Source organism: Typha angustifolia, chromosome 8, assembly GCF_048772165.1.
Source record: "Typha angustifolia cultivar Huaian chromosome 8, ASM4877216v1, whole genome shotgun sequence".
NCBI classification, from domain to species: domain Eukaryota; kingdom Viridiplantae; phylum Streptophyta; class Magnoliopsida; order Poales; family Typhaceae; genus Typha; species Typha angustifolia.
The window spans coordinates 6,876,943-6,949,031 of record NC_133246.1 but is presented as its reverse complement, the minus strand read 5'-3'; the positions used below and the strand labels follow the sequence as shown (position 1 = coordinate 6,949,031).

General features: G+C 38.9%; 1 protein-coding gene and 1 long non-coding RNA gene across 2 annotated transcripts; both read left to right on the top strand.

Annotated features, from left to right (window-relative positions):
* The first annotated feature begins 17,735 nt into the window (after positions 1 to 17,735).
* Positions 17,736 to 26,227, top strand: LOC140766234 (uncharacterized). Its single transcript, XR_012105306.1, has 3 exons — positions 17,736 to 17,814; positions 24,770 to 24,873; positions 26,089 to 26,227. It is a non-coding gene; the product is annotated as an uncharacterized lncRNA (long non-coding RNA).
* A 29,884-nt stretch (positions 26,228 to 56,111) lies between these two features.
* On the top strand, positions 56,112 to 58,005 carry LOC140766067 (uncharacterized). The gene is made up of 4 exons (XM_073105473.1): positions 56,112 to 56,269; positions 56,563 to 56,757; positions 56,843 to 56,906; positions 57,213 to 58,005. Exons 2-4 carry the CDS (start codon positions 56,594 to 56,596, stop codon positions 57,498 to 57,500), a joined length of 516 nt encoding a protein of 171 aa, XP_072961574.1. The 5' UTR covers positions 56,112 to 56,269; positions 56,563 to 56,593; the 3' UTR covers positions 57,501 to 58,005.
* Positions 58,006 to 72,089: the final 14,084 nt, after the last annotated feature.

The window sequence follows — 72,089 nt, the reverse complement described above, 5'->3', positions numbered from 1 at the left end:
CGATTTCTCTGAAATTAGATTTGTTGGAAATCTCTTTTCAAGGGATACAACATATCAAAATTTCACGGTGATCCGACGGCGAAAACTTTCGGTATCTTTTTCCAAAATTTCTTACCAAATCCTGTCCAGATCTAAAAATTGGATAGATCTAACCTTAGCCCAAGGGGAGATCATATCAAGAGTGGTATTAGAGTCACCGTTTCTCAAACATGCGCTTTTGATGACAACCACTAGAGCTTTGGTTGCATGGCAAAATGAGGAGGAAGAGATCTTTCCAATAGAGGAGAGGGAGATAGCTGCGGGGACTTCCACCCACGGAATCGCCCGACTAAATCTAAACACTGAAGAGCCTAGCGTTCAAGCCATGATTGGGTCTCTTTCCAAGCAAATGGCCATCAATAACCAGATGATGATGGAGATGATGCGGGAAATACGGCAACAAGAGAAGCCATTGCGAACGGAAATGCACTCCACCCCCATGAACCTGCCACCACCGGTTCAAAATTTGCACTAGCAAGAACTTCTGCTGCCACCACCCTCTAGGCAGAGACAAGCAAGGATGGTTCCACTAGAGCGGGTGAGCCCATCCAACGAGCGAACCAAAATAGAGATCATCTTGGGGATCTAGACCCTTGGGCGGGGCAATACGAACCGGAATAGCGTTGAGTTAACTAAAACTTGGATATGATCTGGATCGAGACAACGTATCCGTCAGCAAATTGTGCGTCTCAAATTTCCCAAGTTCAAAGGTGGTGACCTGATTGGTTGGTTGTATAGGGTGGAACAGTTCTTCGCATACTAGGTTACGGGGAAAGAATATAAGGTGACGCTTGTGAGCTTCCACCTTGAAGATACAGCACATCATTGGTTTCGAGTAGCCAATGCCCATGAGACGATTGAAAGTTGGGCCGATTTCTGCATCGGTGTCACGAGATGATTTGGAGCGTCGAGGTATGAAGGCTTCGACGCTCTCTTCTCAAAGACAATGCAAAGGACCACAGTCGGGGCATACCAAGAAGAATTTGAGGATAAGTAGCTGATTCCAACCTCCATGGACGGATCAACAACTTCGCAGCACCTTCATCTCCTAGCTAAGGGGAGACATACAAGCCGACGTGAGGGCTTTAAAGCCTAGAACCTTAAAGGAGGCCTTCAAAGATGCAGTACTCATGGAAGACAAACATCAAGACATGAAGTTACACATCAAACAGAACTGGGTGAGCTAAGAAAGCCGTAATCCGGTTCGTTCTACCATAGTAGCCGAAAATGTTAGCGGCATCCCAAAAGCCGCTGCTGTAATGGTGCCTCTTCGAGCACCCCTAAAACTCTCCTAAGATGTGAAGTATTCACCCAAAGGTCCGAGTCGAGCACTCAAACCAGCTCAAGTGGAGGAGCAAAGAACCAAAAGCCTATGCTTTCGCTGTGATGAGAAGTTTGTACACAGATATCGATGCACTGAACCGATGGGATTGATGATGCTAATAGATAGATTGGAGGAGGCAGAAGATGAGATTGCAGTTGAAGATAAGGGTGTGGCTGGATAGTAAGGAGGAGTAGTTGAGGAGCAACCCGTGGACGACATGATGGCCGAAATCTCCCTCAACGCCTATTCTAGGATAGGCACGCCAAAGACTTTGCAAGTGAACAGTGTAGTCAAGAAAACCACAGTGAGAACTTTGTTGATCGGTGTGTGGATGCGCTGCTTAAGGAAGGCAAACTTCATTAATCGGTGTGTACCGTGAAGAGACTCCTGATAAGATAAAGCATTCACTTAACGATTGCATGGATTATGGCAAGCATCTCCCATTCATAGGTGGATAGTAGCTGGGGATGCTTCGAAATGGCCTTGCTTATATAGGTCACGGGCCTGCTCTCTTACATCAAAACAGCACCATTATCGACTCTTGATATGTCGCATTCGATAATGAACGTTGTAGTGAAATCAACTAAAGCTAGGACTGGGGCTGAGGTCACAACTTTCATCATAGCTTTCATCATAGCCTCAAATGCAGCCCTTGCATTGTCCATCCATGTGAATGCATCCTTCTGCAGCAAGGCCGTGAGGGGAGCCACAATCTTGCCATAGTCACCACAAATCGACAGTAGTAACTAGTTAAGCTGAGGAAGCCGCATAGCTCCTTCGTCATCTTGGGTAGTGGCCACTCCACCATGCTTTAGATCTTCTGTTATGAATCGTGCATCCGTTCCCAATGAAACTCGGATGCACGAAGATACTCCGCGCAGTTGGAGGAGAATATTCTTATACTATTCTCTCGTAGTGAGAAAATTACGAAACTAGAGATAATCATCTGTATCTTTCTGATTGATCTATGTTTTTGATGGGTTCTTATACCAAAAGATAGGCTATGAAATAATTCTTTAATATCTGAATTTATTGCAGGAAGTAGTCCGCGCAACCGTGAGAAAATATTCATCAAATATTCTTCAATAGTCAGAAAATTATGAAACCAAGTGGGTTAGATCCATAATTTCCTAATCTACAACTTTTATATTACTCCCTTCATATATTCGAACTGAAATGGGGACGAAAATATGAAATAACGTGGGTGATGGTGGTGATGATAGGTCGAGTGGATGTTAGGATTATGGATGGGTATAGAGATGAAAGTAGATTTTGGATGTGGTTAAGAGAAGTAGACGAAGGGAACGAAGTGATCGAGATCTCAAAAAAGAGGGGTGGCTCAATAGTCAAGGAAAACTAGAAGTTAGGAGAAACCTTGCCAACAGTAGAGGTAGAAGGTGATACAATTTGGACTTCAGTGATGTCTTCTCGAGCATGGATTCACTTTAGGAGTGTCTTTGTTTCTTGTTTTAATGTTTAATTCTTAAAAAATAAGTTTTCTGTATGTCGCGTTCGAATGCAAGTGGACTGCGTTCGAACGCTGTTGTGAATGCCTACATCACGTTTGCACATCCAAAGAGTGCGAATTATGCGTTCGAACACCCCGTTCAAACATGATGTGAATGCCTACATCGTGTTCGCAAATCTAGAGAAGTGGGAAATAAATGCGTTCGAACACACTACGAACACTTGCATTGCGTTCGCAAATCCAAAGAAGAGGGAAATAGGTGCGTTCGAATGTGATCGGGCGCGTTCGAACGCGGTCGACAAAAATGTACTGTTTAGGGTTATTTTTGAATTGTTTAGTTAGCCTCTAAAAGATGTGGATGACAACTATGGAGTCATTATTAATGAATTGAGTTTTTGCCTCGTCTCATTCGTCTTCTTCGCTCACGTTCTTTCGATCCCCAGCGATGCCGCTTCTAACCTCCCTAGACCGGCCAATCACCCTAGTCTCTTAGGGGCGGCCCACTCCTCCCTCTTCTTCAAATCTATCTAAGACTTGCCCTAATCCTTCCATCACCCATAACCCTTCCATCACCACTTATTCACCGGTGCCATCCAATTAATGCCGGTCCACCACCATCCACCATCATCTAGGATCTCATGCCTCCATCCACGGATCCTAAGATAGACCTCCTACTATTTGTCCACTAATCGGATGATATCTCGAGATCCCTACATCTGATTTGCCTAAAACTTGATTTGTTGGAAAAAAAAAATTTTGGAGTTACAATATATCAAAATCTTACATCAATCCAACGAAGGCATCTTTCAAGATCTATTTCTAAATTTCCATGTCAGGTTCTGTCCAGATCTGAAAATCGGAAGAAATCGAGCCTTAGCCTGAAGGGGAGATCATATCAGAAGGATGGTGAAGAGAGAGGAGGGAGAGAATCTATAGAGAAGATAGGAGGCAAAAAATCAAGAATCCAATAGCATAATGAAGTTGGCTGTAATCCACATATTTATAAAGGCTAGTCAACAAGTCCTAAAATAATATGAAACCCCAATTCTAGAGGATTCCCGTTGATCGCGTTCGAACGTGCCTGATCGTGTTCGAACGCACTCAAAAAGCTCCATCTTTGTATATGCAAACACGATGCAAGCATTCGAACGCAGGCGTTTGAACTCACCTGACCACGTTCGAATGCACCCGACTACGTTCGAATGCACAATATACGTTCTCTGTACTTGCGAACCTAAGGTAGGCATTCACAAGGGCGTTCGAACGCGACCCCTCTTCCGTTCTAACGTGACCTATAGAAATTTTATTTTAATAAAAATAAATAACTAATGTAATAAGAAAAAAATCCTAACTAAGTGTATCAAACGGGTCCTAAGCTTTGTAACCATTGTGTGCCTAAGATAATGTCCGCTCCTTGCAATGCCAATGGATACAAGTCCATAATGATGTCATGTCCTTGCACCCATATACCGACTCTGTGACACAAGCTCTTCGCCTTAAGCTTCACTCATATACCAACCCAGCGGCACAAGCTTTTGACCTTAAGCTTCACTCGTATATCGACCCAACGACACAAGCTCTCTGCCTTAAGCTTCAGGCCGGGTCGGTATATAAGTGAAACGACACGACATCATTATTGACTTGTATCCATTGGCACTACGAGGAACAGACATTGTCCTTGGCACTCAGTGGTTCCAAAGCTTGGGACCCGTCACTTTTGATTTCCAAAGCATGTGGATGAAATTTAAGTAAGGAAACAAATATGTGTGGTTTGATGGCATTCGGTCTCCGCCTATTCTAGCGATGCAGCCGATTGTGGGGCTGCTTTGTATGAGTGATTTGGCATGTCTATTAGGTTTTTTATTTATTGGCAATTTTCTACAAAATATTCTAAGTGTATTTTTTTCATGTGTATGAGCTTTACACAAGTCTAGAATATCACCGGTGTGAAGAATTGCAAGATCATTGGAGAAAAGCCATCGCGTTCTCACCGCGTTCACAAACGTGTTCGAACGCGAAATCTGCGTTCACACAGACAGAGAGCCACGTTCACAAGCGCGTTCGAACGCGGGCACTGCGTTCACACAGATAGAGAGCCGCGTTCACAAACGTGTTCGAACGCGGGTACTGCGTTCACACTGAATGAAGATGTTTATGTGGAACAACCTAAGGGTTTCAAAGATCAAAAATTTCCTTCTCATGTTTTTAAATTGAAAAAAGCTCTTTACGGGCTAAAACGAGCTCCAAGAGCTTGGTATGAGAAGTTGACCACCTTTTTAGTGGATGCGGGATTCACTCGAGGGGGAGTGGACAAGACATTATTCATTAGACGTGAAAACAAGAGTTTAGTTGTGGCACAAATATATGTGGATGACATTGTCTTCGGGGCGACGAGTCAATTATTAGCTAAGGAGTTTGCTGATCTCATGCACAGTCATTTTGAGATGAGTATGATGGGTGAGTTGAAGTTCTTTTTAGGGCTTCAAATTACTCAATTGGAGAGAGGGATTTTTATCGCTCAAACCAAGTATGCTAAGGATCTTGTGACTAAATTTGGTTTAGAAAATGCAAAACATGCTAGAACTCCTATGAGTACAACTACCAAACTAAGTAAGGACATGTCAGGAAAAAGTGTTGATCAGACAGTGTATAGGAGCATGATCGGTAGCTTTTTGTACTTAACGGCTAGTAGACCTGACATTACATTTAGTGTCGGTGTGTGTGCTAGGTTTCAGTCTGAACCTAAGGAGTCACATTTGTTTGCTGTGAAACGTATCATAAAATATGTCAGTAGCACAGTTGATTTAGGTATCTGGTTTACTTATGACTCGGGTGCTATCATATCGGCATACACGGATTCTGATTGGGCAGGTTCATGTGATGATAGAAAAAGTATTTCAGATAGATGTTTTTATGTTGGAAACAATCTGGTTGCTTGGCACAGTAAGAAACAAAACTCGATATCTTTATCTACTGCGGAGGCCGAGTACATTGCAGTAGGAAGTTGTTGTTCTCAGTTACTATGGATGAAACAGATGGTCAAGGATTATGACATTAAACAAGATACTATGGTGCTTTATTGTGACAACATGAGTGCTATTAAAATATCAAAAAATCCTGTTCAACACTCGTGTACAAAACATATTGATATCCGACATCATTTTATACGCGAGTTAGCTGAAGACAAAACAATAGCACTAGAACATGTTGAGACCGAGAAACAGTTGGGTGACTTGTTTACAAAACTTTTGGATTTACAGAGATTTTGAGTATCTTCGTACTTCTTTAGGGATTTGTGCTTTGAACTGATTTTATTGGGATTTGTGTTCCTTTTAGTTTGCGAGTTTCTTTCATTTTTTTAGGTTCTCTTTTACTCTAAATTTTCTTTGGTTTTAGTTTCAGTTTTGTCGAGAGTTTTTGTCATATAAAAAAAATAAAAATAAAAAAATTGATGCACTCCTAGATTCAATAATATACTCTTGACATAAAAATATGATTTTTCTTTTGATTATGAGTTATTATAGTCAATTTTGTCATCTTGTAGTATATTGTTTCAATTTTTGTTTTTGTCACTCCCTCGACTTCTATAATAATAAATTTTTAATGCCTCATAACGTATGTGTATTCTTGTGTGAGCATGATATCATGAATATTTTTTTTAAATAGCTCTCTATTAACTTTGATTTACACAGTTTGACCTCATGCTTAGTTATCAAATATATTTTTATAAAAGATCAATGAAAAGGGCTACAATGAGTTAGTGTGAAAGCCGTCTTGTTTCGAGTCCAGTTTGACTCAGTACATTATTTGCAAATTTTAAAAAAAAATGATATATGTGAATTTCTTCTTGCACATCGTTTGATTTGTACTACGAGAAAAGGGCTACCTACTCATGTGTGAAAGCCATCATTGCACATATATGTTTTAGTAAAAAAAAAATATACAGGAAAAATTCATGTTGTGTTATGGAGAATAAATCGAAAAGTGCAAAATTTCTATACTAAGTCGGTTTGACTACTGTGTTGCATCATTGTTTATATAGTAAAGTTTGTTTAAGAAGATTGGTTCATGTTTTCTATGCTCATCTTGCATATGCATATCGTTATGATCAATCAAGATTAATGTAATTTTGAGTGTTGCATTCGAATTGATTATAATATGCTTTTGATGATTTGATTGATCTTGTATGACTTATTTCATTTGATTGTCATATTCTATATCTTGAATATATTTTGGAATTCTAGCGGTGCATCTCCAAAAAGATTTTTAACTTGTTTTTAGTTAAAAAATAAAAAAAAAGGCGTTCGAACGAGGATTCTTGAGTTCGAACGCGGCGCGTTCGAACGCGCGGACTGGTGCGTTCGAACGCACTCGTGGTTTTTTTAAATATTTCGTCCGAACCCAAGGGTTTCATCTTCCATTTTCCAAACCCTAAAAACCCTTCATTTTCCCCTTCTCAAATCTTCCAAATCTTGGTGTTTTTCATCGAATTTTTCACTTCAAATCCTTTTTGGGGGTAGATCTTCTCCGGATCTAGTGTCTTTCAACCAAATTTTTGAGTTTCTCCTTACATTTGCAAGGTATGATCATCCATTATTTTTCCTAGTTTTTTATTCAATAAACATGCTTGATCTTGAGTGATTTTGTGCGTTCTCAACTTTTGATCACGTTAATGTTAAACTCTTGATGGTTCTTGTGAGATTGAACGTGATATCTTAGCGTTTTTCAAGTGAAAGATGTTTTTCCTTTTGGGGCTTCATGGTTTCTACCATTTTTTTTTGGAATTCTTGCTATTTTTTGGTTGCTTTGGACATGTATTGAATATTGCAACGTGTTTTCTTTTCAAGAATGCCTAAAAAAACGATAGTGACCAAGAAACCAAGGCCGCCTTCGTCGCCATCCTCGGCTCCCAAGTTTTCTTCAACAACGGCTGCGGGTCGCTACAAACATAATTTTGGCACCCGTCCTGTTATCTGTGAAAGACCTGTGGTTATATCTGATTTTTCTGAATTGGGGATTGAACAGATCTTTACTGAACGAAGGTGGTTATCAGTGTGTCGGATGAGCGGGACTGCTTATGTGGAAGTTGTTCGAGAATTCTTTAGTAATGCCACGATTTTCGATCACTGTATACGTTCTACTGTTCGTGGTGTATCTATATACCTGGATTCCGATGTTATTCGTGCTGAACTGACTCTGCCTGATGGTGAGTTTCAGTATCCGACGTCTGCTCCACTCCCTGATGTAAATGAATATGCCGGTACAGTCCTGATCAAAGGGGAACGTTGGAAAGGTAACATGATGCCGCATGCAAGGCTGACATCTGTGGCTCGCATGCTTCACCTCTTTTGTCTGTACAATGTCACCCCCAAGACTCGACATTCCAGCATTAGTCTGGATCGTGCATTCCTTCTTCATGCCATGTTATCGGGAGTCTCTATTGACTTAGCTGCAGTGATCTATGATTCAATTCTCTCAGCTGCACAGAAAGAAGCACCTCGTGAGGGATTACTTTTGGCATTTTTCTTACAAATTTGTGCACTCAGAGTGGGGTGCGAGTAGATGCTTCGGAACCTTCTCTTACTTTGCAGAAACCATTGGATCGGATTACTCTGAAGCAGAGTCAAGCTCACGACCAGACGTCTCCTCTCAAACCATCCTCTTCCGCCGCTGGTCGGTCATCGCATCTCGACAGTTCTGATGATAGCTCTGCCGATGACTCATCTCCCACTGAGGGGAAGTTACCATAGTACTCGGACCGGTTCGATCAACTTAGTACTCAAGTGCAGGATCTCCATTCAACGGTGAATGATTTACGTACTGAGCAAGTCCGTTAGGGAACTGTACTTGATTCCGTGTTGACGATTCTTCATCGTCAATTTCCTCCGAGTTCCTAGTCTTTGGCATTTGTGCCAAAAAGGGGGAGAGTGTCTTAGTGTTTAGGTGTCTAGGTGTGTAGGGGGAGTATGGGCATAGGGGGAGTTTAGTGGAGTTTACTTGATGGTTGAACTTTGCTTTGTCTGTTTAAATTTTTGCTCGTTGGCATTTGAACTTAACTTGAAGTGATTGTGATAACGTGTGTTTAATCTTTGTCAGTTTAAATTTTTGCTCTTGTGATAACTTGTGTTTTGATTTTTTTTATTTCAAGTTATTTTCACTTGATCTTGGATTGGTATATGTTTCCTTGCAGGGATTAATGTGCAAAATATTCTAGACTCACTGATTGCTCAGTTTGAAGTCATTGTAATATCTTATAACCTAGGTGTTTTATCACAAATTGCCAAAGGGGGAGATTGTTAGGTTTTTTATTTATTGGCAATTTTGTACAAAATATTCTAAGTGTATTTTTTTCATCTGTATGAGCTTTACACAAGTCTAGAATATCACCGGTGTGAAGAATTGCAAGATCATTGGAGAAAAGCCATCGCGTTCTCACCGCATTCACAAACGCGTTCGAACGCTAAATCTGCGTTCACACAGACAGAGAGCCGCGTTCACGAGCGCGTTCGAACGCGGGCACTGCGTTCACACAGACAGAGAGCTGCGTTCGCAAGCGCGTTCGAACGCGGGCACTGCGTTCACACGAAGATTCAGACAAAACCGAGCTTGGATAGAACTGAAGAAGATTTTGCGAACGCAGAAAAAGGTCAAAGGGTTTAAGGCCAGACAGGGATGTAGAACCTGGCCGCGTTCACAAACGCGTTCGAACGCGGGTACTACGTTTACACAGACCGAGAGCAGCGTTCACAAACGCGTTCGAACGTAACCTGAAGAATTCAAGCTGTCGCGTTCGAACGCACTTAGGCTCGTTCGAACGCACCTGAGATTAAGTTAGGCCGTTAGAACGCACTCGGGCCGCGTTCGAACGCACCTATGAAGTTTGCAATTTATTGGATTTTCGTGAGTACGAATATAACTTGGATTTGGCTCTATCTTGGAGATCATATATAAGGATAGTGTTGCCCTAAGCTAGGGAGTGGAAGAAGATTATTCAAGGAGACTTTTTGGAGGCTACATCGGTTCTTCAACAAACAAGGCCCTTCGCATCTACAAGAATTTAATCTTTCGTCTTAAGGGCGATTTAGACGAAAGATCAATCTCGAGGGCTACTGAGATTAGACTTCAATCACAAGAAGTAGTGAATCGTGGGTTCTAACGATCAAGACTGAGAGGAATAAAGTCGTTTGTATCGACGGGTTGTGTTGTGAGTCAGTCTTGTAACTGCTACTATCATAGTGATTGGTTTTGATCCGAGTTTGGATCCGTGGTTTTTTCCCGTTTGGGTTTTCCATGTTAAAATCTTAGCGTTCATCTCTACTTTCGTTTTTAATTATTTCTTCCGACTTTTACTTAAGCGAACGAGAAATATCATTGCCTAGAGGTTAGATACATACGTGTGTCTAGGGGTTTTTCAATGTCTTTTTCAGTTAGGATGAACAGGAGACAAGCCTCAAATGCATCCAGATACTACCATCAAATTCTCTAATTTATTAAATAAATTTGCCGAACTGTTTGAGGAACTCAAGAAATTGCCACTAAGGGAAATGGTGGGCCATCGCATAGAGATTGTGCTCGGGGTTGCACCGGCGAACATGTGGCCATATTGGTATCCATATGTGTAAAAGGAAGTTAACTCTAAGATTGTAGCCGAGATATAGGAGCAAGGCCTCATACAACCAAGTCATAGCTCTTACTCATCGCCCATGCTATTTGTGCGAAAGAATGATAGGACATGGCATTTTTGTGTCGACTACCGAGCACTAAATGCTATTACCATCAAAGACTAGAATCCCATTCCGGTCATAGAGGAGTTGCTGGATGAGCTTGTAAGGGCGACCATATTCAGTAGCTTGACTTGAGGGTCGGGTATCATCAAATTAGAGTTCACCCGGGGAATATGCATATAACTGCATTTCGGACTCCAAACTGGCACTACGAGTTCCGGGTGATACCCTTTACTCTCACCAATGCTCCAGCTACTTTTCAAAGCCTCATGAATGATAATTTTTGGCCACTACTGCGAAGGTATAACATTTCAGTGTATAGCAGGACTGAAATGGAGCATTGGTGGCAATTAGAGGATATGCTGAATTTGTTGAAGTAAAAGCAGCTAAAGATTAAGAAGTCCAAGTGGCTATGGGTAGTATTTAGGCCAAATCTTAGTGGGAGGTGTAGCGGTGGATCCTCAAAAGGTAGCATGCATGATCGCTTGGCTAATCCCTACTACCACCATAGGATTGCGAGAATTCTTGGGGCTGACCAGATATTATCGCCACTTCATCACCGGGTATGGCAAGATCGCTGCTCCTTTCACTTCTTTGTTGAGAAAGGACTCTTTTAAATGGACGAATAAAGCCACTATAGCTTATGAAAAGCTTAAAACAGTAATGACAACAGCGCTCGTTCTAGCTCTACTAAATTTCACCAAAGAGTTCATTGTAAAATGTGATGCGTTGGGAGTTGACATAGGAGCTATACTAATGCAAGGAGGACGTCACATAGCCTTTCTTAGCAATGCCTTATCATAAAAATCCCAGCAATTATCGACCTACGAGAGAGATGTTGGCAATTCTACATGCGGTGATAAGGTGGAGGTCTTATTTGATCGGTAGGCAATTTATTATCCGAACCAATTAAAGAAGCCTTGCATACTTTGTGGGACAGCGTATTCACAATCCAGCATAGCATAGATAGGTCACAAAATTGCTGGGATATGATTATGAAATTCAATAGAAGAAAGGAACGAAAAATAGAGTGGCGTATGTACTATCACGCCAACTCGATACTGCCGAGCTTGCAGCATATTCTTCTACTTTTTTTTCTTGATGAGCTGAGGTATGCATGTACATCTGAGCCAAATGTTTTGAGATTGTTACATGAAGTGTTGGATGATTAGTTTGAGAATCGAGGCGGTTTGCTGCTAGACCGCGGATGCATTTAGTTGCCTGCAAATGATGGATTGCGACAAAAATTATTGGCATACTTCTACCAAACTCTAGAGGCTAGTCATGAGGGTGTCTAAAGGACTTATAGGAGGATATCACAGAGTTACACATGGCCAGGATTGAGGCAAGATGTGAGGAGTTTTGTCCGTGCTTGTGAAGTCTTTCAAAGGGCTAAGACAACTACATTGAAACTGGCCGGAATAGCCTGTATCGATACCAGACCATGTTTGAGAAGACATTTCTTTGGATTTCATAGAGAGTCTTCTCTCGGTATGTGGTTATTCCATTAGTTTTGTGGTGGTTGACAGATTGAGCAAGTATGCGCACTTTTCTGCATTGTCACATCCATTTTCAGCCAAGTTAGTAGCTAAAATTTTTGTTAGAGATGTTGCTCGGTTACATGGCATGCTACGCACGATTATCTCGGATTGTGATTGTGTATTTATGAGCAACTTTTGGATGGAGTTTTTTGGATCGTGATCGTTTATTCAGTTCAGCCTACCATCCATAGACGAACAACCAAACCGAGGTAATCAATCGAGACATTGAGTAATATTTGAGGTGCTTTGTTAGAGAGATGCCGAGACAATGGTTGGAGTTCTTACCGTAGGCGGAGTGGTCTTACAACACCGCCTACCACAGTAGTATTGGCATGACTCCGTTCGAGGTGGTGTATGGGCGCACAGCTCCGACATTATGCGCTTATGACCTAGTGGTACCTGCAGATCGAACAGAGGTAGACTTAGCTTTGATGGATAGAGATATCACATTGAGGAGGTTGTGTGCACATCTTAAGCTTACTCGAAATTGCATGAAGCAAGTTTATGATCACAGCCATAGAGAGCAGGAGTTCGACGTCAGTAGTTAGGTGTTTATGAAGGTGCAACCATATCAACAGGTACCTTGCGTCCGATGTGAAATCAGAAGTTAGCACATTGCTACTTCGGCCGTTTTGGGTGTTGGAGAGTATCGGTCCAGTTACCTATCGTTTGGAGCCACAAGAGGAGTCAAGAGTGCATCCTATCTTCCATGTTTCATTGCTTAGGGAGCGGATTGGAGATCATGAGGTCGTTGGATTAGTTCTACCAGAGCCATTGGAGAAGATAGAGATTGTAGAGTCAATTCGTGTACTTGCTAGGCGTCGGCGACGTCATGGTACTAGATTAGAGATGGAGATTCTAGTCGAGTGGCTTGGCAAGTCATCCGATAAGGTGACATGGGATTGGAGACAAATATCTTGGAGCTTTCCCTAACTTTACACCTTGAGAACAAGGTGGGGTAAGTGGGATGGGCTGATACACTTAGTTTGAGTCTTTTCTTATTGCATTAGTTATTTATTTTTATTAAAATAAATTTTCTATAGGTCACATTCAAAAGCAGTTGGGGGTACGTTTGGACGCCTTTGTGAACGCCTGTATTAGGTTCGCAAAAATAGAGAACACGAAATGTGCATTCGAATATGGTGGAGCGCATTCGAACGCCGCGTTTGAACGTCTGCATCAAGTTCGCATCGATAGAGAACACCTTTTGTGTGTTCTTAGTGTTAATAATTATTATTTTGGCTTCTTAGCTAGCCTCTATAAAAGTATGGTTGGCAGCGAAAATCATAATGCTAATGGAATATTGGTTTCTTGCCTCTCTATCCTCTATCTAGTCTCTCTACCCTAATCTCCCTCCTCTCTCTTCACCAACGTACCACCTCTACCATTAGCAAGGTCTCTCCTAACTTCTAATCTCCCTCGTCTGTTGAGTCTTCCCTCTTCCTTGGGATCTCGACCACTTCTTCGCCTTCGTCTCTATCCCTTAAACAACATTAACCATCCACCGTCATCTCCATTATCATCCATAACCCTAACATCCACTCTACCAATCAGTACCACCATCATCCGCACTATATCATCTTTCCATCCCAGTTTCAGTTTGAATATGCGAAGGGTGTGAATACCAAAAAAAATATAGACCAAGGAGTTACGGATCGATTCCTCTTGGTTTCGTAATTTTCTGATTACTGGAGAATATTTTATGAATATTTTCCTTTACTTGCACGGACTGCTTCCTATAATAGATCAAGATCTTGAAGGAATCATTCTGTAATCTATCACATATCCAAGGCCATTTCTTCTGGATTGATCTCTTTCCATTGGCCCTATGAGGAGTCAACTTGGTGCTTAGGGTTTAATGGCTTCATGGCCTTAGACCTTCAACTTCACCACCATAGTAATGGAGTTCAGCCATGAAGGCCAACCAATCTACCTTTTGCCGCACCAAGCAACGTAATTAAGGGATCCTTGTGATCATATGAGGGTTACGAAGATCGGGGTGTCGCGGGTACCTCATGCAACTCATTGTAGAGGTTGCTAATTTTAAAGCTATTTTGTAGGAATTTGAACAATATTCCAGCAGCCACATGGTTTGCCTCCTAGGACACCAAACCATCACATCAAGATCATACCAAGAGTGGATATGATGAATGTTCAATCATACCATTATCCTTTCATCCAAAAGGAGGCTATAACGAAAATAGTCCAAGAGATATCGCCAGTAGAGTCAAAAGACTAAGTCGAAGCTCCTATTCTTCACCGATCTTACTCATGCCTAAGAAGGATTGTGTGTGATGACTTTGTGTGGCACTAAACACCATCACCGTCAAAGAAAGAAAGTCTAATTATTTTATTTGGTTATTTGGTTTAGTTAGAGTCTTAGTAGGTTAGGATTTTATTTAATTAACTAAATCTAAATCTGTGCAATTTCGAGAAAATATTCGTAAAATATTCTACAAATATTCAAATAATATCAAACTAGTTGCATAAGGTCTCCAACCTCTAGACCTACAATTTTGATATTTATGACTTCTCCAGATATGGAATCTATCTGTAACAAAATAAAAGCTTAATCTGAGAGTTAATCAAAGAAGATAAGGAAGACTAGTTTCATTGGTTTGTTAGAGTTTTAACTCAGTTGTTGATTTGCTAGGATGTGTTAGAGTTGTTTAATTTAGTTGATGAGTCCATAGGGTGAGCCTCTATATATATGTGGAGGAAATCCTAATTGGAGTATGATGATAATGCTATTGGATTTCTTGCCTCTTATCTTCTCTTTAGACTCTCTCCCTCCTCCCTCTTCAACATCCTTCCACCTCTACCGTTGGCAAGGTTTCTCCTAACTTCTAATATCCCTCGACTGTCGAGCCATCCCTCTTCTTTGGGATCTCAACCACTTCGTTTCCTTCTCTTCTTCCTTAATCATATCCACAATCCACCTTCATCTCCATACCCATCTATAGCCCTAACATCCACTCCACCCGTCACCACCACCATTACTCACGTTATTTCATATTTTTGTCCCCATTGCAGTTCAAATCTGTAAAGAGTGTAACTACAAAAGTCGTTGATCGGGAAGTTACGGATCTAACCAACTTAGTTTCGTAATTTTTTGACCACCAAAGAATATCTAACTAATATGTTTCTATAGTTGCACAGATTGCTTCCTACAATAAATTCAAATCTTAAGGAATTGTTCTGTAGCCGATCTTTTGGTACAAAAACCCATCAAATTGGTACCAAAGCCTATCATTTGGTATCAAAGTAGAAGAACCTCAAACCTCCATTAATGGTTGAAACAAGGAAGATGATATCAATAAGGAGACCTAGGGAGAGCGCACCGACAAGGGAAGACTCAATCCACGATAACCCTAACCGTAAGGCTGATTCCTTTGGACTGACCACGGCAGAACCGAGTCAACCAACATCCATGGGTTCGAATATGGATGAACTTAGGGGCATGTTCCAAACATTGTTCCATAGAGTTGATAATATGCAAAAGGATCACAATAAATTCAAGGAATATGTCGTGAACCGATTGGATTCGTCATCTCCTCGACGACGATCGGAGTTTCAAAAAGGACCAACGGTGGGACCTCATCGAACCGATATCCCACAAGTCTAGGTGCATCATATGAGTGTCAATGATCCCCTCTTACCTATGCCTATACATCATCCTCCACCTCCATTACAAAACCTAAGACTGGCGGTGGTGGAACCCAAGAGGCTCGATGAGGAGGATTGGCACTATGAGGATGAGGTTGATCTCTATGGTGATGGTGATGGATGTGCTCAAGGATTTAGAGATGGTAATCAACCTGCACAAAGGTTTAGACCTGAAACAAGGATTTTTCGCAAACCCGATAATGTTATTCAGGGGAGAAGCGCATGCTTGGACTTTCCAAAATTCCAAGGCGGTGATCCAGTGGATTGGGTGTTTCAAGTTAAACAATATTTTGATTGTCAAGGTACCACGGAAGATGCAAAAGTCCAGATGGCAAGCTTTCACCTCCAAGGAACGGCATTGCATTGGTATAGATCGGTTATTCGTGGTGGTGGATTTACCGAATTGGTTGATTTTTGTAGGAGGATTACACGCAGATTTGGAATAGTAGCATATGAAGATTTTGCTGCCACATTAAGCAAGATGGTCAAGAGGACAACCGTATTGGAGTACCAAGCTGAGTTTGAAAGAGTTAGTAGTCATTGTGAGCCATCGTGGCCCGAACGACATTGATGAGTACATTTATTTCGGGGCTGCGAGAGGAGATACAAGCGAATGTTTGTGCCTTATGTCCTACTAGTATTAAGGAGGCTTTTGAGAAGGCTGTGACAATGGAACAAAACCATAGGGCTTTAAAGATGGCAACAAAAACCAATTGGGGCAATCGAGACGGGCGGTTTGCACCTAGAACACCGACTAAAAATTCTGCGGTTTCAAAAATAGCGGCAGCAAGCACTAGACCACGACCACCTTTGAGACCTTCTTCCGATGTTAGAAGAGGCACTAGACTCCCTGTTCGAAGTCTCACACCTGCCCAGGTAGAGGAGGGAAGAGCGAAGGGCCTTTGCTTTCGATGTAATGAACGTTTCACCCCCGGTCATCGGTGTTCTAAACTGATCAGGAGTGTGATGCTTATCGATGATCTTGAGGATGATGATAAGGTTGTTGATGATGAAGAGTGTCTAGAGGAGGTCCATGAGGAAGTCCATGAGGAGCCCATTGTGGAGGGCGTTGAGGAAGATATCCAAGCTGAAATATCGATGCATGCATATTCGGGTACTTCCGCGCCGAGAACGTTACGGGTAGATGGACTCGTTAGAAAGCATTGTGTGCACATCCTCATCGATTCAGGGAGTACACACAACTTTCTAGACGAGAGGTTAGTGAGGAGATTGGGTTTGGATGCCGAACCAACTACAGGATTTGACATTGTTATTGGAGATGGCACGAAGCTTAGGGCAGAGAGCTTGTGCCGCCGTGTCGGTATATAGGTGCAAGGACACGACATCGTTGTGGACTTGTATCCGTTACTGCTGCGAGGAGCGGACATTTGATACGATTCGGACTTCACCGACGTCGTCTCGAGCATGGATTCACTTTAGGAGTGTTTTTGTTTCATGTTTTAGTGTTTAATTTTCATTAAAATAAGTTTTCTGTAAGTCGCGTTCGAACACGGGTGGAGTGAGTTCGAACGTGGTTTGTGAACAGGGTTGTGAACGTGGGTGAAGAGAGTGCACTGTGCGTTCGAACGCACTGTGAACGCCTACATCGCGTTCGTAAATACCGAGAGGCGCGTTCGATCATGCGTTCGAACGCGGTGCGTTCGAATGCAGTCGGGCAAGTTCGAACGCGATCGGCGAAATGTTTTAGGGTTAATTTGAGTTGTTGGTTAGCCTATAAAAGGATGTGTAGTGTAACAACCCAATCCAAAAAAAAAAACATTTCATGGGCACGACGCGACCGGCCACACTGTGGCCGGCCTCATGCCCATGCCAGCTACTCATGCAGCTTAGTGGGGCGCCACGCGCCTACGGCCGCTGCCGCAGCCAACGCCAACCTCCCACCACCTTCCCTCTCTCTCTTTAAATCTCTCTCTCTCTCGTTTGGTCTCTCTCTTTAAACCTCTCTCTCTCTCTCTCTCTCTCGCTCTCTCTCTCTCTCTCATTGAGGCCGGCCTATCGCCGCCGTCACCGTCGCCACCTCCGCGAGCTCCGGTGAGCTCCTTTCTCTCCCCTCTCTCTCTCTCTCTCACGGGCGCTCACACCCGAGCTCGGGCACGTCGGAACAGAGCCGCCGGCGAGAGGTCGGTGCCCTCCCCGCCGACCCGGTTCCGCAGTTCCCTCCCCTCCTCTCTTTCTTCTCTTCTTCTCTTCTCTTTTCTTCTTCTTCTTCCTTCTTTCTTCTTCCTTTCTTCTTCTTCTTCCTCAGCTGCTTCTCCTCTTCTTATTTTCTGCAACAGTGCTGGGCTCGGCTCAGCACTGTAGTAGGCTAGTGCTGGGCCCGAGCCCAGCACTGTAGCAGAGAGCCCAGCACTGTAGCAGAGAAGGAAAGCATGAAATGTGATTGATAGGATAGTTGATAGAAAGCGAGAGAATACCCGAGTGGGCACGAGGGTTAGGGCGTGCCTGGAGATGACTGATCGCTCGACATAGTCGCGATCCTGTTGGCCTTACGTCTGAGGTCGTTAGTCTGTGTGCGCAGCAGACATTCGGAAACATGCCGTTCGCTAGGGCATATGTGGCGAGTTATCCTCACGAGGTTTCTATCAACTATGTGGGTGCCCGGTCTGGATGGATGTTGATATCCTAGCGGGTGGCGGGGTATGGTTATATTAGAGATACTCTTGCGGGTGGCGGAGTATGCTCTGAGCCTTTGGATATGATGTTGAGACCGGGTACCGGGTATTGACTGTGCACAGTGGTTTAGTATAATGATATTATACCGAGATGTCGGTGATGATCGTAATGTTGAGAAATGCATATGATTTCATTATTATCTGACATACCTGATTATCGAGTGGTCAATATGCATCATATATGGTTGCATTTGATATCATAGCATGGTCATGGTCGGCATGCATCATGTGTCATATTTGAGAGAGAGTTATGATGATAGTATAACATGGAGATTTGTTTACTCATGGTCGAGGATTATATACTTTTATCAGTTATGACATGTTATCTACTTTTCATTTATATATTATTGAGGATACATTCATATACTCATTCATGACATGATACTCTTTTTGATTCATATTATCCAGTACATGATTTACTCTCTGTTTGGCATCACTGATTTGGGGTAAGGTCTATTCACTGAGCCTTTTGCTCATGACTCTCTTTATTTCTTTTCTAACCTCTCAGATTTGTGGTACGTGATAGCGACCTGAGATATCTTAGAAAGATATTTTAGAGTGATGATGAGGTGAGCTATTGATGCGAGACGGTATAGAAGATAGTTTAACCAGACATTGAGTTGTATCGTTGTTTGTTATATTTGTACCTTATTGTATCAGACGATGATTTGTATAATATAGGTCGAATCATAGTGTACTCTTGTATTAGTTATTTTAGTTGTATCTTGATGGTTTGTTGTGGTCTGTGTGAGTCCTGCCAGATTATGTAGCGGTCTAGTGTATATTATTGTGGACTTTGATATTCATATGATAACAGGTTTATTTAGTTAAGAGTATGATTTATTTGATGATGGATTATATGATCATGGATAGGTTAGCAGGTTTTATTTGATGATGTCATGATTATATGTGCACAGGAGAGTATCCATGCGTGACGGGCCCCGCCCGACTTGTCGCGTGCGTCGCATGTGCTGTGTGGCCGCGTGGGCGTGCACGTGCCGTGCCGGGCGGGGGCGTTACATGTAGGGCAACCAAAGTTATTATTGATTATTGATTATTGAGAATTGAGTTTGCCTTGCCTCCTTCGTCTTCTTCGCTCCCGTTCCCTCAATCCCCGGCGACGCCGCTTCTAATCTCCCTCGACTGGCCAATCACCCTAGTCCCTTAGGATTGGCCCTCTCCTCCCCCTTCTTCCAATCTATCCAACACTTGCTCTAACCCTTCTATAAACCATAACCCTTCCACCACCACTTTTTACTGGTGCCACCCCATTAACGCCGGTCCTCCACCATCCACCATTACCTAGGATCTCGTGCCTCCATCCATGGATCCAAAACAGACCATCCTAATGTTTGTCCACTAAACGAATGATATCTCGAGATCCCCAACTCCGATTCACCTGAAACTTGATTTGTTAGAAAGCTCTTTTCCGGGGCTACAACATATCCAAATTTCACATCGATCCAACATCTGAATCTTTCAGGATCTTATTTCAAAATTCCGTACAAGATCTAGTCCAGATCAGGGGAATCGGAAGAGATCGATCTTTAGCCCCAAAGGAGAGATCGTATCAAGCTGGTATCAGAGCTCCATAGCCCGAGGCGTGATCGTATCAACATTATCCTTGGTGCTCAGTGGTTACAGAGTTTGGGACCCATCACATTTGATTTCCGAAGCATGTGGATGAAATATAAACAAGGAAACAAAGATGTGCGACTTGATGGTGTTCAGTCTTCGCCAATTCTCGCGATACAGCCAATGGTGGGACTGCCTTGTGCGTATGAGTTGGCCTATCTTCTTTAGTTAGGACCAGTAGGAGATGAGTCTCAAACGAGTTTAGGTACTACCATTGAATTGTCTAATTTATTAGATAACTTTTTTAGACTGTTTGACGAGCCACAGGAGTTGCCACCGAGGAGAGCGGTGGACACTCGCATAGAGATTGTACCTGGGGCTGCACTGCAAATGTAAGGCCATATCAGTATCCACATGTGCAAAAATAAGTTATTTCAAATATGGTAGCAGAGATGTTGGAGCAAAGCCTCATTCAACCAAATCATAGCTTATACTCATCTCTCATGCTATTGGTGCGAAAAAATGATGGGACATGGCATTTTTGTGTTGACTATCGGGCACTAAACGCTATTATCGTCAAGGACCGGTATCCCATTCTGGTTATCGAGGAGTTGCTGGATAAGCTTGTAGGGGTGACTATATTCAGTAAGCTTGACTTCAAGGCTGGGTATCATCAATTTAGAGTTCACCCGGCCGATGTGCACAGAACTTCATTTCGGACTCCGGACGGGCATTACGAGTTTCGGGTGATGCCTTTTGGTCTCACCAATGCTCCTGCTACCTTTCAAGGCCTCATGAATGATATATTTTAGTTCTATTGTGAAGGTATGTCTTGGTATTTTTTTACGATATTTTGGCGTATAGGAGGACTGAATTGGAGCATTGGCGACATTTGGAGGACGTTCTGAATTTGTTGAAGCAAAACTAATTGAAAATCAAGAAGTCCAAGTGCCTATGGGGGGTACCAAAAGTGGAGTATTTAGGCCACATCATTTCAGTAGATGTTATAGCAGCAAATCTACAAAAGGTTGCATGCATGACCACTTGGCCTATTCCTACTACTACCACCAAATTGAGAGGATTTTTAGGGCAGACCGAATATTATCACCGGATATGGTAAGATCGCTGCTCCTCTCACTTCTTTATTAAAAAAGGACTCTTTTAGATGGACGGACTGAAGCCACTATAGCATTTGAAAACTTGAAAACAGGAATGAGGACGGCACCCATTTTAGCGCTACCGGACTTCACCAAAGAATTCATTGTGGAATGTGATGCGACAAGTATTGGCATAGGAGCTGTATTAATGCAAGAAGGATATCCCATTGCCTATCTTAGCAATGCTTTATCTCAAAAATATCAGCAATTATCGACTTATGAGATAGAGATGTTAGCAATTCTGCATGCGGTGAAAAAGTGGAGGCCTTATTTGATCGAAAGGTGATTCATTATCCGAATCGATCAGAGGAGCCTTCCATACTTTATGAGACAACGTATACACACTCTAGCAAAGCAAATGCAACAACCCAAACCCAAAAAAAAACTATTTACATGGCACGACGTGGCCGGCCATAGTGTAGCCAGTCTCGTGCCATGTAGTGGTAGGAGGGGAGCGTGCCACACACCCCCTCGCGTCCCCTCAGCCAACCGGCTGCGGCCAGCTGGCCGCGGTGGACCCCAACGCCACCGCAGCCACCGCCAAGACCCTCCACCGCCTTCCCTCTCTCTCTTTAAATCTCTCTCTCTCTCTATCTCTCTTTCGGTCACTCTCTCACTCTACTCTCTCTCTACTCTCTCTTGCACTCCTTCCTCTCCTCATTGCTGACGTCAGCCCGCCGCCACCTTCCCGAAGCCACCGCCGCCGATGAGAAGCTCTTCCTCTCTCTATCTCTCTCTCTCTCTCTCTCTCCCTCTCTTGGCCGAGCTCAGGCTCGTCAAGCCTAGCCAACAGCGGCCGGTGCCCTCCTCGCCGGCCCGGGTCTGCAACCTCCTCCCTCACCTCCTCTTTTTCTTCTCTTCCTCTTCTCCTCTTCTTCTTCTTCTTCTTCTTTCTTTCTTTCTTTCTTTCTTTCTTTTTCTCCTTCTTCCTCAGCTCCTCCTCTTTCTTTCTGCACAGCACTGATGGCAGATTTATTTCATTTATTAATTAATTATTTTATTTATGTTATTTATTTAGGTATTTTTCTTCTTAATTAATGCAAATAGATTATTTAGACATTAACTATTTTAATAATATTATATATTCTTCAATATAATTATTATTAATTATAATTTGTATAACTAATGATTAATTAGGTATAAATATAGGTAATACTTATATTTATTTATTTATTTATATCTCTATTAGATTAATATATAGATTTGTGAATTATAATTATCAAATTTATATACTAATATTTTTATGAGATACATTTTAAATAATTCTAATAATTTATTATACATTATTATTTTGTAACAAATAAAATAATCGGCTTATGTACTTATTTATTATTTTATAAAAGTAATGACTATATAGTCCCTAATTAATCAAGATATAATTTAATTATAATTAGGTTTTTATCTATATTTTTATTTTTATTTATAATTAAAAATCTAGCCAGTTATAAAGATAAATAGAAATTCTAAAACCTTCTAAATCATCATATATCACATAAACGGATTTTAATTAGATAAACAACTAACTTCATGCCCATAAATATAATCAGACCTCAAACCCCTTATTTGAGACCCTGTGGACCTTGCTAGCGATGAGTATCACTCGGTTAACTGGCGGACGTGAGAGATGCGTGGTTTGTGTCTTCTGATCAGACGGTGAGTAGTCTTACCCCCTAGACACCTTTCTCAAATTAGGATATATTATATATTATGTACTTGCATGTTTTGATCTCCAGCATGACTGTATAATTTTATATAGAGATGATTTTAGTCAAACATATTTTATCATGCATTTGATTAGGCTGATTTGAGATATGAGTACATTGGTGATATATAGAGATGATTGGAGATGATTATACTGTCATGATTTTATACCGAGATAATCTCTAGCATGAGTATGCATGTGATAGACTAGTAGGAGTATGCATGTGTTGAATACATGGTTGGAGTCTGCATTACATCATTTTTCTCTTGGTTTCTTTACCACCTAAATTCCTGAGTTGCATGATCTGTTGCAGTACTGCATATATCCATATGATTTATCATGTATAGAAAATCATGGCAACAGTTGTGCACGCCCGATCGCGTTCGAACGGTATTTCTCTCTTCTCTGGATTTGCAAACGCGATGCAGGCATTTGAACGGGCGTGCGAACATGATGCAGGCATTCACAACTACGTTCGAACGCACTGTGAATGCTTCTATCGCGTTCGCAAATCCAGAGAAGTGGGAAACAGGTGCGTTCGCATGCGCATTCGAACGCGACATACAGAAAACTTTTTTTTAAGAATTAAATATTAAAACAAGAAACAAAGACACCCCTAAAGTTGTAACAACCCAATCCAAAAAAATAAAAAAAATAAAATAAAAAATAAAAAAATAAAAAAACATTTCATGGGCACTACGTGACCGGCCACACTATGGCCGGCCTCGTGCCCATGCCAGCTGCTCATGCAGCTTGGTGGGGCGCCACGCGCCTACGGCTGCGGCCAGCTGGCCGCGGTGGGCTCAGGCGGGCCCCGGTGCCGCCACTACTTCTCCTCTACCGCCTTCCCTCTCTCTTTTTAAATCTCTCTCTCTCTCTCTCTCTCTCTCTCTCTCTCTCTCTCTCTCTCAATGCTCTCTCTCTATCTCTCTCTCTCTCTCTCGCCGAGGCCGGTCGTCGTCGTCGCCACCTCCACAAGCGCCGGTGAGCTCCTCTCTCTCTCTCTCTCTCTCTCTCTCTCTCTCTCTCTCTCTCTTGCCCGAGGGTGGGCTCGTCGGAGTTGAAACACCGGCGAGAGGCTGACCGCTGGCTGGCCAGCAGCGGTCAGTGCCCTCCCCGCCGGCCCGGGTCCGCAACCGCCTTTCTCACCTCCTCTCTTTCTTCTCTTTCTCTTCTGTTCTTCTTCTGCTTCTTCCTCTTCTTCTTCTTCTTCTTTCTTTCCTTCTTTCTTTCTTTCTTTTTCTCCTTCTTCCTCAGCTCCTTCTCTTTCTTTCTGCACAGTGTTGGGCTCGGCCCAGCACTGTAGCAGATAGTGCTGGGCCGAGCCCAGCACTGATGGCAGATGTGATTAATTTATTAATTAATTAGTTTATTTATGTTATTTATTTAGGTATTTTTCTTCTTAATTAATGCAAATAGATTATTTAGACATGAACTATTTTAATAATATTATATATCCTTCAATATAATTTTATTAATGATAATTTTTATAATTAATGATTAATTAGGTATAAATATATGTAATACTTATATTTATTTATTTATTTACATATCTATTAGATTAATAGATAGATTTGTAAATTATAATTATTAGATTTATATTCTAATATTCTTATGATCTACATTTTAAGTAATTCTATTAATTTATTATACATTATTATTTTGTAACAAATAAGATAATGACTACATAGTCCCTAATTAATCAAGATATAATTTAATTATAAGTAGGTTTTTATCTATATTTATATTTTATTTATAATTAAAATCTAGCCAATCATAAAAATATGTAGAAATTCTAAAATCTAATAAATCATCATATTTTACTTGAACGGATTATAATGGGATAAACAACTAACTTTATGTTACTTAAACATTTTCAGATCCCGAACCCCTTATTTGAGACCCCGTTGTCCTTGCTAGCGAGAAGTGTCACACGGTTGATGGGCGGATGTAAGGGATACGTGGTTTGTATCTTCTGATCAGTGTGAGTAGTCTTATCCCCTAGATCCCTTTCTCAAATTAGGTTATATTATATATTATGTACATATATGTTTTGGCCTCCAGCATGATTATATGATTTTATCTAGAGATGATTACAGTCGAGCATATTTTATCATGCATATAATTAGGCTGATCTTGGATATGAGTATGATGATGATAAATAGAGATGATGAGATATGATTATACTGTGGTGAGGTTATGTCTAGTTGATCTGTAGCATGGGTATGCATATAATAGATTAGCATGAGTATGCATGTGTTGACTATATAGTTGGAGACTACATTGCATCATTTTTCTCTTGATTCCTATTCCACCTAAATTCCTGTTATGCATTAACTTGTTATCGTACTGGATATATGCATATGATCTGTCATTTAGAAGGAAAGCATGAAATGTGATTGATAGGATAGTTGATAGAAAGCATGAGGATACCCGAGTGGGCGCGAGGGTTAGGGCGTGCCTGGAGATGACTGATCGCTCGACATAGTCGCGATCCTGTTGGCCTTACGTCTGAGGTCGTTAGTTTGTGTGCGCAGTAGACATTCAGACACATGCCGTTCGACAGGGCATATGTGGCGAGTTATCCTCACGAGGTTTCTATCAACTATGTGGGTGCCCGGTCTGGATGGATGTTGATACCCTAGCGGGTGGCGGGGTATGGTTATATTAGAGATACTCTTGCGGGTGGCGGAGTATGCTCTGAGCCTTTAGACATGATGTTGAGACCGGGTACCGGGTATTGACTGTGCACAGTGGTCTAGTATGATGATATTATACCGAGATGTCGGTGATGATCGTGATGTTGAGAAATGCATATGATTTCATTATTATTTGACGTACCTGATTATCGAGTGGTCAATATGCATCATATATGGTTGCATTTGATATCATAGCATGGTCATGATCGGCATGCATCATGTGTCATATTTGAGAGAGAGTTATGATGATAGTATGACATAGAGATTTGTTTACTCATGGTCGAGGATTATATACTTTTATCAGTTATGATATGTTATCTACTTTTCATTTATATATTATTGAGGATACATTCATATACTCATTCATGACATGATACTCTTTCTGATTCATATTATCCAGTACATGATTTACTCTCTGTTTGGCATCACTGATTCGGGGTAAGGTCTATTCACTGAGCCTTTTGCTCATGACTCTCTTTATTTCTTTTCTAACCCCTCAGATTTGTGGTACGTGATAGCGACCTGAGATATCTTGGGAAGATATTTTAGAGTGATGATGAGGTGAGCTATTGATGCGAAACGGTATAGAAGATAGTTTAACCAGACATTGAGTTGTATCGTTGTTTGTTATATTTGTACCTTATTGTATCAGACGATGATTTGTATAATATAGGTCGAATCATAGTGTACTCTTGTATTAGTTATTTTAGTTGTATCTTGATGGTTTGTTGTGGTCTGTGTGAGTCCTGCCAGATTATGTAGCGGTCTAGTGTATATTATTGTGGACTTTGATATTCATATGATAACAGGTTTATTTAGTTAAGAGTATGATTTATTTGGTGATGGATTATATGATCATGGATAGGTTAGCAGGTTTTATTTGATGATGTCATGATTATATGTGCACAGGAGAGTATCCATGCGTGACGGGCCCCGCCCGACTTGTCACGTGCGTCGCGCGTGCCGTGTCGCCGCGTGGGCGTGCACGTGCCGTGCCGAGCGGGGGCATTACAAAAGTGAATCCATGCTCGAGATAACATCGGTGAAGTCTGAATCGTATCACACATCCACCATCCACCTTCATCTCCATAACCATCCATAACCTTAACCTACACCCGTCACCACCACCATCACACATATTTTTTTGTGTTTTCGTCCCAATTGTAGTTCAAATCTACGAAGTGCGTAAATACACAAATTGTAAATCAGGGAGTTATGGATCTAATCCAATTAGTTTAGTAATTTTATGACTATAGTCAAATATTTGGTGAATAGTTTCCCACTATTGCACGGACTGATTCCTATAATAAATTCAAATCTTGAAGGAATCGTTTCGTGGCCAATCTTTTGGTACCATAACCCAGAAAGATGATGTCGACAAGGAGACCAATAGAGATTACACCGATAAGGAAAGACTCAACCCATGATAACCCTAACCGTGAGACCGATTCCTTTGGAGCAACCACGGTAGGACCGAGTCAGCCAATGTCCATGGATGTGAATATGGGCTTGGCGGATGAACTTAGGGATATGTTCCAAACACTGCTGCATAGAGTTGATGCAATGCAAAAAGATCACAATGATTTAAAAGAATATGTCATGAACCGATCGGCTTCGTCATCTCCTCAACGATGATCGGTGCCTCAAGAAAGACTAACGGTGGGACCTCATTAAACCGATCCCCCACAGGTCCAGGTGTGATATATGAGTGTCAATGATCCCCTCTTACCCATGCCTACACATCATCCCCTACCTCCGTTATAAAACTCAAAACCAACGGTGGTGGAACCCGAGAGGCATGCAGTACTGGTGCGCTTTGTTGATGAGGAGGATTAGCACTTTGAAGATGAGGTTGATCCCTTCAGAGATGGTGATCGACGTGCTCGAAGATTTAGAGAAGGAGATCAACATGCACAAAGGTTCAGGCCTAAACTAAGAATCTCTCGCAAACCCGACAATGCTATTTAGGGGAGAACCGCACGCTTGGATTTTCCAAAATTCCAAAGCGGTGATCCAACGGATTGGGTGTTTCAAGTTGAATAATGTTTTGATTGTCAAGGGACAGTAGAGGATGCAAGGGTCCAGATGGCAAGCTTTCACCTCCAACGAACGGCATTGCATTAGTATAGATCGGTTATTCGTGATGGAGGATTTACCAGTTAGGCTGACTTTTGTAGAAAGATTACATGCAAATTTAGGATAGCGGCATATGAAGATTTTGCTGCCACATTAAGCAAGATGGTTCAGAGGACGCCTGTATTGGAGTTCCAAGCTGAATTTGAAAGAGTTAGTAGTCGTTGTGAGCCACCTTGGCCCAAACCGATATTGATGAGCACATTTATTTCAAGGCTGCGAGAGAAGATACAAGCGGATGTTCATGCTCTTTGTCCTACCACTCTTGAGAAAACCTTTGAGAAAACCGTGAGGATAGAGCAAAAACATAAGGCTCTCAAGATGGTAGCAAAAATAAGTTAAGGCAACTGAGATGGGCAGTTTGCACCTAAAACTCCGGTTGGAAATTCTACGGGTTCAAAAATAGTGGCTGCGACCACTAGACCATGACCACCATTGAGACCTTCTCTCGATGTTAGAGGAGGCACAAGACCCTCCGTTCAAACTCTCACATCTGCCCAGATGGAGGAGCGAAAAACAAAGGGCCTTTGCTTTTAATGCAATGAACGTTTTACCCCTGGTCATCGATGCTCCAAACTAATCGGGAGTGTGATGCTTATCGACGGTCTCAAGGAGGATGATGAGGTTGTTGGTTATGGAGAGTGTTCAAAGGAGTTTCATGAGGAGGCCGTTGAGGAGGGCGCAGAGGAAGATATCTTAAGCTGAAATATGGATGCATATATATTCGGGTACTTCTGCGTCGAGGACGTTACGGGTAGACGAACATGTTAGAAAGCATTGTGTGCACATCCTCATCGATTCGGGGAGTACACACAACTTTCTAGACGAGTGGTTAGTGAGGAGATTGGGCTTGGATGTTGAACCGACAACAGGGTTTGACATAGTTATTGGAGACGACACGAAGCTTAAGGTAGGGAGCTTGTGTCGCCGGGTTGGTATATGGGTGCAAGGATACAACATCATTGTGGGCTTATATTCATTGGCGCTGCGAGAAGCGGACATTGTCCTAGGCATTCAATGGTTACAAAACTTGGGATCTGTCACTTTTGATTTTCGGAGTATGTGAAACCACTATAGCCTTTGAAAAACTAAAAATAGTAATGACGATGGCGCCTGTTTTAGCGCTACCGGATTTCGCCAAAGAGTTCATTGTGGAATGTGATACATCGAGTGTTGGCACAGGACTGTACTAATGTAGAGAGGATGTCTCATTGCCTTTATTTGCAAAGCTTTATCACAAAAATCTCAGCAATTATCGACTTACGAAAGAGAGATGTTAGCAATTCTACATGCGGTGACAAAGCGGAGGCTTTATTTGATCGATAGGCTTCCATACTTTACAGGACAGCGTATACACACTCCAGCACAGCAAAGATGGGTCACAAAATTCATATCCCCCTTTTCTTTACATACTATTTTGCTTACTATACCTGCTGGGGTCATGGCCAAGGGTAAAAATGTCAGAGTCAGAGTTATTTTGGAATGTACTAGAGACGCCAAAGATTCCACCCCCAAAAACTATATTTTGACTGTTGCTGGGGTATGATTATGAAATACAATATAAGAAGGGAACAGAAAATAGATAGGCGGATGCACAATCGCGTCAACCCGATACCGCCGAGCTTGCAATCTATTCTTCTTCTACCTTTCCCTTCCTTGACGAGCTAAGGTATGCATGTACATCTGACCCAGATGTTTTGAGATTGTTGCAGGAGGTGATGGATGATCCTGAGTGCCATCTAGAGTTGGAGAATCGAGGCAGTTTGCTGTTGGATCGCGGATACATTCGTGTGCCCATAAATGATGGATTACGGTAGAAATTGTTGGAGCACTTCTACCAAACTCTAGAGGCTGGTTATGAGGGTATCTTGAGGACTTATAGGAGGATATCTCAGAGTTGCACATGGCCAAGATTGAGGCGAGATGTGAGGAGTTTTGTCTGTGCTTGCAAAGTTTGTCAAAGGGTTAAGGCAACCACATTAAAACCGGTCGGATTACTACAGCCTTTACCTATATCGGACTGTGTTTGGAAAAATATTTCTGTGCATTTCATAGAGGGTCTTCCGCTGGTATGCGGTTATTCCATTATCTTTGTAGTGGTTGACAGATTGAGCAAGTATGCACACTTTTCAGTATTGTCACATCAATTTTCAGCCAAGTCAGTGGCTGAAATTTTTGTGAGGGATGTGGCTCGGTTACATGGCATGCCACGCATGATTGTCTCAGATCGTGATAGTGTATTTATGAGCGAGTTTCGGACTGAGTTTTCCAGATTGCAGGGGACTCGATTGAACTTCAGTTCGGCCTACCATCCACAGACGGACGGCCAAACTGAAGTGGTCAATCGAGATAGTGAGAAGTACTAGAGGTGCTTTGTTGGAGAGATGCCGAGACGATGGTTGGAGTTTTTACCATTGATGGAGTGGTCTTACAACACCGTCTACCATAGCAGTATTGGCATGACTCCATTCAAGTTGGTGTATGGACGCATGGCTCTGACATTACACGCTTATAATTTAATGGCATCTACAGAGTGGACAGAGATGGACCTAGCTTTGATTAATAGAGACGACACATTAAGGAGGTTGCATGCCTATCTTAAACTTACTCAAAACCACATGAAGCAAGTTTATGATCGCAACCATAAGGTGCAGGAATTCGACATCGACAGTTAGGTGTTTGTGAAGGTGCAACCATATCGAAAGGTGACCTTGTGCCCGATACGTAACCAAAAGTTAGCACATCACTACTTTGGTCTGTTTCAGGTGTTGGAGCGTATCGGTCTAGTTGCATATCATTTGGAGCTGCCGGAGGGGTCGAGAGTACATCCTGTCTTCCATGTTTCATTACTAAAGGAGCGGATTGGAGATCATAAAGTCGTTGGATCAATTCTATCGAAGCCATTGAAGAAGACAGAGATTATAGAGCCAGTTCGAGTACTTGCTAGGCGCCGACGACGATATGATACTAGATTAGAGATGGAGATTCTAGTCGAGTGGCTTGGCAAGCCATCTGATAAGGCAACATGAGAGTTGGAGACTAACATTTTGGAGCGTTTTCCTGACTTTTCAACTTAAGGGCAAAGTGGGGGAAGCGTGGTAGGCTGATACATTTAGTTAGGATCTTTTCTTATTACAATAGTTATTTATTTTTATTAAAATAAAATTCTTATAGGTCACGTTTGAACGCCCTTGCGAATGTCTGCATCAGGTTTGCAAATGCAGAGAACATGAAAATTGCGTTCGAACGCGGTCGGGCGCGTTCGAACGCCTGCATCGCATTCGCACATACAGAGAACGCCTTTTGTGCATTCAAACATGATCGGGTGCGTGATAGGCTCTAATACCAATTTGTTAAAGTTCAGATACCAAATTGATAGGATCTAGAACCAAAAGATCAGCTACAGAATAATTCCTTAAGAACTGAATTTATTGTAGGAAGCAATCCGCACAATTATGGAAAAATATTCGTCAGATATTCTCCACTAGTTAGAAAATTACAAAACCAATTGAGTTGGATCCTTATCTTCCTAATCTACAACTTTTGTATTTATTCTCTTTATATATTCGAACTATAGCAGGGACAAAAATATGGAATAACGTGGGTGATGGTGGTGGTGACGGATAGAGTGGATGTTAGGGTTATGGATGTGTATGGAGATGAGGGTGGATTGTGGAAGTGATTAAGGGAAGTAAACGAAGGGAACGAAGTGGTCGAGATCCCAAAGAAGAGGGGTGGCTTGACAGTCGAGAGAGATTAGAAGCAAGGAGAAACCTTGCTAACGGTAGAGGTGGAAGAATGGTGAAGATGGAGAAAGGAGGAGTCTAGAGAGAAGATAAGAGGCAAGAAATCAAGAATCCAATAGCAATGTAAAGTTGGGTGCCATCCACATATTTATAGAGGCTAGCCAACAAGTCCTAAAATAATATGAAACCCTAACAAACCAACTAAACCAGTATTCCATATCTTCTCCGAATACCTTTTGGATTAAGCTTTCATTTTGTCATAGATATATTCCGAATCTAGAAAAGTCATGAATATCAAATTTGTAGATCTAGAGGTTGTAAACCTTATCCAACTAGTTTGATATTATTTAGATATGTGTCAAATAAGTTACTAATATTTTTTTCGAAACTGCAATAGATTTAGCTAATTAGATAAAATCCTAACTAAGTGTATCAGTGCGTTCAAACGCAATCGACGTGATTGCACTAGGATTAGGGTTAATAGCCTCTATGAAGGTGTTGATGGTAGCCAAATGCATTATGTTATTGGATTATTGATTTTTTTGCCTCTTATCTTCTTTCTATTCTCTCTCCCTCCTCCCTCTTCACCAACCTCTACCGTTGGCAAAGTCTCTCCTAACTTCTAATCTCCCTTGTCTGTCGAGTCCTCCCTCTTCTTTGGGATCTCGACCACTTCTTTCTCATCGTCTTCATCCCTTAACCACATCCATCATCCACCTTCAACTTCATAATTATCCATAACCTTAACATCCACTCCACCCGTCACTACCACCATCACGTGTGTTCATTCGTGTTTTCATCCCAGTTTCAATTCGAATCTATGAAGCGTTAAATATAAAAATTGTAGATCAAGGAGTTATGGATCTAATACAATTAGTTTCGTAATTTTCTAACTATAGGAGAATATTTAGTGAATATTTTTTCACGGCTGTGCGGACTAATTCTTGTAATAAATTCAAATCTTAAAGGAATCGTTCCGTAGCCAATCTTTTGGTACCATAACCCACCACTTTCACCCTCTTGTCGTGGGTATCAGATTTGGGTACCCACATGGTGCGTGGGAGGCTACGCCATGTTGCCTCCCATTGTCGCTTTTTTGGCTCGGTTTCAACCACCGTGGAAGGCTTGGTCCCCAACCCTTTGTCATGCTAGTTTCCCCTCGCCCTAAGGAAGCTATGGGTACCTTGAAGTAGGGTCCTTAATGACCCTTGACTGAAGTAGAAACCTCCATGGCCGCCAGCCATGGAGTACCACCCCTCTTCTTGTCGTCGATCACTCCAGTCGTCGGATTCAATCACTTGAGAACCTATTATCCACCTCTTAAAGTGTTATAGCATAGCTCTCGAACCCTTTTCATCTATGGTTGCAATGTACTTTTCTTCCCCCACCTATGAGCTCGATCCCTCCTCGCTCTTGCATTTTCTTCCCTTTTTCCGACCAACCACCCAAGCAAGCAACTCAATCCGACCTTGTCGACCTTAAGAGGGGGTGTTGCTTGCCCACCAACGATAGTGGACGCTGATAGCAGCACTATCTTTTCTCCTCTGTTTTCTTCCCTAAGAAGAAGACGATAAGAAAGAGTGGGGGTTAGGCCACCCCCCACCCCGTTCTCTTTTGGGTTGCAGGGTGGGCCACAACCCACACCCGCAAGCCTACAACCAAGCCATGGACTGGGCCCTCGAGCCCAGTCCACCCCCTTCAGCTTAGGACGCACAGTGAGGGTGTCTATTGAGCTGTGAGCTTTATTTTCTATATGCAATGATTCTGCTCTATGTAATGATTCAGCTACAAGTAATGATTTTATTCTATACAATGATTTACTAAAGCAGTGATAATGTTGATGATGATAGACCTATGACCAGGGTCCTTAGTCTGATAGCCACAGACAATCGGTCATATGTAGTGTCACCAGGCATGTATGAGCGATAATACTGCTATGACTAGTCCCCCTCATTATTATGTTGCTTTGTAGAATATGCTATCATTACATGGTTGCTATGTGAATTTTGATACATTGAATTATGATAGATATTATATATCTATATGCATTATGAATAAATAAAAGTTTATTGAAAATTACATTGTACACATTTACCTTGATATGTTGATAATTATGGCTATGCATTTTAATTTATCATGCAATACATTATTCATAGCTTACTATTGGATTATACTTGCTAAGTCGTGTTCTCACCTCCATTTTGGTAGAAAGATTTCAAAGTTAAATATGGAGAGCGTGAATATCGAGGAGTTGGTGATTTATTTTCTTATTATGATTGTTTATTCTTTTCTTTCTAGATGGACTTTAACCCCTAAGAGGGTTATTATGTTTTAAGTTTGCATATGAACATGTATTCCTAGAGATTTATTGAGGCATGTGATATTTGTAATATTTGATTATTTGTTTAGATTGTTATGGTATTTTAGATCTATCTTAGATACTTTATGAAATTATTACACTAATATGTTATGTGAGAGTCATGTGGATGTTCCCACATGAAGAACACGTGATTGTTGGAGGTGGGTCTTCCAAGATTGGCTTTACCGCATCGAGCAACTTTTTGACTTTCATAGTATCAAAGAAGATCAAAAGGTGCTCCTTGCATGTTTTAATTTGGAAGACGCAGCATTGAGGTGGTATCGCTCAGCGACAATGCATAGAGGAAGAGCAACTTGGGCAGAGTTCTACCATTTGATCTACAAACGGTTTTGATTGTCAGGATACGAGGACTTTGATGCTATGTTGATAAGGATGGTCTATAAGATGACGGTGAGGGCATACCAAGAGGAGTTTGAGCGGGTGTCTAGTCAATGTGTACCACCTTGGACAGACTGGTAACTCAAAGCCACTTTTATTGCTGAATTTAGGGAAGAAATTCAAGCCAATGTATGTCTTGCAACCTTTGAAACTAGGGCAAGCAACAATGGACGCCTTGCTCATGAAAGGCAAATGTCGAGTGATCAAAGGGCATACAAAGCACTATTACGATTCAGTTAGATAAGGCTTGGATCTGACTAACCCGCCTCAAAGAAAATAACTTTTGCTTTGGAAGAATAAAGATTTTTGGAAGTCGCGTTAGAATGCAACTTTGAATGCCTACGTACATTCACAAAGACAAAGTATGTATTTAGCGCGTTTGAACACGTTCAGCCCACGTTCGAACGCGATCAACGAACTGCAGTGTTCTAAGTTTATCTTTTGATTGTTTTGCTTATTAGGTTAGCCTCTAAATATGTGGAAGGCAACGGCATCCATCATTGGACGTCGTCTTCTTTCTCCTTCAATTTGACTGTGCCCCTTGCCTTTCAAGGATCATTCCAACCCCTACCCCTTCGTCTAGATTAATGCTCTACCTCACCATCGCTGCCATTGTCACCCCTAATACCTAACCATTATTCCATCTTCCATTAATCATGTGCATTTCGCCACCATCTGACCAACGGTCAGTATATCCCTTATAACTTCTGGTCTATACCTCCGATCGACGTGATTTCTTTTGCATTGGATCCCTTACTTCAAGAGGAACAACCTTTCAAAGTCTCAGATCTATTAGACAGCTAGATCATCTACAGTTCCTCTTGAAAGTTCTGCCCTAGATCAGAATTGGGACTGATCTCGAGTTTCATTCGCAACTTCATCAAGCCGAATCATAATAGTGGTATCAACGGCTTGAGCCAACTTCTCCCTCTTCCTTCCTCCCCCTCGATATCCAACCCGAGTTTTCATCTATAGTTGAAGGAAGTTAATCCTCCATTGCTTCTCCCTTCTCACTCTAGCGACCAACCATTCCTAAAAGCTCTCTTCTCTCACCTCATCTTGTTCAAGGTACTAATTCATCTATCGTAGCCATCAGCATCTTCCAAAACTATAATCACATCATCCATGTCCATCCCACCATCCCCTGATCTTTGGTCACTATGTTATGAACTAGCCTAATCTGATCCACAATGGTTCTGGACTCAATAAAGTATATAACTTCCAAGGGAACCTGCGAATAATCTAACCAACGGATCCTCCTAAATTTTGGAAATGTTGTTGCTCTTGGAGAGAGCTTTCCAACAAATCTAAGATCATAGAATTCGGACGGTTGGATCTCAAGATATAGACCAAACAGTGGCCGAAGGTCAATTAGATCCTAGCTTGATAGCCTTACAATGGCTCGATAGATGCTAGGTTTAGTTCTTGGTATGAAGGGGGAGAAGTTATTGTAGAAGAGGGAGGTTAGAAGCTAAAAGAAGCCGACCAAAGACTTGGGTGGTGGAAGAATGATACGATTCGGACTTCACCGACATCGTCTCGAGTTTGGATTTACCTTAGGATAAGATTGAGTTTAGGATAAGATTGAGTTTTAGGATAAGATTGAGTTTTAGGATAAGATTGAGTTTTAGGATAAGATTGTGTTTTAGGATAAGATTGAGTTGTTGGTTAGCCTATAAAAGTATGTGTAGGGCAACCAAAATTATTATTGATTATTGAGAATTGAGTTTGCCTTGCCTCCTTCATCTTCTTCGCTCCCGTTCCCTCAATCTCCCCGGCGACGCCGCTTCTAATCTCCCTCGACAGGCCAATCACCCTAGTCCCTTAGGAGTGGCCCTCTTCTCCCCCTTCTTTCAATTTATCCATCGCTATCCTTAACCTTTCCATCATCCATAACCCTTCCACCATCACTTTTACACCGGTGCCACCCCATCAACACCGGCCCTCCACAATCCACCATTACCTAGGATTTCGTGCCTTCATCCACGGAATCCAAAATAGAGTATCCTGACGTTCGTCCACTAAACGAACGATATTTCGAGATCCCCATCTCCGATTCGCCTGAAACTAGATCCGTTGGAAAGCTCTTTTCCGGGCCTACAACATATCAAAATTTCACAGCGATCCAACGGCGGGATATTTCGGGATCTGATCTCAAAGTTCCGTGCAAGATCGTATTAATCTTGAATCAGAGCCATAGCACCAAAAGAGGGTTCGTATCAATCTGGTATCAGAGCCTATAGCCGAGGAAGGATCGTAACAATCTGGTATCAGAGCCACCGTTCCTCGGACAAGCGCTTCCAATGACGATCACTCGATCTAATAGGAATACGGAAGAACCTAGCGTTCTATCCATGTTGGGGTCTATTTCCAAACAGATTGCCATCAACAAGCAAATAATGATGGAGATGATGCAGGAAATACGGGCATGGACGAAACCTTTTTCAACAAGCAAGGCAATCACAAGACAGCATTGGGAACCCTCCACAACATACCCAACATCCTCCACGGCCTCCCCATTCATCACAAAAATAGGGGAGAGTTCGGCTATCCGGCAAGATCGAGATTCTACACCTCGACCCATGGTCAGCCGCAACGAACTGCCACCGGCTACAATGAGATCCTCAACCATTGTAGCAGCCCTCGGAACCTCCACATCTTCCCATGCACCGGAGACCTCGTCGACAAACCGCGAAGTGCTGGCTACCCCACACCTGGTCGCTGGATATCCCTCATCAGGAATCCTCATCAGTGGTGAAGGAGATGATCCGAAATCGCGAATTTCGACACTTGGGCCGCCTTTCACTAGCTCCCTTTGCAACCATAGTGAGTCGGCAACTAAGAAGAAATCGCATATGGCCTCCAGCGATCTTCTACCATTCTCCTCGGTCAATCGACAGTCGACCACGACAGCTTCATCACCAGCGATGACGTTGCAGCTCCCTGCCAAGCTACCACTCAAAGGAGAAGGCCACGATCTTCCACCCATGGCAGCTGAAAGTGCAGATGTGGCTGGACATCGAGGAGAAGAAGTTGAGGAGCAACATCACGCGGAGGACACGATGGCCAAAATCTCCCTCCACGCCTATTCGGGGACAGCTGCGCCAAAGACCTTGCGGGTGAACGGTGTAATCAAGAAAACCACAGTGAGAATCTTGATTGACACTGGGTCCACCCACAACTTCATTGACATGAGGCTCCTTAGGAAGATTGGGCTCGAGTCGGAACCCACGGAAGGGTTCGATGTGACGATTGGAGATGGCACCACCTTGCGAGCAGATTCTATTTGTGGAGGTGCAGAATTGAAGGTGCAAGGCCAAACTTTCACATTGGATCTTTATCCATTGGCCTTGCAAGGTGCCGATATTGTTTTAGGGACCCAATGGCTTCGAAGCTTGGGGCCCGTGACCTTTGATTTTATAAGCCTCACATTGACCTTTTGGAGAGATGATCAGAGAGTGTTGTTGGATGGAAGTAAACCGCTGCTTGAACTTTCAAAAGAAAGGGAGCTCGCTTCTTTCTCGGCACCCACTTTTCCTTTCTTTCCAGATCTACGGAGAGCCAGTGCAGAGGATAGTGATCTGGTCCGACTCATGGAGGAGTTGAGAGAGAACCCCTCAAGCAACCCCGAGCACGAGGAGCGCAATGGGTTAGTACTAGAGCACGGGCGAATCAAGATACCCCGAAACGAAGAGCTACGGAGGCTATTGATGGCACACTTCCATGATACTCCTATAGCAGGTCATGAAGGGGTATTACGTACTTACAAGCGGCTGGCCCAAAACTGTACTTGGACTGGGATGAAGACGGACGTGAAGAAGTATGTGCGTGAATGTCAAATCTGCCAACAAGCCAAATCGGAGGCACTCAAGCCTAGCGGGCTATTGCAACCACTACCGATACCAGAGCGTATTTGGGAGGATATCTCCATGGACTTCATCGAGGGGCTGCCGGAAGTTCGAGGACAATCGGTGGTGTTTGTTGTGGTGGATAGATTGAGCAAGTATGCACATTTCATAACATTGTCTCACCCGTTTTCAGCAAAAAGGGTTGCTGAAATTTTTGTTCGGGAAGTGGCACGCTTGCATGGGATGCCTAGGACTATCGTGTCAGACCGGGATCGCATCTTCATAAGTGAGTTTTGGTCCGAGTTCTTCAGATTGCAAGGGACTCAAATCAATCTTAGTTCAGCATATCACCCCGAGACGGATGGCCAAACCGAGGTGGTGAATCGTGGACTAGAGCAATACTTGCGATGCTTTGTGGCGGATCGACCAAAGGATTGGGTCAAATTTCTTCCCTGGGCTGAGTGGTCATACAATACCGCTCATCACTCAAGCATTGGCATGACCCCATTTGAGGCGGTTTATGGGCGCACTCCCCCTGTCTTGCGTGCCTACGATAGACTCGCGGCGACGGATAGGACTGAGCTTGACTTGGAGCTTGCTGATCGAGATGAAACATTGAGACGGCTCAAGACTCACCTAGCCACAGCACAAAACCGCATGAAGCAAACGCATGACAAAGGCAGACGTGAGCGAGAATTTGAGGTTGATCAATTGGTGTTCGTTCGAGCTCAACCGTATCGACAATCCACATTGAGGCCAATTTTGAACCAAAAGTTGGGATACAAGTACTATGGTCCGTACCGAGTGCTACAACGAATCGGTCCAGTAGCTTACCGATTGGACCTACCTGAAGGAACCAGGATACATCCCATCTTCCATGTCTCGGCATTGAAGGCCCAGATCGGGCCTAACCATGTAGTGGGTTCGACCTTACCCGAACCAATGGAGGAAGATGGCTCCACTGAGCCGGTTCGAGTCCTAAGTCGTAGGAGAAGACGCCAAGGATCCAGATTAGAGACTGAAGTGCTGATTGAGTGGTTGGGCAAACCTACTGACGAGTCTACATGGGAGCTAGAGGCAGACGTCATGGATCGCTTCCCAAATTTCAAACCTTGAGGACAAGGTTGCGGAAGCGTGGTGGATTGATACGATTCGGACTTCACCGACATCGTCTCGAGTTTGGATTTACCTTAGGATAAGATTGAGTTTAGGATAAGATTGAGTTTTAGGATAAGATTGAGTTTTAGGATAAGATTGAGTTTTAGGATAAGATTGTGTTTTAGGATAAGATTGAGTTGTTGGTTAGCCTATAAAAGTATGTGTAGGGCAACCAAAATTATTATTGATTATTGAGAATTGAGTTTGCCTTGCCTCCTTCATCTTCTTCGCTCCCGTTCCCTCAATCTCCCCGGCGACGCCGCTTCTAATCTCCCTCGACAGGCCAATCACCCTAGTCCCTTAGGAGTGGCCCTCTTCTCCCCCTTCTTCCAATTTATCCATCGCTATCCTTAACCTTTCCATCATCCATAACCCTTCCACCATCACTTTTACACCGGTGCCACCCCATCAACACCGGCCCTCCACAATCCACCATTACCTAGGATTTCGTGCCTTCATCCACGGAATCCAAAATAGAGTATCCTGACGTTCGTCCACTAAACGAACGATATTTCGAGATCCCCATCTCCGATTCGCCTGAAACTAGATCCGTTGGAAAGCTCTTTTCCGGGCCTACAACATATCAAAATTTCACAGCGATCCAACGGCGGGATATTTCGGGATCTGATCTCAAAGTTCCGTGCAAGATCGTATTAATCTTGAATCAGAGCCATAGCACCAAAAGAGGGTTCGTATCAATCTGGTATCAGAGCCTATAGCCGAGGAAGGATCGTAACAAAGAAGGGAGGTGGGAGAGGGCGCCAATGGCTAGAGACATGTACAGGAGGAGATAAAGGCCAAAGCCAATTCCAATATCATTATCATTATACTCCAATTAGGGTTTCCTCCACATATATATAGAAGCTCACCCTAGGGACTCATCAACTAAATTAAACAACTCCAATAAGTTCTAACAAATCAACAACTAAGTTAAAACCCTAACAAACCAACTAAACCAGTATTTCTTATCTTTTTGGATTAACTCTTCATCTCATCGCTTATCTTCTCGGATTAAGTTTTTATTTTATCATAGATAGATTCTGAATCTGGAGAAGTCATGAATATCAAAGTTGTAGATCTGAAGGTTAGTGACCTTATTCGACATATTATTTGGATGTGTAGAATATTCTGTAAATATTTTTCCAAAATTGCGCAAAGCTGGATTTAGCTAATTAAATAAAATCCTGACCTACAAAGATTTTTAACTAAACCAAATAACCAAATAAGATAATTAGACTCAATCCATTGAGGCTAATCTCCCTTTGATGTGATCCGACCTGACCCGGTTCGCATCACACTAATTTTTTGATAATTTTTTATCTACTATCTCGATTGATGGGATTCTATATGCGTTGGATTCCTAACTTTCATAGGACCAACATATCAAAATATTGAATCATTTCAACGGTTGGATTTATTTCTATTGCCTTTGAAATTTTCATATTGAGTTCTATCCAGATTAGTGAACATCTTCCTTGAGAGCGACCATAACAACTCGCTAGCAGCACCTTTTGCTCTTCTACTATTTCTTGAAAGAGGTAGAGCTGGTCACTTGGTAGATCCAATTGATAGGATCCCCACCCTTGAACCATGGGTAGTCTAAATGTAGGATCCTCGCTCAAACTCCATTGTCACGATCTAGGTCATGCCCACTGCCGGGTCAAAGAAGAGGGAGTGCACCATGACTGGTTGGTAGTCTCTCTGATAATGTTCATTTTCCATCAACAATGGGGGATCATCCATGTCATGCCATGAGTTGAAGCCGATGTGTAACAACCCAATCTATAAAAAAAATAAAAAAAATAAAAAATAAAAAATTCTGGGCACGACGCGACCGGCCACACTGTGGATAGTCTTTATGAATTGAATATTATATCTGTCGAGATATTGAAGAGATTATTGGATCACTTAATAGAACTCTATGGATAGTCTTTGGATCGGAATATCGATATCATTAAGTGATATTTTGGTGGATATACTAGTAGTGATCGTAATTAACTAAATAATGATTAAACTGGAATTATGTGAATCGAGGAGTGAATAGTTTGGATATAGAAGTGATTGATCAGATGATCATTATAAAGTTTATCATGTATGTTTCTTGAGATAGTTGGATTTAACCTTTTAGATATTGCAGATTAAGAAGGAATATAATGTTATAAATCAAAAGAGGATATAAATTTCATTGGAGGTTGCATTAGGATTTACATTGATAGGTTGGATTTGTTGCACTATATGTTTATTCTGAAGAATGTATTATGAATACACGTTGATATTGTAGTCTTATATGGATAGGTATGATCTCTTATATTGATTTACCTAGTAATTTGTATAATAGTTTAAGCATATGAGCAGTGCACTTTAAATAAGAGAGTTTGTGCTATCGCCTAAATTTGATAAGGATATCGGATGATGTTGAGTATGTTTATATGAGTGAGATTATTTGCTTAGGAAGAGGAGCATGAGTTAAAGTATTTCGGATGTTTTTGAAATAACTTGTATTTATCGTTCCACTTAGTATTAGTGATAGTATTGAGGAATAATTCATTGAGTATGTTTGGGATCAGAGTGTATATTCAGCAGATTGAAGATAATTTACTTAAATAGGTTGTATCATATTACCATAACTGATTATTGCATTACGATGTGTATTATTGTAGTTAGGAGGAAAAGTGATAAATTGGTATAGCTTGAGGTATTTTGGAGTAGAATATGGCTTAGATCTAGAAAATTTAATTTTGTAAGAGAGTTAATTGTGGTGGTATAAGTTATAGATTTGAAACAGTAAGATTATACAGTTGTCGATTTGATGGGAAGGTAGTAGAACTAGATTTGTAGATTTTCTTACAATACCAATGTGATTTAAATTTCGGGGTCGAAATTTTTATAAGGGGGGAAGGAAAATGTAACAACCAATCTATAAAAAAAAAAAAAAAATTCTGGGCACGACGCGACCGGCCACACTGTGGCCGGCCTCGTGCCCATGCAAGCTGCGCATGCAGCTTGCGTGGTGGGGGCGCCACGTGCCCGCTGCCGCTGCCGTAGCCAATGGGCTGCGACCAGCTGGCCGCGGCGGGCCCCGGTGCCGCCGCAAACCGCCCCCCCCCCCCCCCCCCCCCCCCCCTCACCGCCTTCCCTCTCTCTTTAAATCTCTCTCTCTCTCTCTCTCTCTCCCGGTTGGTCTCTCTCTAAACCTCTCTCTCTCTCTCTCGCCGAGGCCGGACTATCGCCACCGCCGCCACCTCCACGAGCGCCGGTGAGCTCTTTCTCCTCCTCTCTCTTCTTCTCTCTTCTCTCTCTCTCTCTCTCTCTCTCTCTCTTTCTCTTTTTCTTACCTTGGGCTCGGGCCCGTCGCAGCCGAGCCGCCGGCGAGAGGCCGGCAGCTGGCTGGCCACCAGCTGCTGGTGCCCTCCCCGCCGGCCCGGGTCCACACCTCCCTCACCTCCTTTCTTCTCTTTCTCTTCTGTTCTTCTTCTTCTTCTTCTTCTTCCTCTTCTTCTTCTTCTTCTTTCTTTCCTTCTTTCTTTCTTTCTTTTTCTCCTTCTTCCTCAGCTCCTTCTCTTTCTTTCTGCACAGTGTTGGGCTCGGCCCAGCACTGTAGCAGACAGTGCTGGGCCGAGCCCAGCACTGATGGCAGATGTGATTAATTTATCAATTAATTAGTTTATTTAGGTTATTTATTTAGGTATTTTTCTTCTTAATTAATGCAAATAGATTATTTAGACATGAACTATGTTAATAATATTATATATCCTTCAATATAATTTTATTAATGACAATTTTTATCATTAATGATTAATTAGGTATAAATATATGTAATACTTATATTTATTTATTTATTTACATATCTATTAGATTAATAGATAGATTTGTAAATTATAATTATTAGATTTATATTCTAATATTCTTATGATCTACATTTTAAGTAATTCTATTAATTTATTATACATTATTATTTTGTAACAAATAAGATAATGACTACATAGTCCCAAATTAATCAATATATAATTTAATTATAATTAGGTTTTTATCTATATTTATATTTTATTTATAATTAAAATCTAGTCAATCATAAAAATAAGTAGAAATTCTAAAATCTAATAAATCATCATATTTTACTCGAACGGATTATAATGGGATAAACAACTAACTTTATGTTACTTAAACATTTTCAGATCTCGAACCCCTTATTTGAGACCCCGTTGTCCTTGCTAGCTAGAAGTGTCACACGGTTGATAGGCGGATGTAAGGGATACGTGGTTTGTATCTTCTGATCAGTGTGAGTAGTCTTATCCCCTAGATCCCTTTCTCAAATTAGGATTTATTATATATTATGTACATGCATGTTTTGGCCTCCAGTATGATTATATGACTTTATATAGAGATGATTTCAGTCGAGCATATATTTTATCATGTATTTGATTAGACTGATCTGGGATATGAGTACATTGGTGATATATAGAGATGATTGGAGATGATTATGCTATTATGGTTTTATGTCGGGATAATCTCTATCATGAGTATGCATGTGTTAGATACATGGTTGGAGTTTGCATTACATCATTTTTCTCTCGGCTTCTTTACCACCTAAATTCCTGAGTTGTATGATCTGTTGTCGTACTGGATATATGCATATGATTTATCATGTATAGGAAATCATAAAAGTACATGTGTATATGATGTGATGTGATGTGATGTGATGGCTGGAACGGTATCTGGTCCGGACTGGTACTGGACATACTCTTAGCGTATGGCAGAGTATGGTGATGGATGATAGTTGTACTCTTAGCGTATGACAGGGTACAACTATCATTGATATACCCTTAGCGTATGGCAGGGTATGATTACTTTCTTCAGAGATACCCTTAGCGTATGGCAGGGTATGATTTATCTACAGAGATACTCTTAGCGTATGACAGGGTATGCTCTGAGCTTGTGACATGATGTGTATCGAGTTTGGGGCCGGGTACCGTAGTCCAGCATGGTGGATGATATTCAGAGTTGAGACGGATGATTGTGATAGTGAGAGATATGTGAATTATATATGGCTCTGACATATATGATTATCTAGTGGTTGGCATGCATCATGCATCATCATTGTTGTGACTAGTATCATTGGATCATAATTGTTATACATGATATGGTGTTATATTCGGTGATATATATAATTTCGGTTGAGGATATAATATGGTCATTCATGAGAAATGATTTCATTCATATATATGTCATTGAGGATACATATATATATATATGTTCATACATGACATCATACTGTTTTCTGATTCATATTATCCAGTACATGATTTACTCTCTGTTTGGCATCACTGATTCGGGGTAAGGTCTATTCACTGAGCCTTTTGCTCATGACTCTCTTTATTTCTTTTCTAACCCCTCAGATTTGTGATACGTGATAGCGACTTGAGAAGATATTTTAGAGCGATGATGAGGTGAGCTATAGATGCGAGATGGTATAAATGATAGTTTATATAGAAATCGAGTTGTACCAATATTTGATATTTGTACTCTTTTGTATTAGATAATGATTTGTATAATATAGGTCGAATCATAGAGTAACCTTGTATTAGTTATTTTAGTTGTATCTTGATGGTTTGTTGTGGCCTATGTGGGTCCTGCCAGATTATGTGACGGTCTAGTGTATATTATTGTGGACTTTGATATTCATATACTAACAGGTTTATTTGGTTAAGAGTATGATTTATTTGGTGATGGATTATGTGATCATGGATATGTTAGCAGGTGTTATTTGATGATGTCATGATTGTATGTGCACAGGAGTGTATCCGTACGTGGCGGGCCCCGCCCGACCTGTCGCGTGCGCCACACGTGCCGTGTGGGCGCGTGGGCGTGCACGTGCCGTGCCGGACGGGGGCGTTACACGATGGAAGGCTCCCCTTTAGGAAGAACTCTTGGTTGTGGCTCAACCACGCCAGTCCATGTAGGAATAGTCGTGATGATAGGCTCCGGAGGATGGTTGCTGGAGCCGGTGGTGGCGTGAACGCGGGTCGGAGTGGCTATGGTAGGCATCAAGCCTCCGCATAAGATCTGCACCAATAGCTCTGCCGCTCATTCTCCAACCTCCCTCGATGCTCTAATCTCTCTCAACATGTCAATGTTCATCTAGTTAGTCATGGTGATTTGCTCGACAAAGTTGCCAAGTTGGACATGATTGAAGGTTGGCCCACTGTTGGAGTTTTTTTCCATGATAGTTCTTAGCGCTATGGCTTTGGAAGTCCCTATCGCTGCTGGGTTGGGTACCTCCATTGCACACTGGTCAACATGGCACTAGTAATTGTCATGAAGATGGGATAAGATAAATAAGAGGGTCTCTCCAATCTATGAGTTTGGCATCTCACCAAAACTCATACTTAGAATCACTTTAAGATAGAAGTGTCTCAACAAATCACTCTCGATATGTGAAAGCTATATGGAATCAAAAATAGCATTATCCCTAATGCATGATAATACCACATACTCATAGGCTCTCTATTATGCTACAAATAAAAAATAAAACTCCTATTATATAATAACTAAAATCCAAACTCTTATTATAAGTAGAACTTCTATTCTAAGACAAACTCTGGAAATAACTCCAATTGGGACTCTGAAAAATAAACCCATTCAAAAGAAATCGATTAAGACTTGAATATTAAATCTGCCTAAGATCAAGAAAAGCAAATCTAAACCCAACCCGGAAAGGTATTGTGTCAATTCATCCCATGCAACTATAAATTTGTTGTGATATACTCGGAATAAAGATCTAGGTTTAGATGTTTGTACTCTTCAGTTTTGATCTAAGAACAATCAGAATCTGAGCATCCTTTCCATTTTACTATAATAGACACAATCTCATCTATAAGTATTTTATCAACTTATTCTCTTCTTTTTCACATCTGTCTGAAATTTGTATGATCATTGATCTTCAATTGTCCGTCAATAATTTTCTTTTTGTTGAACATAAAATAATAGGTATGTTTTTTATTTTGAGTTTAGTTCTAGTCCTAAGTACAATTATCAATAGTCCTTGCAAAGCTAAATGGAGCTCTCATATTAACTTTAAACATATGTATTGGTATAGGGAAATTTTCCAGTAACACCATCTATGTTCATTAATTTTCGATCAGCACCGCCTCTTCAAGGATTTCACAACTTGGCCCCTATATTTCCCATTTAATGCTCTATTGTTTACTATCATTAATCCTGATTTATAGTTTATGTAAACCTACTAATTATATTACTAAAATATATCAAAAACCTCTATCACCCTAGCCTACCCAACTAAATCAAAATTCTCTTGTTCGTCAAACCATAATCTAATTTCTTTCCCCAATTCAAACCCATATCTTACTTAAATGGAAAAGAGGGCATAGGATAAATGTTAATTATAAGCCCTGAAGTCTTAACCAAAATGAAGAATGGATGAAAGGGTAATTTAGGTACTTCATAAATTACATTCTAAAAGTCAGATTTTGCTACTAAGTGAAATGACTAATTAGCCCCCTTCTGAGAAGAGATCTACCGAATGATCCTGGTTGGATCAGGCTTGCTCGGAAACTCTTGGGCCTAAACTCAAGCAGGAGATCTGATAGGATTGGGCCTTAAATATGAGTATGTTTGGCCTTTTTTGCATGTATGTCCTTCTACAATTTTTTATTTACATGTATATCTCTCTGTATTCCGGGTGTATATCCCTCAAAACATTTACTTTTATCATATATGTCCCCTATTTTTCATGGGGAAAAACACCTACCTTGTGGTTTCATTTTTGTTCAATGCCTCTAACTTTTATAAGAAATATTTGTTTCGCACGTTAGGTTAATTATAATTGACCTCATCTTATAAAAGAAATATCTGATCTTATTTAAGATAACACTTTTAAAATTCTAAGTTACTCAAATTAATGTCTACAATGAGGTCATATATAATGGTTTTACTCTCATAATTATATATTTTTATTTTAATTCTTAATTTCTCTTTTTTCAATTTTAAATTATTTCTATGTCAATTGGTAATTTAAGTAATTATCTCAATAATAATATTTTGATAATTTAAGAAGTATGGTTACTTATTGTTTGATATGGTACTGTTAATATTACTATGATGGTGTCATGAAGGTCTTGAACTTTTTTATAAAAGAAATGGACTTTAAAGGTATGGATCAAACCATTCAAAGTCCATACAAACGGGATGTTTTTTGTCTGAAAAAATTGTACTTTCATATTATGTCTTTGGTCTTTGAATTGACAAAATTTTCAAATAACACCCTACATTTTAATTATCTTTTTATAAACACACTAGTTTTAAGAATTTTATAATTTAACCCTATTTTAAAATATATATATATATATATATATATATTATTATAAAATACATTCTATATTTTTTTATTATTATTCATAATTCATCATATAGATATTTATTATTCGATCTCCTATATTTTGCATAAGGTCTCCCAAAATATCCTACCATTTTATTTTCGTAACCATCAATCACCACATAAATAGATACAAAATAAGCTTAATACTTTTGGATAATATATTTAGATTAAGGTAAAACTAAATAAAAAAACTAAATTTTAAAATCAAATAAGGAGTATTTTAGGATTTATATTTTTATTCTAGAAAAATTGTAATAACAATAAAATATCTTTGAGTGTATATAATAATAAAAAACAAAATGTAAGAGTAATATCTATATAGTTGAGTGTAAATAATGATAAAGATAAAATGTATCTTGTTTTTGATATATTTTCCTATTTTTTATATACAGTAATTTCTTGTTAGCTGTCAAAACCTAAGACTACAAGGTTGATATGCTATATTCAAACTCAGTCCCAGCCTCACAGCAATATGGCATTTTAATAAATTCTTAAATCAAGATTTGCTCATTAATAGTAAATTAAATTAGGTTAGGATCTGGAAGACAACAAATGGAGCACTTATTATTAGTCTATGTGGGGTGCCATCTGCCTGCCTTGAAGCATCCACTCCACCAAACTATAAAAATGTGACTCGTTCAAAGAAGCCAGGTTGGGACCAACTGGGACTATGAGTTCCCAACGACCCGTACCCAAAATCTCTTTTCCTCTCAATTCCTTCACTTAATTGCCACCCCTTCTCCAAGACTCGGATTCTCTGCAAGTCTACGTATATCTAATTTTCAGATCAATAATATTTATCATATCTTTAACATTAACATGCTAATTATCTACAGTACTATATAACGATTGGTACTTCAATTATTATTTCTCATATATATATATATATATATATATATATATAGAGAGAGAGAGAGAGAGAGAGAGAGAGAGAGAGAGGGGTACATACACAGGCATCTGATCATGTTCTTTGAGATCCAAAGAGCCATCTGAGGGGTCTTTAATGGAGCCGACAAGGCCGTACATTTTCCACGTATAAAATTAGAGGCATTACGTGTAAGAAATTATTTAATCTCCCCACATGCACAATTATTGTTTATAGTTTATAAGATGAAGAAATTAATTTGTTTCCGTGGACCAAAAAGATGACTGGATTCCAGCATCTCACCTTGGCTTATTCCGTGCAAGTGGTAACGTAATGACCCCTGGATCCAATCTAAATGACGGTCAACACCCACTCTCTTCGTATATTAGTTTAATGATCAATTTATCATCAAGGACTTCTCACCAAGAACTTTTCTCAGCATTAAAAAAAAAAAGAAATCCTTTATATGCTTAGGGACAGTTACCTATCTTATTCATATTGTTTATTGTTTGTTTTTTTTCTCTCTATCTGTATATATATAACTTATTCTCTTCCATATCAATCCATCCTATTTTATTCATTGCAGACAAAATCGATCTTGAGAGATTTAGTACTGTAAAGGAGTTTAGATATGCATAGTCTAATACGGCATATACTAATATTGATATCTAACCTGATTATTAAATAGATTATATTTATATTTATTATTATAATCTATTTAATCTGATTCAACTTGAGTCAGATTAATATGTATAAGTTGTTTTATCTCTAACATATTTTAAGACTTGTAAGCCTTGTAGCATAGATTGATTTACTGTAACCCTCCCAGTATTAATCTTTAATATACTTAAGTTTTTAAGTTTTACTCGAGGAGATGGATTGAAACCTCAATAGCTCATGTTTATTTTCTAACTCTTTAATATTACAATACAATGGGCCATACATTTTATTATCTATCATCAATCCGTATACGGTATTAAAAGTTGAGGGACATGATAAAAATTTAATATATATTATTAGTCGTTTATTTAATAATTTAAGCTTTGGATCAATTACTTATTTAACACTAATGACTTATTTGTTGGTCACTTACATTTATTATAACCTATCATAAGTACAAGCCACTTTATAATTTTATCACATGAAACGAGAAATCCAAGTCATTAATTACAATCCAAGCGACATGTAGCAGAATAATAATTAAGAGAATCTGATAAAACTTACACTCCACGAGTCAAAATAGTTGTGTTCAGTGAATACTCAGTAAAAATTCTAGTAGCACCGGGCACAATTAAGTTTTTAATTCTCTCTCAAAATAATAAAAAAATATTAATTACATGTCCTAAACCTCATCAAGTAGAGTTTATTTTCACATAATTTTTTTTTTGTAACACTTTGACTCCTCGTAACAATTTGAAAAATATTAAATAATTATCTTAAACACTCAACTTTTCTATATTTTTTATTTTAAAAAAAAATAGTCTCTAAAGAAAGTAGAATTGATCGCATGATAATCAAGTGATAGTTTTAATGAAAATTTAATTAATTACGTATAGAAGAGACATGGGAGTTAAAATAGTCAATATATCTCCTTTAAATCTATTAGAGACAGTTTCTCTATTAGTATTATTGATGATCCCTAGATCTCTAATGTCCTAATTTCTAAATTTTCTACTTCATTAGTGTGCTATTAACCTCGATAACATAGAAGGTTTCTCGACTTATCTCTGATCAAGGTGGAATCTTTATTGAGTTCTCAATAGCTTTTACTAAATCTTTGGTAACATTATTTGTGAGAAGCCACTCACTCAGTCTAGGATCGATGATGCCTAGGTTTGGACTCTTAACCCTGTGGGGCTTTCTACCATATTTTTTGTTACTTGATTTCTCTTGAATTTCTAGTCAATTCATAAGTCTTCTTAGGTAGGTCTGACTATTAGTTTAGAGATTGTCTATTATTCTAAAAATTAGAATATACATTTGGAAAGCTAAATAGGATCGATTCACTACTGATATCAAACTCCATGCCCTTTCTCCAACCATTTTCCGCCCTATGCACCAAGTAAAGGACAAAGCCTTTTCTTATCAAATTGCTAAGCGATGGTGGTTTCATAGCTCATTCACTTGATGGACCTATACTTTTATTGGGTGCCTTACCTTTTCCTCTCTAAACCCATTGCTTATCAAAGCAAAGAAAATCACATTATCTTTCTCTCTTCAGAGTCTCGGACTTTCAAGCTCTTAAACTCTTATCAACATTCTTGGCAAACAACATAAAACCTTCACCTATTTAACTAGGTTAATTTCTTGAGCTTATTAAAATATCTCATACTGAATAACGACGAAAAATATTAGAATATAAAATATAAAACCTCATTCTTTGAAAACTTAATTTCTTAGAGTAGATGACAAGTTAATAAATTAGAAGTAGAAAGTTTTGAAGTTCCGATTGGTTTTTAGTGATATTGAATGAAACTAGGATGTGTCAGCTATGCCCATGTATCAACCAAAATGACTATAATACTTTATTTATTTTTTTCACTATGCAGGCTGGATTTTGTTAATCCTACATAATTTGAATTCTCTTTTTTTTCCTATATTTTATTACTAAAATTTTTAAAAAATAATTCTGCATTTCAAATTATTTTGGAAAATTTATTAAAATTACTATAAGTATTACTTTTTATTATCATTTATACCCTATAGTATGACTATTTATAATTCTATCCCTATATTTTATTTATAGTTCATCAGAAATACCATATCTTAACTTTATCATAGCAATAGTTATCCAATAGAGAATACTCAGTCACTTTTGAAATAAGAAATATGAAAATCTAAATATTCCTCATTTGACTTTAAAATCTAAGTCTCTATTAATTTTTTATCTTTAACTAAAAAATATTATTCAAAGGTATTGTCTTGTTTTGCATCTACAATTATTCTAACTCATCTATATGGTAGGATATTTTTAAAGTATTTTAGGCAAACAGTAAGAATCAAATGATAAGTACCTACAAGGTAAAATTATATAGTAAATCTGTAAATGATAGTAAAAGTAAATTGTCTAAAGTTTTGGTAAATCTCCTAATTTTTTTTAGAGTCCTATATAATTAAATGATAGTGTAATATTGAAATGATCATTACAATTAATAAGACAAATAGAGTCAATACATATAAATTTTGTAGCCCCCAGTATTGATATTCAGAACCTTAAATAAATATATCTTTTGGATGATTTTAGAGGTTAGAAAAAAATATTAATTAAAAGCATAATGGCAGATATTTCAGTATCCTAATTCCAAATTTACAAATCCTAAATGGACCCGTCTTTCAACTCTTGTAGTTAATTATGAAACCTCTTCTCTTCTATATATTATTTGACAAATCTATGAAATGAGGATGTGACAAGACAGTGTTATTCTCCTTCTTCCTACTCCAAGCTTTCTATCTCTATTCTATTACCTTGAAGAAGAAAGGCTTTACGAAACTAAAGATTGGATTTCGGAATAGTTATATCCACCGTGACTTTTGTATGGGAGGAAAATTTAATATAATACCAATCTCTACAAGAAATTTACGAGTACAATATAGTAATATTATCATGAGAATAATTAAATAGCATATGGATTATAACTTCAAGTACCGATCCAGAGAGTTGAGCAATAATTCACATTACCAATGCTCGAAATTAAACAATCCCAACAATCAAATAAAGAACGGTGAGTCAACCGAACGGAGGTAATTTTTTTATTATTTTATTTCTGCCATAGTTATGCTAACCGATTAAGAGCCTAATTAGCTTCCCGAATAATTAAGTTATTTTAAAATCAAATTTCTATTTTCTTAATTGATGTCGCATGCAATTTAAGTTGGGCCAAAATGAGTATGTATTCTCTGAGAAAAAAATCGTACACAGGAAGAAAAAGACAAAAACCCTACAACAGTTATAATAAATAAAAAATAAAAAATAAATAAAGAGTATTTTATCTATCATATCCTATATTTTATCTATTTTATAGTTCACACCCTATTCTTATAATTTTATAATCGAATCATTTCTTTTTTTCTATAATTTTTATTTAACACTCTATCGTTATTTTAAGTAACTGAGATATCGATTAAATTACTAAAATATTCTTATTATTTTTTTTTAAAAGATGACAGATAATTTAGGTACAGTTTAAATTAACAGATGGTGTTAAATAAGAATTATAAAAAAAAGAAGTAAAATTATAAAAACATCAAACAAGAAGGAAGAATCACAAAATATATAAAATATAAAATATAATTTATAAAAAAATTAAAAATAAATCTCTCACTTAGCCAATTAATAAGGTACGAATGGTAAAGAATAACACATAAGCATAATCTTTGAGATATCACCTGAGGTTTTGGGGGACCAGGGACCTTCATCCAATGGCAGGACTACCAAATTATTTTAAGAAAAAATTTTAAAAAAAAAGTGCAAGGTGTTCCCTCACTTCGTGACACATTCACGTGCTTCACTGCTATATTTCTTTATTTTATTTTATTTTCTTTTAATCTCACTTATTATGTCCTTTGGCAGTGATTGCCGGATTGGGGAGCCGCAATGCTTGTTGTGGTGAGCCCCATATCTGCCATGTGCATGTGTGTTGTAAATTTGGGACTTTTACATAATTACCACTAAAAGCTTCCAAAATATCATAATTGCCACTGTATTTATTTAAAATACTAAAATATTTTGACTCTTTCATTATTATCATATATTCCTAATAGATTTATTGTTAAAGTTAATAAAATTTTATAAATGACTAAAATACCGTCTTATTTAAGTTTAGAATAGTAAAATATTTATCAAGGATTTTTCTCTCATATAAAATAAGATATATTTTATTATACTAGGGCATTAGGGATAATATTAGATGACTATTAAATCCATATGTATGGAGATCTTGGATTAAATCCTCGGTGGCAGGGTTGTAAATGCAAACTTTGAAAGAAAGAAGAAAAAAATGTTGGGAATTAGAGTAATCATTAAGTGATTTGTTTATTGAGAATATTGTAAGAGTCCCTCAACCATCTCATTAGATTGTGATTTTATTTAGCTCATCTGAAACATTTAACTGTGATTTTATTTAGCTCATCCGAAACATTTTCCTCACGACACCTTTTTTACACCGTTAGGGGTTTCTACCCAACTTCCATTCATCTCTTTAAGTTCGCTCAATTTAGGCTTAAGGAGCTCGATGAGCTTGGTTTTAAGGTGCGGAAGGGCATTTATTTTTTATTTTTCATCAAGCGAGCTTTGCAAGATACATACTGAACTTCGGTGACTGATTGTGCCGTAGAAGAAGCAGTGGTGTGGAAGTCTTTTATACCTTACATTTATCTTATAACATCCTCCAGATGGAATAAAGACTAATAGAGAAGTGAGCAAAGATTTAGTGATGTCGATTAGAACTCTCACCCAAATAAGCTTCGTCCACTTTGAGGGATAACACTTAATTCAATAGGTTCATTGATCCTCACTGCTAGAGCTAAGGCTATTTTTATGAATATAAACTGTAATGGGATGCCATAAAAGTAAACCCAGAGCTCGAATTTACAGAAATCTCAAGCTTCAACCAGGATATTTGGTTGAAGTGGTGAGATGACAAATAAGTCCCAATTAAATAACCAAGTAGTATGAACCATACTTTCAATTTGCCATGCTCCAACTGAAAATAGAGGAGTAAGATATTTTTGCCCACCTCAATGAACTCTAAAGAGTCTTCCACGTACTAAGCTTTGGAGAGGGAAAATTTTCAGGCTAATTTTGTCGAAGGGCTTGTGCATTAAAAGTTTTCTAATAAAATAACAAGTTGACTTTCTATGGAGAAGTTCTATGTGAGAAGAACAATTTTCGCCATTCCATTTTCAGATAAATGAGATTAGAACCGCAGTAGAAGATCTTTATTAGCTGCAGCCATTAGACTAAGCAGATGTGGAAAAGATCGCAACTGGGAGAGGAGATAGATAGTAACCCAATAGAAGAAGAGTGGTTGGAAAAAGCAACTGAAGGAATCACTGAGGGTGAGAAAGAGAAGGGGAAATCTGAAAGGAAACCAGATGGAAAGCCCTAACAGGGGGAAGACTAGTTGTTTCTTCAGTGTGCAGATGTTGATCACAGCTCTTAGTAGGCAAAAGTAATGAATGAAGACAAGTTTCACCGATCATTCCTACACTATGGATGAGAATTTTTTGAAATGCTATTTCAAACTAATTAAGAGAACTTTTTGTATAACATTAGTTACGATATTAAAATATTTTCAACGTGAATTATGTAAAAGAACCCAAATTATTACTTTTTAATTTGTCTACATAATTACAGCTGAAAACTTTTACAACATTATAATACTTAAAAATTATAGTTACTGTTGAATTTTTTTGATATTTTGAGATAATTACATATAACTTATGAATTGTTACAGTTTTCTACGTATGTCTTCTAATTCTTTTTATTATCTATAAAGAACCTTTGAAATAAAAAAATATATCCATGCGGATCTCTTAACTAAGAAAAAAAGTAATTATATGAGCTTTCTCAACTAAGAATTTTCTTAGACCAACGGTCTCCATGGAAAAAAAATTTTAAGGGTGTATATGAAAAAGTAATGATAATTCATGTGCTAATTACAATTAACCCTTCTAAAAAAACTTTATGTATGGGAAATAACCGAAACCTAACTAAATTGTTATTATTTAAGAAAGAGAGGTAGTTTGCACATTTAATTGTGCCTCTCACCAAAGGAAAAGTATTATCCTTACCTACAGTAGATGCTTTCTTTAAAAACAAATAGTTTTTTAAAAGTAGTGGCAAGGACGTAAACATCACTTACTTTTATCCATACATAATTACATAGTAACACTAAAACACAGACGTGAAATGAAAATACTCCGAGTTTGCAAACCCGTTTTGCAAAATAGGGCAAGCTCTCTTCCATACCATATTTAAAAACAGCCTCGAGAGTGGAGCCCATTAAGAAATAAATGGAAAACTTTCACAAAAAGAAAAAATCCTAACATTATCAAAAAAAAAACATGCCTCGAAAGTGGAGCCCATTCGTCTGCCCAACGGCGCGTCCCTTCGCTTTACTTTGCCCTTTCAACTTTGAAATGGTCACGCTCTCACACGCGTCGGGAACCCACAAAAAAGCGAGCCTATGGTTCTGTGACCACAAACCATAAGGCAAACGACATAAAAACCAAAATGTTATAACAAAAACTATAAATATAAATAAAAAGAAGAAAAGAACAAAAAAAAAACAAGAAAAGAGTTAGCTCGTCAGAGACGGCTCCTTTGGTCACCTCTACTAGCCGTTAGATTTTTTTTTTTTTTACACCCATCACTTTAAATCCGAATAATTTATTAGAAACAAATCCAACGGTCATACTCCCTCCAGTGGACGCGCCTTTCGTCGAGTGGTGCCATAAACGTGAACCAATAAAAATTTGCCTTTTTATTATTATTATTCTTTTATTATCATTTTAATATTTATTTCTCAATTTTTTTAATCGCCATTACTACTGGCGTTTGCCTAACCTTTTGATATCCTCACGTCTTCCTTTTTCTTTTTTTCTCTCTCTCTGGTAGCTGTCTCCTATTGTTATCATTATAAATCCACTCTGAGCCCCTCCTTTCCTCTCTTCTCTTCCTCATCTCGGCATCTCTTCTTTTTCTTCTTCTTCTTGTAGTTTTAGAACTAATTTTTCTTCCCCTCTGTTTGAAAGAGAGAGATAGAGAGGCAACTAAGGTAAGATATCTTCTATTTCCTTATCTAAAATATATTTTTGGATCTTTTTTCTCTCACCCTTTATGGCTCTTCCTCCAGATCTGAATCCTATTCGGTCTCCTTGCCTTTATATTCCTTAATAAATTATAAAAATTCAAATCTTTAGATGGAATTTTTCAAAACTTCTTCCATTTTAGCACAAGTTTCTTCAGCCTGACTGATATCCAAATCTTTTCTTCTCCTATGTAACCTTTTCCGAAGGAGAAATCATAGGGATCTAAAGCATTTTTTCTGCAATTTTTTTTTCTCAACAGGCTATATATTTAGATCTCGAGGGGGGGAAGGATGAATCGCTATGCGATGCAGAAGAGCGCTTTCCCTGCTTGCGAGGAGATGAGGGGCGCCGTGGCCGTATCTGACTGGAAAAGCCCGGTTTTTTGCCCTAAACCTCGCCGGCTCGGGCCACTCTCCGTCGTCGACCCGGTTCGACCGCTCCGGTGGCAGGCAAGGTAGCTTTATTTTACCTCGTATTAAGCTTTCTCTTCTTCGTAGGAAAGTTAGATTTTTTTTTAATTTTTAATTTTTGCCATGCAGTAATCAACCAGATCTATACGATTCCAAGGCCGGAGCCGAGCTACTTGATATGTTCCTGTCAAAGGTATATAATTTATTCAAATTATGTTGTTTGTTTATGTATGTCGATAGAAAATAGAAAGAAAATAGGCTTTTTGATGGTAGTAGGTCGTTCGCCTCATGCCAAACATGTGAATTAATTAATTATAGCTTCACAAATCTTGGTTTAAAAATTAATCTTTAGTCAAATTAATTACACAAATATATATATATTCCTAATTCTAAATAGAGAGTTCGTAAGAAGATTCCTAATTTTGTCTTTAATTTTTGTATTACCTGATAGCTAAGAATTTTTATTTATTTATTTTGTTAATTTGTATTTATATTTCAGGGAGGTGAACAGAGTCCTGTGGCCTCATCTCCGCCCTTCTTTTGCGGCTCCCCGCCGATCCGGGCGGCGAACCCAGTGGTCCACGACGCCCGGTTCGGCGTGGACCGCCCGCCGACCCCGGTGGGTCCCATCCCTTCACCAATAATTCATTCCGGCCCACCGCAGATGTCCCCGAGGAACACCCGGGTCCGGGCGAAATTCGGCTGCGAGCCGGCCGCCGTGAGGATCGAGGGTTTTGATTGCCTCGATCGCGATCGCCGGAGCCACGGCATCACCGCCGTGGCCTAACACACACAAAGTTGCACATATACATAACAAGGAGTACCACCCCCTAAGTGCTCACTTTGCTTTGAAGCACTTAGGGAAGAGAGAGAGAGAGAGATGAGTGATGAGAGACGAAAAATTTAACATGAAAAATAGTAGTCCGTAAGAAGGTCAGATGTCTCCCTAAGCTAAGGAAGCTTAGGGCAGGGAGGTCTTTGTGTTTATTAGTGTACATTTCAACCACTACTAATCCTTTTCTTCTTCATGTAAGTAAACTTTTCATGTAGATATATGGAGAATAAAAGAAGAGAGTCAGAGAATGAGAGAGAGAGAGAGAGAGAGAGAGAGAGAGAGAGAGAGAGAGAGGATGGCAATCTTTATTATCACATGATCTCTTTTTTTTTTAGGGGGTTGGTAGGCATTAAATTTGTATAAAGGTGTATGTCAGGTGTTGGTCAGGATTTGTCATCCAATTTGTATATATTTTTGTATCTACAAGCTTCGTATTAAGCAAACTAAGTTGGGCTTATTTTGTCGTTTTTATTACTGTTGCTCTCTTTCATTTTTGCCTGACACATTTGCTGTTCTATTTTGACCCATCAATTAACTGTGCTAGGCCCCGTAGATAAATTTATATTTTAACAAATTATTCGTTTCCTTGAAATCCGTGGTAAAACTGTGAACGGGGATTAGTCGTTATTTGGCACACACGACTTATAAATTATATTTAGTTGACAAATTTGTCTCTTTTCTCTCTTGCTTCGTCGTCAATTTGCTCTTATCTAAAATTCCAATATAAAAAACACCACTTCAGATTTTGCAAATTTGTATATTTTTCTAAGGGAGTTAATATAGTTATCTAATCTATATATAATAGATGATTAGATTATGTCTAATGATCTATCTGAATAAAAAGTTAAGATAATTCTCTTTTTACTCTCGAACTATTACTATTTTATATGCACAAAAATATTTATTGGGTAAAAGGATAAATGATATTTCAAAAGGATGAAAAGGAAATTAACCTAATTTAATTTCAACATCTCAATTCCATTCCTTCCTTGTTTCTTTATCATCTTTCCTATTCAATCGATAGCTAATTCTGAAATCTATTTTAACTTCCCTCGTACTTTTTCCATTATCTTTCTCCATTTACTCTTTCTTTTCCTTGACATCTTTGCCATCTCTATCTTCCAACCTAATCCTACAGCCTAAAGTAATCTGGGTAGTTGGCCGCTATTCATTGACTAGCATAATTTAAGGTCATCGTAAAATAAACGGACTGCAGAAATTTCCTATAAACTGGGCCTGAGAGGATCTCCTACTGCATCTACGTACTATGCTCACTATATACAAACATTTGGCAAAATTTTTATCCGGACTAGCCCTACCAAAATTTTTCTTAGAAGAGTAATACATTTTTATCCAAACCTGTCAGTCAGCTACTTTTAATAATAAAATTTCAAAATCACTAGGAAAATTGCAAGTCCAAGACTTTGATAATTTTTGTTAAGTATTTTTAAATTTTTTATATAAATCGTTGATTAAGATAGTCGGATAACTTTCAAAGAATAAGAAGCGTATATTATCGCAAATGCTTTTCCTGACAATGATTTGCAGTAGTGCCGTTCGAATCTTTTCCAAAGCTTGAGAAGTTGCTAGTCTTTTGCGAGGAATTTGGGTGTTAGCATGCAGAAATTGCCCACTATATTTTGGTTAGAATTGGCATAGCTTCATTGTGTGTGTTAAGTTTTATTAGAAACGTGTCTTTTTTTTCCTCTCAATTTTGGCTTTCACCATCTAATTTTGGTCTTAGATTTTGATATATTTGCTAGTCTATTTCCCCTTTCCTAAGCACATTTGTGCAAAGAAAAAGATGCTTCAGAGAAAAATCACACATAGTGAGGAAATGCTATAGGTCATTTTCTTGCAACAGAGAAAAAGTTGAACGTTTCATTCTCATCGCTGAATCTTTTTTGTTTTTACTAAATAAAATTTTACACGTATCAGAAAATTGAATAGTGAGCATATTCCTGATGAACTAAGTAATAGAGGAGGCTTATCGTGATAAGATTGAAATACAAGGTGCAGAAAGGAAAAAAGTTGTTAATATTTTTCCGGCTGTTAATTTCTAGAGAAATTTATTAAAAACACCCTACGGATAAGGACATGTATAGTTCAATCCTGCATTTTGCTCAAAATACCTCAATAACACCTTGCCATTAGTTTTCTTAATGGTTAATAACCATATAAAGAAGTTAAAGCAACTGTAAATACAAAATAACCTTAGTGCCTTTGAATAATTTTTTTTAGGTTAATGTAAATAGACAAGTAGATTTTAAAGTAAACTTAGAGGTATTTTTAGTATTTTGATATTTTTATTATTAAAGGTAACAGAGTTTTCTCTATAACGTTAGCTGTTGTTAGAGTAAAATAACTCAACGTGATTTTGAGACATTAAAAACAAAAATATAAAGGTTGAATGATATATATCCAGTTGGTAGGGTGAGTGATAATATTTGGCTATCCAAATTAACCAAAATGCTAGGAGCAAGCTACCACAGCACTAAATTTGATTAGATCCCTACCTGTAAGCAGTACGAACTAGAAATATTTCTAAGAAACAGGACTAATTTGTTAACATTAATTATTAACTTACTGTTGTAAAATCGGTAGATATCTTTTCAATTATCTCTATCTCTATAATTAAGGGGATCGTAGGATAAATTCTAACTCTAAATAATTATTATAAAAAAATTATTTAATAATTTAATAGCTTAGTTTAATGACTTATTTTGATTTATTTTAATTGATGGTTTACTAATACGGTGGCTTAGAGTAGCAGCTCGGCGGCTTGGCATTTTATTGCCATTATAGCGATATTTAGTTTGAAAAAAAATCGACGATACGTATTTATGAATAATTAGTTCTTTAATTTATATTTAGCGATGGAGCTTTTAAATAATAAAAATAGAGAACATTTAAAGATTTACGTATATATGTATATTATTTTTTATAATTTTATCTAGTAAATACGGGTGGTAGATAATCTAACCATCAGTACTTTTTTTTGCCAGACGGAATTTTACAAAAGGTGTTTTTTTTTAAAATTATCAATAATTTTTATGTAATGGACCAATTAGCGATTGACATGACTCTTACAACTATACAAGTAAATATTAAGACTAAACTTTATGTATCTTTCTCAACTTTAATACATAATAATGTAAAAATTACTAACCACAAAATATCACCTAAAAGATACTCATGCGAAGGGGGCAAATCTAAAAGTTGATATTTGTTTGATGATTCTCTCTTTTGCTTTTTGGTTTTAGTTTTTTTTTTTTTGAATTTATTTTATTTTATTTTTAGGCATGCCTTCTATATGATCTCTTACTTACATGTATACTACTTTAAAATTGATATTTGTTTATATGTCTCTCCAAATATTGGGACACTCCTCAAATTGTCAAACCTAACTGATTTTTAAAATTTTATGAATTGAACTAGAAAACAACAAATATATTTTTATTCTAATTTGCTATATTTCTTGTAGTTAAGAGTGTCTGTGCCTTTTCATCCTTACATTACTAGGATTTTAATTTATAATTGTCAAAAAATAATATGAAAGGTATATATCTAGTCAATATATATATATACATACATATATAGGTTTGGAAAGGTTTCCACTCAAAATTATGTCAAATTTAGTAAGATATACCCACAATTAAGGAACATTGGAGAGGTATACCTAATTAAGCCCTAAGAGTTTCTTGAGAATAAAAAATCGAATATTGTGGTTCTCATTGATATTTTATTATATCCCACAAAACAATAAACTTTGGAAGGTGTTCATAGGCCCACTATCAAGGTCTATCCACTGCTTTTATTTTTTGCCATGAAATTGTGATTGATGTCCATGGGCTGAGTTGGGCCGGGTAGGCTACACTCATTTGGGCTTGGTATCTTGTGTAGTGTAGTACTTTTCTTTCCATAGATAACCTTTCTTTAGCCCTAATAGTTTCTAGGGTTATAATAAATGATCCAATTAGTTCAAAGAGTTGTGGTCTATAATTAGTAGAAAATATGGTGTAAATGAGCCAAATTTGAAGTAGGCCGAATTTAATTGTGTCCTAAATACATGTTTGGGCTTGGCTATATAGAATTCAAGCAGAAAAAAATTCAAGCCTAATTTGAGCTTGAGTGGGGCTCAAGATTTAACGAATTGTAAAATCAATCCAAAGAGGATAAGGGATGGTATTTGTCATTTAGATCAATATTTAATGTTCCCAAATTATACATAGCATAACTATGTATAATGTGTAAATTAATTTGAGTTGAGCGCTAAATGACCCATTTAATGCTCAAGTTGCCCTAGAAATTAATTTCGAGCCTATTTTATTGTTCAAACTTAGCTCACTTAATTTTGAGTCGAACTTAGTTTGAAATTGAGCTAGTCAATTATTTTTAACAACCCTAAATGGGTGCTAGTTAATATATGTTTACCATCTTAATCTTGCCACATGGAACTTAATCACAAACAACATTTTAAAATATAATTCAAAGTATTTTCCTTGTGTTGTAAAATCAAAATGTCACCAAGGGGTTGTTTGGTTTTATGGTTTTTTGGAAGAAACAGATGCAAATAAAAATCTTATATTTTTCCTCTCTTTCTTTCAATTAAAGGTTAAGAAAATATGTTTTAGTATTGATTTAATTGAAGTAGATATTAACATATTACATATGATTTCAAGTTAAGCCTTTGGAAAAGATATTTCATGAGATCCGTCAACCAAAAACTGATTTTCATATTATATTTTATATGTGTAAATACAGTTTTTTCCAAATACAAAAACCAAATAGCCCTCTATTTAAGCAAAAGGAGCTCCAAAGAGATAAAAGTCCAACCCAACTGCATGTAACTTCAGCTAGTGATCAACTTAACAAAAGAAGGTTGACCTCATAGTAGAATTGAAGTCATGGAATCATATCAACAATTGGATGATGACTAATAAAGTTTCTGGCGAACCACTTTCATGGTTACTTAGTCTATTTTGTTGCTTTATTGGTTTGGGCTTAGTCTAAATGCATCAGTGGGCCAAGTCGTGCTACTTTCGTCTGAGTCCTAGTTACTCATTAAACTTTGCATATATAACAGAAAGATAGAGAACTAGTATGGTTAGCAAATAATATTAATTTCCATCCACTGCTCTGTCACTCTCTCAGTATATATCCCTAAGTTTTACCTGCAATCCATAGCTATCTGAGGCTAGACGTAAAGCACCCACTCTTTGATCCTTTCAGCCTATCCCTTCTAATACCTAAGACAAATTTTGAGAATTGAAACACCTACCTCCAAATACACGTGCTCCTCACATGGGTGAAATCTGCATGACCTATTTATTAATATTTTTGTACAACAAAAAGAAAAAAGTCCAACATTTCCACAAAGAAAACTAACAAAAAGAAGCCCATAACATAATAGGTCAAAAAATGCCCCTAAATACATATTCATTAATAGATTTAAATGTCCGCATAGGGGTTACAATTCATCTAATTTATTTTATAACAATAAGATAAACAAAAGAATTAAAAGTAACCCACACCAACTCCTCTGCGAACTTGGAATCATTTTGCTAATCTGAAAATATTTTCATCAAAAGATGGTGAACATAAAACTCAATAAGTATACACATCTATAGTCTAAAAATAATACAAAAAAGAACGCAACATATTAGATATATGCTAACCATAATCATAATGATGCATCTGTATAATATGCTTATATCTATAGCTCATATGTATTATTAATGGAGCACATGATATGCATCATTCAAACCATCAAATCCTCTATTTCAGGCTCACATAGAGCCACAATAACAAATAATATTAGATAACACTCATCGAGTAGGGAAGACAACTACTAGTAATTTTGCTCGCTCCTCGCCTAACAAACAGCATGACCTATTATCCGTTTCATAGACTAAGAACTTTAGTCGTAACCCCATCACAAGATTAATATTGCGTGATGCTACCTACCTAAGCTCTCAACTCTAAATTATTGCACCATATGTGAGGAATAAATGAGCCATCGCTCAAGGATGCCTGATTTATGCATCACAGGTACCACTAAGTTTATAACCCCTATCTCTCAATCATAATTTAATATCATCTAGTGTCTAGCCTCTGTGCTCGATAGTGTTATGCCTGCTTAAATTATCGCATGCAATGTCTATCAGTCCCTCCTAACCTCACAACCTCGACTTTGGCAAATAAAATATATGTAATACGTATACTCTTGCCCCTTACCTTAGGCTAAGTAGGTAAATAAGCATTGCCGAGACGATCATACAACATGCACATTGAAGTTGTCATGTACTACGAATGGGCCAATAAGCCATGCATAATTTTGAAGCAGTAAAATAACATAGTTATATTAATAGGTAAATAAATATCTGCACATGCATGATATTAATACGATGAAACCATAATTAAATATCATTTTAGTATTACACTACTCCTAAATTACAAAAGAATCACTTGCTTGACATTAATGAAAGTGATAAACATAAGCACAAACCTATCTAAACTAATTGTAACACTTGTAAAAAAGCTAAAAAAAGAAGGCCTGACACGTGTGCCGCACGTGTCGCCACCTTCCCTTTACACACTCACTTGCTTGATAGAGGATCCTTATCCTCTATTAAGGAAGGCTGGTAGGCCATTCTACACATGCCATCGGCATCGTGTGCAAGGAGGCTGTCCTTAGGCAAAGGGCCACCTCTCTCCCCTCTCACCTTATCTTCTCTCCTCCTCTTTTTATTGGCATCCTCCGCTTAAGGGCTCATCTTGTCAGTCAGAGTCACTGCTACCGTGGCTGAAGCAGGTGATCCCTCCCCTTTGTGAGCTCCCTAGAACCAGTGCCAACCCTGGAGCAGACTGGGATCAGTTGTGGTGTATAACATCGAACAATATAGTATGTTAAGCAAGTGGATTATCAACCCCATATTTTTACTACTTAATGCAATGTGCTAAATAGTCTAAAATAATTGCCTATGCCATGATAGTTAGAAGATTATAGTAGCATACATTATTTTAACATGCTGATTGGCATAATTATTTCTATTATATTATTGCGCATATCCATCAACATGCTTAAGTATGATACCCATATACTATTCCATGATAATAATATTATTTTACTTTTCTTATTTGTGCTGTATAATATTATGTCACTAGCATACGTGCACTATCATAAAATAGGTGACATCTACATCTCGATAGTACTTGACATCTCCCTAACTAGGGTAAGAGACGGGATAATTTTAATATTATTATATAATAAGGCCCACGCTTGAGATCTTAGTCTGTGGATTTTAGATAATTAGACGTGCCATTCGTTGGGTGATAGTCAATTTACTTTTGATCGACGAGAGTCAAACTCTTTAAGATATTTAAGATGGAAAGAAAAGATAGGATAACATAGATCTAGCGGTACCAAATGATGTAGGGTTAGGGTGTCTATTCTATGTTGTATGCTCTTGATCCCGCTATGCGTGATGATTTTGTTCTGTGCGGATGATTATGCTACATGTGATGTTTTTTACTTTAAGAAATAATCCTACTGTGTTTGATGATGTTGCTTGAGTGGTGTTGCTGATTAGTGTTAGGCTTATGATTGTGGTCTTTAGTCTATGGTGACAGAATATTACTCATATTTTTTGTCAAGCGAGGGACGGTGATTTTACCACTAGGGTCTATCCTTCCTTGGGGGCATTTGCATTTTTGTGAATTAGTGATGATTGGCAGGCCTAGTGGCAGGTGTATTTTGTAGTCATCAGGAGGGTGGATAACGTTAGCCTATGTCAGGTCAGACCACGCTAACCACGTACATGTGTATGCACTTATAATGTTTATCATAATGATAAGATATTTACATGTTCAGACATTTTTCATGATGGTGTACTTATACTCATGTTATTCGGCTAGTGATAATACCACTTGCTGACTGTTAGGCTCATTCATAGTTGATATTTGATACAAATTGATTGTTATTGCGATGAGAGCTTGATAGTAGCATTATCTATTAGAGCATTAGGCCTGTCTTTTTGTTTATGTTGTACTATTTTGTGAGGCAATATTTATCCCTTGTTGTATCTTTCTTTCAATATGTACTCTTATTTGGGGATCTTACCATTATTGTTATATTCTGGATGGATTTGATGCGGCTTGTGGGCCAATCTTTGCTTTCACTATCTTGGTATTATTTGGTATTGATGGTATGTTGTTGGACCTCTAGACTCCATGTGAACCTAACGTGGAAGGTATGTAATAGGTTGGGGTTGTTTCAACAATTACTTAAATAATCCATGAACAATTGTTTTGAGTTTGTGTAGGTCCACCCAAAATTTTTTTTATTTATTAACATGTAGAATTTGTATAGTAGTAATAATGGTTTGATGCCATTATTAAAGGTAAATAATATAAATTAACCTCAAATTTATCATTCGACAAAATATTATCAATTTAAAATAAATAAATTAGATAGACTTTAATTAACGAACTTTGTTAAATATGAAAGGATGCTTAAAATGATTATCAATATCAAATTAGAGCTAATTCCCCATTATGAGCAATTAGTAGTGACACTTTCACACCACAGAATCTTTTGTTAATATGGATTTATAATAAATATTATAACTAAAAATAACAAAACTACCTTCTAAAGATGATCTCTAATTAACTCTCACGAGGGTTTACCCCTCCTTGTGAGCATCACGTGGGTGTTAGGCGCTTAACAACACACTATCAAGAATGAAGAGATCTAAAGAGAAAAAACACAGAAGCAGAAAGGGGCCTATAGATCACAACAAAGACATCCAAATACATCGAAAAAGGCAAAAATGCTTACAAGAGTACATACTCAAAGTAAGATACAATAAGGGGACAATATATATCCCTTATACCAAAAAGTATAGAAAATAAGAAAGGAAAATGACTTATCACCCTACAAGATAGATTGCTGCTGTCAAGCATCTCATTAGGGTGTTAATCAATTTGCATCATGTATCAATACTAAACCAGCTTAACGCTTAGCAAGTGGCACTATCATGAATTAAGCATCATGGATAATAATACGCCCAGCATAAAAAAATGCTTGTGCAATTATGCAATTGATCGTGATGTAAAATAAAACATGCATTTCATGTATTTGGCTAGAATAGTCCAACAAGACTATTGCTATGCTATCCACCACTTACACATGTCACACCTTTCACACAGTCCCTTGCCACCAACACCATGCTCAACAATCATAGTGGCCCCTCAAGGGACGGTAGACTCGAGTGATGGAATCACTTGTCCGTCACTCAACGAGCAACATGATTGGTCGTCCACAACTATAGACTAGGGACCCTAGTCGAAAGCCCATCACATAAGTTAATATGGTACATCTATACTACCATCTAAGCCACGGCTCCACATTATTGCATCACCATGCGAAAACTTATGAGCCGTCACTCATCGATGCCCTTACCCTACATCATCAAGTACCGCTAGGTCTACGTCATCCTCCCATTTTTTCCTAATTTAAATACCCTAAAAGGTTGACTCTTGCTAATCGAAAATAAATCACTCATCACCCAGCGAAACGATTGATTGACTATTTGGGATCCATATACTAAGACTATAAGCGTGGGCCCTACTATGTAATAATATAAATATTCGCCACCTCTAATCTTGGCTGGAGAGGTGTTGGATACTATCGAGGCATACAGGTCCATCGCTTTATGGTTGTGCCCGTGTGCTAATTGCATGATAAGGTAAACATGACTAGCAAAATATAATCGTAAGAATGGATCATATCTAAGCATGTTATAAATGCACATAACAATTGAATAATAGAAGTTATGTCATGCAGTATTTTGAACAAATAGGTTTCACTATGGTGAATGAATTAGCATGTCATAGAAGCTTATATTATCACCCATCACATCAAGAGATAATACCAAGGGTTGATAGACTATTTGCTTGGATTCACTAAAATTGTGATAAGTAGTGTCACTCCATCACAGCCAACTCTGGGATAAGCACTAATCCTAGGGTGCTTTGCAACAAAATCACTAGGTCGGCATCTATTTCGATATTTAAAGGAGTAGTGAAAGAGAAAACATATAATAATAATAATAATAATAATAATAATAATAATAATAATAATAATAATAATAATAATAATAATAATAATAATAATAATAATAATAATAATAATGAGGAAAAAAGAGGGAAGAAAATGCTTAAAAAGGGCATAGATTTTGTAAACGAAAGATTCATCAGGAAGGGGCAGCAATGGGTCATTGTGCTGCTGGTTTTGCACTTGGGTAGGTGGCACCTCCATCGGTGGTGGAATCATTGATGGACGATCTTGCGTATCCTGTCTTCAACGCGGCGCAGTTGACCGGTTCAACATCATCTCCTTAAACTCAGCCCACTCGTCTTGCATGTTACCTACCTGCTGCATACCATCTCAAGCATGGCATTATTGCATGCCAAAGCCATTGCAAGATCTCTTCCATTCGGTGTAGGCCTACTAGGGCTATCTGCAATCACACCGGTTGGTTCGTTACCATGGTTTGAGGTTCCGATGGTCACGTCCTCTCTGTGTAATGGTGTATCTTCAGGTTATCTCCTTGCCGCCATAGAAGTTGTATTTGCCATTAATAGAGGTCCGAGGTCCGATCGACTCTAATACCAAATAATAGGGTCCAATCTCGACAACTCGATTAAACTCGGGTGTAGGAAGGAAGTCCGCGCAGTCGGAGAAAAATATTTTTCAGATATTCTATTGTAGTAAAAAAATTATGAACCTAGATGAGATCTTTCTGTAACTTCTTGATCTACGCCTTTTGTATTTACACCCTTCCAATATTCGGATTGTAGATAGAGCTAAAATGGGCAAAGTTTTGGTGAAGGTGTTGATGATAGGAGGAGGAGATGAAGGTGGAGATGGAGTAATGATTATGTGATGAAGGTATGGTGCTGCACAAGGCAGAGAAAAAGAGGGGGAAGTGGGTCATTTCTATGTAACTTGAGTGATATTTTAGCTGATCTAACCTTTGGATTCTTCTAAAATTTTGATGTGTTGTTGCTCTGGAATATATCTTTTCAACAAATCTCAGATCGTGAAGTTTGGCTAGGTAGATCTTGAGATATCATCTAAATAATTACCAAAAGTTGAAAAAGGGTGAATCTATAGGATGTAGGTCTTAAGATAGTTGTAGGGATTTTGTGGGTGGTGGCACGGATTCTTAGGTGTAGGATGGAGGTGATGATGGAGTGGAGACCGAGTAGTTGATGGAGGTGGCTTGGCAATAGATGATGGTGGTAGTGGCTTGCGGATGCGGATGCGATAGATAGTAGTCCCCGTCTATAAAAAGAGGTCTCTTTAGTCACCTCAAAATTGACTTCATGATGTTTTGATGTGGTTCTCTTGTGTTCAGCATCTCGTCCGAGGAAGACATGCTCTGATACCACTTGTTACAAATTGGGTTGATCCGATTTGTAACGGTTTTGAACAAATTTTAGGACGTAATTTGAGTGTGATATTTTGGCTGATCTAACAGTTGAATCCTTCTGAAATTTTGATATATTGTTGCTCTGGAAAGAGCTTTCCAACAAAACCAAGATCATGAATTTTGGCTAGGTAGATCTTGAGATATCATCTAAATAGTTACCAAAGGTTGAAGAAGGATAGATCTATGAGATGGAGGTCTTAAGCTAGTTGTAGGAATCCCATGGGTGGTGGCACGGATTCTTAGGTATAGGATAGAGGTGATGATGGAGTGGAGGCTGAGTAGTTGATAGAGGTGGCTTGGCAATAAATGATGGTGGTGGTGGTTTGCGCATGCGGATGCGATATATGGTTGAAGACTATGATTGGCCTACAATTATGGTAGTGGATAAAGATAAAAATCATATAGGAGGTAGAGACAATTAAGATAGAGAGATGAAGGGGTAGAAGTAGGCCTACCCTATGAGAGTAGGGAGATCAATGGAAGAGAGATATTAGAAGCTAGATGAGACCTTGCCAATGGAAGCGATGGCATTGGTTGGCGAAAAGGGAGGAGGGAGATGTAGAGGCCGGCGGCCAAGTTGAGAGGGAAGCAAGGGCAAAAACTAATTAATCCTTCATTGCAAGCATGCTTAAGATATAGCCATAAGATGCTATTTATAGAGATTAAATCAAAAAGTCCTAAATAAATTTAACTAAATCAGTCTTTTTTATCTTTTCAGATTAACCCTTCATTTCTCCATAGACAGATACCAAATCTGAGAAAACTCTAAATATTAAAGTTATAGATGAGGAAGTCATCAATCTTTTCCAACTATTTTAATATTATTCGGACATTGGTAGAATATCTTGCAAATATTTTATCAAAACTATGCAGAGTTAGATTTAGCTAATTAAATAAAATCCTAACATACTAAGACTTTGACTAAACCACATAAGCATAATAATAAAATAAACTAGATTCAATCTGTTGAGCCCAATGTCTTTCAAGGTGATTCGATCTGGTCTGAAACACATCAGAAACCCATCTTGATAGTAGGAAGCTCAATGATGAAGGGAAACATTATCGGTGATCCCAGCCACTGGATGTCCTAGTTGATCAAGTAGAAAACTCCCACACAATGCACAATCACTACATGAAGTGGTTGACGATAATCAAGCCCTATACCATGGCCAGTGGCTAGGGAGACAGCTAGCATCGTGAACTCGACCAAAGGAGCATCGAAGAGTGACGCTAAAGGCTTTGCCTCGCAAAGCTCTCTTCCGATTAGATAAGAGGAGACAACAACAACGATGGCTGGATTTGACCTTGAAAAGTGATAAGGAGAGGCTACCAAGTGTAGCCTCAGCTGAAGGGAGGAATGGCCCAAAGAGGGTACCACCACCATGGGGATGATGAGGGGATGCTATTGGGCTGGTGCAAGGAGGCACGAGGCTGCCAGCCGGTCAATTACCTGATGGGGCCGAAAGGAGGAAAAAGGAAGGGGGAAGATGCTAAAGAATGAATTAAATTAAAATTAACTTCACAAAGGTTATGTGGGACTCACTAGCGAGTCGATCGCAACTCTACGAGCTTCGATGCTGCTTCAACATGACAAGAAGAAGAGGGAAAAATGGGGCTAAGGGTGAGGGAGAGAGGGAGGGGAGAAAAGAGAAGGCAATGCACGTGCTCCACATGTGAAATCAATTATTTTTTATGAGATGTTAGAAAAAGCCTCATCAACATTGTTTCATGAATATTTGTCTTTGTCTATTCAGGATGGTTATGCATCCCGGGGCGAATGACACGGTTGGATTTTTCAAAGTTTAGTATAAGCAACCTATTGAATTAAGTTTATCGTGCCCAACAATTATTTACCTACCAAGGCACCTTAAAGGAAAACTAGGTTTTGTTGGTCTCTTTCCATCTTGAGGACATGTGCATCGAATGGCTCTAGTCAATTTAAAGGACACGACCCTTCCAGTCTTGGGATGACTTTGCTATTTCTAATTGCTTGTGACTTAAACCTAGGACTTTGAAGCAATACTTTCCAGTCCTTGAAACACTTAGTTAGGATCTTTACTTATTACATTAGGTGTTTATTTTTATTAAAATAAAATTTTTGTAGGTCGCGTTTGAATGCAGGTGGAGTCGCGTTCGAACACCCTTGTGAACGCCCGTATTTGAACGCTTTGTGAACGCCTACGTTTGAACGCTTTGTGAACGACCACGTTCGAACGCCTGTGTCGCGTTCGCAAATCTAGAGAAGGGCCTTTTTGAGTGCGTTCGAACGCGATCTACGGGAATCCTCTAGAATTAGGGTTTCATATTGTTTTAGGACTTGCTGGCTAGTTTCTATAAATATGTGGATGGCAACCAATTTCATTATGCTATTGGATTCTTGATTTCTTGCCTCATATCTTCTCTCTAAACTCCTCCCTCCTCCCTCTTCCCTCTTCATCATCCTTCCACCTCTACCGTTGGTAAGGTTTCTTCTCGCTTTTAATCTCCCTCATCTGTCGAGTCACCCCTTTTCTTTGGAATCTTGACCACTTCGTTTCCCTCGTCTACTTCCCTTAATCACTTTCATAATCCACCCTCATCTCTATACCCATCCATAACCCTAACATCCACTCCACCCGTCACCACTACCGTCACCCACGTTATTCCATATTTTCATCCCTACTATAGTTCAAATCTGTGAAGGGAGTAAATACAAAAGTTGTAGATTAGGAAGTTATGGATCCAACCCAATTAGTTTTGTAATTTTCTGAGTACCAGAGAATATCTAGAAAATATTTTTCCGTAGTTGTGCGGACTGCTTCCTGCAATAAATTCAGATCTTAAGGAATTATTCCATAGCCGATCTTTTGGTTCCAGATCCTATCAATTTGGTATCAGAGCCTATCAAGTAGTATCAGAGCCTATTAATTAGTATTAGAGCCTATCAATTTGGTATCAGAGTAGGCAAACCTCAAACCTCCATTAATGGTTAAAACAAGAAAGATGATATAAACAAGGAGACCTGTGGAGAGCATATCAATCAGGGAGGACTCAATGCATGATG

Bases quoted from the DNA above. Each gene is read 5' to 3' on its own strand.
- LOC140766067 (XM_073105473.1), top strand. From the start codon at position 56,594: ATGAATCGCTATGCGATGCAGAAGAGCGCTTTCCCTGCTTGCGAGGAG. The intron at 56,758-56,842 runs GTAGCTTTATTT...TTTGCCATGCAG, and splicing joins CCGCTCCGGTGGCAGGCAAG to TAATCAACCAGATCTATACG. The intron at 56,907-57,212 runs GTATATAATTTA...TTTATATTTCAG, and splicing joins TTGATATGTTCCTGTCAAAG to GGAGGTGAACAGAGTCCTGT.